A 72,089-nucleotide genomic window follows, 5' to 3' on the forward strand; every position below is an offset into this window, starting at 1 on the left:
TAGGCACCTGATCTCCACCTCACTTCCCATCCAACTCTCAACTCCCTGGCAGGTTGACCATCTCCTCCTCCAGCTTCCCCATCTCACCATTGAACTCATTTCACTTGTGACCTTGCTTGACCGTGGAAGCATTGCCATTGTCCACCACTCCTTTACATCTGAATTTCTCTTTCCCCTTGGCTTTCTCTGACAACACCCTCTTCTGATTTTCCTGTCTTTCAGCTTTTTCCCCTCATGCTAACTTCTTTTCTCTGTCTATCCATTAAATGTTGATTGACTTTCTGGTTCTTTCCTTGGCTGTTGTCTGCTGGGTTGCTTCAGATGTGTGTGACTCTTTGTGACCCCATGAACTGGAGCCCACCAGGCTCCTCTATCCATGAGATTCTCCAGGCAAGAATATTGGAGTGTGTTGCCATGCTCTCCTTCAGGGGATCTTCCCAACCCAGGGGTCAAACCCTTATCTCTTATGTCCCCTGCATTGGCAGTTAAGTTCTTTACCACTAGTGCCACCTGAGAAGCCCCTATCTTCCTTTACCACCCTCTGTATATTCAGTCTTGCTGGTCTTATCCTCTAGTCTTCACCCAATAGTCATGCAATAAAAGCTTCCAACCTCTAGTCCACATCTCTCTCCTGTGTTCCAGATCTATATAGATACCTAACTTCCTTCTGGGTGCAGCAGACAGTACTGGTGGTCTCCCCAGACAGTGCGGGTCTCTTTCAGTATATTTGTGTGTCACAGTCCCACTCCCCAACCAGGTCTTGTGCCCTTTTTTCAGAGGGATGTCCTCATATTACCAGAGCAGCTTTGTGTACAAGCATGGCGAGTTTATGTGTTCCCTCCACCCCACCCCAATCTGCCCCATTGCAACTCTTAACCAATGACTGTTGGGTCTAGAGTATGAAAACCTAGGTCCTTTGTGTTGAGTGGTAGGTTGGGTCTGCAAGAAAGCAGATGTCAAGATGGTTAGAAGTACAAAGAATTATTGAACATATGAGAGCAAGAGTAGGCAGAGAAAGCCAAGAATTGATCTGACACTTGTGGAAGGTGAGAAAAGAGGAAGGAAGATTGGGTAGAATGAGCCTCAGACTACCATCAGGTGCTGAGAAAGTCTCAGGTACCTCCAGTGCAGAGATTGTTCATAGAGGAGTCGCAGAAATGGTGACATTTTTCATACCCATATCTCCTCTCCAATCCTACTGACATGGATACTAAATCATCTTTTTGCTGGGTTATTACAATGGGTCCTCTCTAGGATAATCGGCCCCAATCCATCCTCCACACTGCAGATTTTGAGCTACCTAAACACACAGGGGATACAGGGTGGAGGGAGAATCTAAATTCCTAGAAGGGCACAATGGTGATTCTGGGGGTTGCAAGCAATCCTTCCATTCTGGAATGTGAAACAGAATTTACTTTGAGAATAGCATATCACTCTGTTCTGGGAAGAACCTTTTGAATTGTGTGTGTGTGTGTGTGTGTGTGTGTGTGTGTTTTCAATGATGTAGATAGAAGGCAAGTCAATTCACCATTTTTGTAGATGTCAATGGGATGGAAACTTTTTGACTCACCAAAGTTCCAGGTTTAGAGTGTGTTGCTGAGTAGAACAGGCAGCATTTCTTGTTTCAGATAAATGTAATCAGAGGGCCAAGCTTGGGTAGGGGAAGTATTAATTGTGGGAAGGATCTTTCTCAAGTCTGTGTTTGAATCATGACTTCTCTAGCTCTCACCTATGTGAACTGTCTTGTCCTCTTAAGCATTTCTGAAAATGAAATCTATCTTAGCTCTTTCCCCTCATTAGAATTGTGATTTATTAGGTAAAACAGAAAACAAGATCAAGGCAATATTTGGTTAAGGTTGAATTCTCTATCTCAAATTTTTGGGGGCTGCTGGCCTAACTCTGCTTTGAGTCAGAGAGGTGTCAAGATTCAACTCAATAGCCTCATTATAGTCTCTGTCCTATCTAGAGTGTTAGCCCCTTGGGGGCAGGGTTTTTGTCTGCTTCCCAAGAGTTTTTAGCATATGTCAAGCTGATAATCTGACTCTTGCTACCCGATGTTTCAAATGCTTATATTTCAAGTGCCACAAGACAAGCGATGAACTCAAAAAAGTAAGCCAAACAGGAATATAATCTTGTGAATTTGTGAAATAATGAAGCTAGCTTTTAATTTGGATTTAGTGGGCATTATTCGATTTGCAGGCCTGTAGTCTACCTTGTTTACTTTTGGAGCAGTAAGTACCCTCACAGACCTGTTTATTGATTAGTGTGAGATGAGCATTGTAGCTAATCTTGTTTCAATCCTTCTGTGGCCACCAGTAAGAAAGAAAAATGGTTCATGCAAAGCTCCAAATGGACAAAGAGAGAAAGATCAAAACGGAATGAGGTTGATCCATTTATTCAAAAGCATTAGAGATAGTCTGAACAAAGTAGAGAAGATAATCACTTGTAGAAATTTAGTCCGTAACATGTGCCCAGGTATTTACATAGTTCCTGATTGGTGACAAACCAGTTTTAACATGTCCATAGGCCGTAGTGATGAGTCAAAGCATGCAAGATGAAATTTAATGGGAAGAGTGAAAAATACCATGCAAAAGCCAGGGAGATGTAGATTAACTCAACAAGACAATTTAACAGATTTAGTTGCTTTGAAGCTCAATAAATCAATAATGCAATTTTGCTGCTGAGAAAACAAATTCTGTCTTAGAGTACATTACTAGAGGTATAGTGCTTGAGAAAAATGAGTGGATGGGTGGTAGTTTCTGGGAGTGCATCAAACCATACCTGGAATCCTGTGTTTAATTCCAGATGTGGCTCTTTCAGGTGGACATTAGCAACCTAGAAATGATCTTATGTTGAGTGGGGCAAGTGAAGAGTGTGGTCAAAATCACTGCAACCATTACTAGCAGATGGAGCTATAGTGAAGTGCTCCCTCTGCCCATAAATAGAGAAGGTACGGAAGTAAGATAGAACTCTTAGGGTCAAATCATAAAAGTCAATACACTGGATGAGGAAAGATCCAAGGCCCCCATGAAACAGTATATAAAGGACTATGTATATATGGTAATATACATTAAACAAACCTAAAGAAGAAAGGCTTCCCACTACCAGGTGGCACTAGTAGTAAAGAATCCATCTGCAATGCAGGACACATGAGATTCGGGTTTGATCCCTAGGTCAGGAAGATCCCCTGGAGGAGGGCATGGCAACCCACTCCAGTATTCTTGCCTGGAGAATCCCATGGACAGAGCAGCCTGGCAGGCTACAGTCCATGGTGTCACAAAGAGTTGGACATGACTGAAGCGCCTTAGTATGCATGCACAAGGAAGAAAGCAACAATTAGAGATGTGGAACACAGGATGAAAAGGAGTCAGAGGAGATGATCAGAAAACCAGCCAACTCCAATCTAAGGTAGAAGAAGTCTAAAGTAATGGAGTTTTGTAGAGAGTCAAGGATATTTCTATTATGATGCAAAAATACAAGCAGCTCTTGTAGTCTAAGGCCATTAAACATTCAAATCATCTGTTCCTTGTGTCCTCACTTTGTGCTTACCATGCTATCTTCTAATTGCAAATTGATTTCCTACTAGACTCGCCTACAGGGAGAGAAGGTGCCCGGGTGCCATCTGAGTATTCTGGTGTGACAGTAATAGCTCTGATTGTAAATGAGTCTGTTGGCACTCTGTGCATCTCATGGGCTTGGCTAATGGGAGTCTGCCCTAGAGGGTCAGAGCCACTCCTGTGTGCTTACACAATCTGGTTTTAGAAATTGCAAAACTGAGCCAGGCTCAGGATCATGGCAATTTGCCATGGTAACAAATTTCAACTCAGTGGGAAACAAATTCTTCTGGAAACCAGAACAGTAACGTTCTTGTGAACACCTGCAGCAGGTACTGTCCTTTGATACTTAGATATTGTTCCACTAAATCTTGCCTTCTCTCCTTGAAGGTGCTGAAGTTGATTCACTTTTGTATGACAGTCACTCCTGTATCCACAGATTCTGCATTTGTGGATTCAGCCAAGGATGGGTTGAAACTTTCAATCCACAGTTGGTTGAACCTGTAGATAGTGAGGGCTGACAGTCAGGGAGTTGAGCATCCCAGGATTTTGGTATCCTCAGGGAGGTCCTGGAACCAACCCCTCACAGATACAGATGGATGACTATACTTAGCACATGGGAGTTTTGTCAACCAATCAAAAGCCTATCTCTGACCACCCTGGACCTGACTGGCTACCACTCTTCTTCAGGCTTGGCTCTTACTCACCTTCACATCCCTCTACTCCACTAAAACAATCAGGACTAGCCCCTTCCTCAGCAGTCTCCCCACCTCCACCCAAGAGCCACATCCACTGAGCAAGTCAGCCATCTCTCCCATTTCCTAAGTCTGCACAGCACACCTCATACTCTCCCCTATTTCTGTTCCCAGAAACAGTCTCGCACCTGACAAGTACCTCTAGCTTGCTGACTTCCCTAAGATGATCCAAGATATTATCTCTCTTAATGGCACAACTTGTAACCCATGGGTAAGTAGCACTCTGTCCCTGTGTCCTACTCAACATTTCATATCCTCAGATACTGCATTTGGATTTTATTTCCATTCACACCTTTGAGCATCTGAACTTCTCCTTGGCTGGGATAGGTTATTGGGTGGTGCCCTCCACAGAGTTCTGCATGTAGATACACTTCACCTAATGTTTGTTCATTGACTGGCTACATTAATTCCGTGTATGTGCTAAGCTGCTTCAGTCTTATCTGACTCTCTGTGACCCTGTGGACTGTAGCCCACCAGGCTCCTTTGTCCATGGGATTCTCTAGGCAAGAATACTGGAGTGGGTTGCCATTCCCTCCTCCAGCAGATCTTCCCAACCCAGGGATCAAGTCTGAGTCTCATGCCTCCTGTATTGGCAGGCAGGTTCTTTACCACTAGTGCCACCTGTGAAGCCCATATTAACTGTACCATTTCAATAACCTATAAACATTTTGGAGAAAGTTAAACAGAGATTATATGACCTAAATCAAATCCCTTATGATTATGCAGTAAAAGTGAGAAATAGATTTAAGGGACTAGATCTGATAGACAGAGTGCCTGATGAACTATGGACAGGAGACAGGGATCAAGACCACCCCCACGGAGAAGAAATGCAAAAAGCAAAATAGCTGTCCGAGGAGGCCTTACAAATAGCTGTGAGAAGAAGAGAAGCAGAAAGCAAAGGAGAAAAGGAAAGATATAAGCATCTGAATGCAGAGTTCCAAAGAATAGCAAGGAGAGATAAGAAAGCCTTCCTCAGCGATCAATGCAAAGAAATAGAGGAAAACAACAGAATGGGAAAGACTAGAGATCTCTTCAAGAAAACTAGATACCAAGGGAACATTTCATGCAAAGATGGGCTCCATAAAGGACAGAAATGGTATGGACCTAACAGAAGCAGAAGATATTAAGAAGAGATGGCAAGAATACACAGAAGAACTGTACAAAAAAGAGCTTCACGACCCAGATAATCATGATGGTGTGATCACTCACCTAGAGCCAGACATCCTGGAATGTGAAGTCAAGTGGGCCTTAGAAAGCATCACTATGAACAAAGCTAGTGGAGGTGATGGAATTCCAGTTGAACTATTTCAAATCCTGAAAGACGACGCTGTGAAAGTGCTGCACTCAATATGCCAGCAAATTTGGAAAACTCAGCAGTGGCCACAGGACTGGAAAAGGTCAGTTTTCATTCCAATCCCAAAGAAAGGCAATGCCAAAGAATGTTCAAACTACCGCACAATTGCACTCATCTGACATGCTAGTAAAGTAATGCTCAAAATTCTCCAAGCCAGGCTTCAGCAATACATGAACCGTGAACTTCCTGATGTTCAAGCTGGTTTTAGGAAAGGCAGAGGAACCAGAGATCAAATTGCCAACATCTGCTGGATCATTGAAAAAGCAAGAGAGTTCCAGAAAAGCATCTATTTCTGCTTTATTGACTACGCCAAAGCCTTTGACTGTATGGATCACAATAAACTGTGGAAAATTTTTCATGAGATGGGAATACCAGACCACCTGACCTGCCTCTTGAGAAACCTATATGCAGGTTAGGAAGCAACAGTTAGAACTGGACATGGAACAACGGACTGGTTCCAAATAGGAAAAGGATTACGTCAAGGCCGTATATTGTCACCCTGCTTATTTAACTTCTATGCAGAGTACATCATGAGAAACGCTGGGCTGGAAGAAGCACAAGCTGGAATCAAGATTGCAGGGAGAAATCTCAGTAACCTCAGATATGCAGATGATACCATCCTTATGGCAGAAAGTGAAGAGGAACTAAAAAGCCTCTTGATGAAAGTGAAAGAGGAGAGTGAAAAAGTTGGCTTAAAGCTCAACATTCAGAAAACTAAGATCTTGGCATCTGGTCCCATCATTTCATGGGAAATAGATGAGGAAACAGTGGAAAAAGTATCCAACTTTATTTTTTGGGCTCCAAAATCATTGCAGATGGTGACTGCAGCCATGAAATTAAAAGATGCTTACTCCTTGGAAGGAAGGTTATGACAAACCTGGATAGCATATTGAAAAGCAGAGATATTACTTTGCCAACAAAGGTCTGTCTAGTCAAGGCTGTGGTTTTTCCTGTGGTCATGTATGGATGTGAGAGTTGGACTGTGAAGAAAGCTGAGCTGCTGAAGAATTGATGCTTTTGAACTGTGGTGTTGGAGAAGACTCTTGAGAGTCCCTTGGACTGCAAGGAGATCCAACCAGTCCATTCTGAAGGAGATCAGCCCTGGGATTTCTTTGGAGGGAATGATGCTGAAGCTGAAACTCCACTATTTTGGCCACCTCATGCGAAGAGCTGACTCATTGGAAAAGACTCTGATGCTGGGAGAGATTGAGGGCAGGAGGAGAAGGGGACAACAGAGGATGAGATGGCTGGATGGCATCATGGACTCGATGGACGTGAGTCTGAGTGAATCCCGGGAGTTGGTGATGGATAGGGAGGCCTGGCGTGCTGCGATTCATGGGGTCATGAAGAGTCGGACATGACTGAGCGACTGAACTGAACTAACTGAACTGAAACAGAGATGAAAAGGCGAAGGAGCTGTAGCCAAAGTCTTCATGCATTGAGTGCTATGCTGTGTGAATAAGAAATTATATGTGTCATGCAATGAACCTGAGGGAGGAGTAGATGGAAGTTTCATTTAAGGGGGCAGGGGACTTGGCTAAATTCTATTACTCTTCCTTAGAACACGGCAATGCAAAGACCTTGGTACCAGTATTTCTATTACCATTATTCATAGTAATAATATTACTATATTGACATTAAAGTTTGTTTAGCACTTTACAGCATAAGTAGGGAGGTTTATATGTTTTATCTCATTTAATCTTCCTGATAAACCATGAGATCACCTTTACTGTACTTTGCCATTTTACATATGGGGCCACAGAAGTTCTGAAAAGCTAAAACTTACTGAATCACAGTCAGTAAATGGCAGAGATGGGATTCAAAGCCAAGTCCTCTGGTTCTAAATCTCCACACCATGTTTTCCCACAGCTGTACTGCTCACACAAGAAAGCTACAAAAATGAACATTGTTTGGAGCCCCAGCTCAAGTTGAGATTGTGATACAAATCATGTAATGTAAACTTACCACAAAATAATTTCCTTCTTCTGGTTTAGTGTGGATTTCTTTTGTGCCACAATAAAATGTTCACAAAGAATTTAGCACCAATATTTTCTTTCCTTAGAGATGGTCATTTATTTCTCCTCTCTGGCAGGCTAGCCACTGTGGAGAGTGAGCCTTTGGGTATTTCCCAGTGTGTGGCACACAGCACATATGCCACCTATTCTGGTGAATTACACTCACTTGGGAGCCAAGACAAATGTCAGACACACTTCTGTAATCTACACTTGCAATTTTTTTGAATTTCCTTGGAAACACTGCCCTATTTGGGTGCTGTTTCTGAGATAGGTTATGGGATATGGTTGTCATTTTCAAATGAAGATTTGAAAAGAAAAAAGCCCAATTCGCATCCTGCCACGGAAAACCATTTAAACCCATCTCCATGAAATTCATGTTAAAATTTAAGAGCATAACTGTACTAACTCAGAGAAAATAGACAGGAAAGCCTTTTGCAGAGCATAGCTTTATGCAAATATGGGAGGATGTTACAATTATTAAAACTCACACAGAGGTAAATCTTCACAATCTATCTTTGCTGCAGCAAAAATCATTAATGCTGAATAATTAATCATCCAAAGAAGACAAAGCTAAATCAATGATAAATGGCTCTAAAAGCAGAAAAAAAATTTCTGTCAAAATTCTAAATTGGAGGGATGAAATAGATACAGGAATATAAACTGGAACAGAAAAAAAATTCATTTCGTTATTTGATGGAGATTCAACACCTATTGAAGGGCTGGGGCTCCCCACGTGGCTCAGACAGTAAGTAAATGATCTGCCTGCCAATGCAGGAGAGGTGGGTTCTATCCCTAGGTCGGGAAGACCCCCTGGAGAAGGAAATGGCAACCACTCCAGTATTCTTGCCTGAGAAATCCCATGGACAGAGGAGCCTGGTGGGCTACAATCTATGGGGTCGCAGAGTCAGACACAACGGAGTGACTGAGCACACCATTGAAGGGCTACTATATGCAAGTGCTTCTAAGGTATTTTTCACACTTTATCTCTCAATCACTTCTCCCAATAAATCTATGAGGTAGACTTAAATTTTTTTTTTTTTATCTAGTTTTTGGTAGAGTCATGGTGCAGCATGTGGGATACAGGGTCTTGGTTCCCAGACCAGAGATCAAACTTGTACCCCTTGCAATAGAAGCTCAGTGCCTTAACCACTAGACTATCAGGGAAGTCCCTTGGAGCTCATTTTAAGGCGTCTTTTTCAAGGTCCCATAAATAGAAAAACCAGAGTCTGATTCTAAGTCAAATGTCTGCCACAATGACATGCCACTTTCTGAACAAATTAAGCACATTTAACCATTGTCTCTCTAATGCTGGCAAGAACTGCTTCAGAACTGATTACCCTTGTGTGTGTTTATGTGTGCGTTTATGTGTGCAGGGAACTACGAGCTGGAGAGGCTGATCTTCTCACAACATTGACCAGTCACCATAGAAGCTTGGAGTGTGGATCTTCCTGGCCGTTCAGTGGTGATGCAACCAATGGCCAGGGTTGTGTGTCTCAGGGAGACAGCCTCTCTGCACTTCCCATTTCAAGGCTGTACCACCTTTCCATCTGACATTTCTGAGGAATCTGGTTTCTTGTGTTGGGGCTTAAAGATTACAATTCAGGCCCAGGTTTCTTATAACTAAGGCAGAGAGTTGCAGAAATATCATCTGAAGATATCTGCTTTTCTTTCATGTATACATACACACTCTCACACAGAGTCTAATCTGGCCATATATGGATAGAAAAACTAATGTTTCTGGCTTCCTCTAAGGAATAAGATAAGGTTTAACCCCAAAGATGGAGGCCAGACTATTACCCAGAACACCCAGTGGAGAAGATTATTAGACTTGAACTCCCTAGATGTAGAGATCTGCATTGTGGAATTGACCCTGAGAAAGGGATTTGCAGGTCATACACAGTGGCTGGTAGAATCAGGATTAAAGTGCCTTAATTTCTCATTTCTCTCTCAGAGCTCAGATAACTTCAGACCCTGGGAATCGAAGTTCCATATGCTGGAAAAACAGACAGGACAGCACAGACTTTCTGTTGTTATTGTTATATTGTTGTCAAGCTATTTTATCTTTAATCTCCAAAATATAAGGAGCATCAGAGCATCATTTACTTCTTTGAAGTTAAATAAAATTATGCAAGTGTAAGAAATTACCTGTATTAGTCAATGAAAAAATATTAAACATTAACTCCAGAGATGATACTATGCTAGGCACTAAATGGGGGGAAAAAGGAAGAAACAAATCATAATCTTTAGGGTTTTAAAAGAGTAGCATATATATTTTCCATTTAATGGGGAGCTGCAATGTTCTGGGCACTGTGAGTGAGTGAGTGAAGTCGCTCAGTCGTGTCCGACTCTTTGCAACCCCATGGACTGTAGCCTACCAGGCTCCTCCGTCCATGGGATTTTCCAGGCAAGAGTACTGGAGTGGGTTGCCATTTCCTTCTCCAGGGGATCTTCCAGACCCACGGAGCTGGGTCTCCCCTCATTGTAGGCAGACACTTTTACTGTCTGAGCCACCAGGGAAGTCCTATACTGATTATAAAGATGCTATCAATCCTGTTTGGATTTACTGCCAGAATTCTAGGACACATTGTTTAAGATAGCTTTAGGGATGACAAATCTTTACTCTCTTATCTTTAGACAAAAAAAAAAAAATCACCTTTAATATGGGTCTGACTTTTGGTTATAATGGATCTATCCATTGAATGAATTAAGTGATTAAGCTGGATAACAGAATTTAAAAAAAAAAGGAAAGAAAATAAAGGGTGATCATAAAGTAATGAGAATGTAACTATACTTCCTGGAATGTTGGATTCTGAACTAGCATCACTATCTTATTTTCTTACCTCATATGTATGCATGTAAAAAAAAAAAACAAAAAGATTTACCAGTAAGAAGGAGACCCTATTTAAGATCCAATGAACGGAAGAGAAAAATGAGCCATGACAGAGCAATTATGGAGGGCTTGGATAGGTCGGGGATCTTACTGAAAACCACTTGATCTGATATTACTTGCCTTGTAAACTTGACCCTCAGTTGCCTCTTTTGTTCACTGAAAAAAGCAAACTTGATTGCTTGGAACAAAAATAACGAAACTCAGGAATTTTAAAAATTAAAATATTTTAAGATTTCAAATAATAAGTTATTAAGGATTATAAAAGTTTAGAAGGGGACAGATTAATGATGCAAACATCTGGATCAGTCAGAAGAGTCAGCTCTTTAAATCAATTGAGTAGGGAATTCAAGATGATTCACAAGTGTTCAGGAAGACTACTCCAACTTCCATTTCTATCTATTAATTAAAAAACTTTCATCCTTTTGAAGTTTCTATTTTTGTATATATTTTATAATCTATGTAACCTATTAGTTCATGATAACATGAATAAAATAAATATCACACACAATATATAAATATAAGAATATATCTATACATTAACTAAGTCGGGGGGGGGAGCGGATGCGGGCTTCCCTACTTGCTCAGCTGGTAAAGAACCTGCTGACAATGTGGGAGGCACAAGAGACAAGGGCTGGATCTCTGGGTCGGGAAGATTCCCCGGAGAAGGAAATAGCAACCCACTCCAGTATTCTTGACTGGAAAATGCTAGGGAGAGCGGAGCCTGGCAGGCTACAGCCTGGGCATGCTCAGACATACATTAATTGATGAGGTAGCATGTGATCAAAAACTTTGGCACCCCTGCTCCAGACTGTCAAGAGAAACTGAGTGGGACAGGCTTAATATGCACAGAATAATGCTACCACTGGCACTGCTTTAGGTGATTATTTTTTTCTGTAATGACCACAGAGGTTGTCTGGAGAGGGATTTTTAGTGCTTTGATTGCTTACTACCTTAGAGTCTTTCTTTCTGCCCTGTGATTTTGGACTTAGGCTGATACAGCTGCATGAGCCATCCTTGTTGGGAAAATAGGTCATTGTTCAATGTGCTCCATTTGGGGGTGGAGAAATATGATTATGACCTAAGTGAGATGCACAAAGCAAAGTACAGCTAAAAAGACCCTTGATCTTCACGGCTGAGACTCATGCTGAAAGACGTGGTTTCATTGACTGGTGTTGGAAAAGTCATTTGGATGCCAGGTGTGCAATGCCAAACAGGAAATTAAAAAGTTGTAGACTGACTGTTAGAGCTTAAAGACCTTAGAGGTCTTCTGGTCCACACTGTCATTTTACAGTGAGGAAGCTGAGGTCAATAGCATTAGAACTTAATTATGTTGTTATGTAAGATGCTTGTCTTTAATGCAGGAGACAAGCACAATCCAATGTTTTTTGGGCCAGTCCAACTCTTGGCTGGGCTCAGAAGGAGGACTTGTACCTGAGACTAGGAAATGTTTTACTTTATAAGGAATGCAAATTTCACATGATTTCAGTTTCAGTTCAGTCGCTCAGTCATGTCCAACTCTTTGCGACCCCATGAACCGTAGCACACCAGGCCTCCCTGTCCATCACCAACTCCCAGAGTCCACCCAAACCCATGTCCATTGAGTCGATGATGCCATCCGACCATCTCATCCTCTGTTGTCCCCTTCTCCTCCTGCCCTCAATCTTTCCCAGCATCAGGGTCTTTTCCAATGAGTCAATTCTTTGCATCAGGTGGCCAAAGTATTGGAGTTTCAGCTTCAACGTCAGTCCTTCCAATGAACACCCAGGACTGAGCTCCCTTAAGATGGACTGGTTGGATCTCCTTGCAGTCCAAGGGACTCTCAAGAGTCTTCTCCAACACCACAATTCAAAATCATCAATTCTTCAGCACTCAGCTTACTTTATAGTCCAACTCTCATATCCATACATGACCACTAGAAAAACCATAGCCTTGACTAGATGGACTTTGTTGGCAAAGTAATGTCTCTGCTTTTTAATATGCTGTCTAGGTTGGTCATAACTTTCCTTCCAAGGAGTAAGCGTCTTTTAATTTCATGGCTGAATCACCATCTGCAGTGATTTTGGAGCCCAGAAAAATAAAGTCAGCTACTGTTTCCACTGTTACCCCATCTATTTCCCATGAAGTGATGGGACCAGATACCATGATCTTCATTTTCTGAATGTTGAGCTTTAAGCCAACTTTTTCACTCTCCTCTTTCACTTTCATCAAGAAGCTCTTTAGTTCCTCTTCACTTTCTGCCATAAGGGTGGTGTTATCTGCATATCTGAGGTTATTGATATTTCTCCTGGCAATCTTGATTCCAGCTTGTGCTTCCTCTACCCAGCTTTTCTCATGTACTCTGCATAGAAGTTAAATAAGTAGGGTGACAATATACAGCCTTGACGTACTCCTTTTCCTATTTGGAACCAGTCTGTTGTTCCATGATCTACATTAGCATATTTTTCCTCTATTTATATATGGAAATTGTTATAAGGAGACAATATTGAAGAGACCACATTTTGATATCTGTAATGCTTCAAACATATACAGCAAACATAGGAAACAAATTCAAACATAGCAAATTTTGGTCTTATTCTATGAGTATAAGCCATTTAGCATTTTATTCATCCTCTTAGGGACAGAAATATTAAATATTATAGAAGTGTCTTATAATGGCCAATGTTGAAATTTTCTCAAGCATTTTTATGGCTAATCCTTGGGAAAGTGAAGTTGCTCAGTCATGTCCGACTCTTTGTGACCCCATGGACTGTAGTCTACCAGGCTCCTCTGTCCATGGGATTTTCCAGGCAATAGTACTGGAGTGGATTGCCATTTCCTTCTCCAAGGGATCTTCCCAACCCAGGGATTGAACCCGGGTCTCCCGCATTGTAGACAGATGCTTAACTGTCTGAGCCACCAGGGAAGTCCTTGGGAAGTGTTCCATATATTTTTTATTGACAGCAACTGAGAACATAATGCAATGATAATTCTCAAAAGGAAAATGTTAATTATTTAACTCTTTATGATTTTTCTAGAAGGAGTGCTTTAGCCTCTATGTGTTGCATTAATTTATACATTTGATTTCCTCTAAGGATATCCAGTCTGAGTTTACACCCCTGCAATACCACATGCATTTCCCAGGTTTCCATTCCCCCTGTCTGGAATGTCCTTCCTGCCTAGCTAATGTCTCTATTTCCTTACAAACTTAGTTCAGGGGTTGCCTTAATAGGGGTTGGCTATTTCTTTGCAGAGAACAGAATTCTTCCTCTTTTGGGGTACTTTTATTATGACATTCCTCAGGCTTTGTTGAAATTATCTATGGAATTGCCTACTCCTTACACTAAGTCTTGAATTCCAGGGTTACAGATTGATTCTTCTTTATCTCTACATCTTCAAGGCCTAGCAAGTGGTAGCTCCGGAATCATATTATTAGAGGAACACAATAGATAGAGGAACTATCTTTAGAATCTTATTAAAGAACAACTAAAAATATCCCAAAGTCTTATGAAGACTGATTATATAGTAATTTACTATTTACTTCATATAATCAACAGTTCTTGAATTAAAGAAGCCATTCAGTTGCTTCAAAAGAGACATCTTGCATTTGATTCATATCAAATAGTGTGATATCAGTAAGTTAACTCTGCTCAGAGCTTCAGATCAAGCTGAGAGAATTCTAGGTAATTACCTTTGGAGAACACGAGTAGCTAAAACTACAACTAATAAAGTATTGGAGAAGTAAAATAATACTCTGGCCTCAGTCTCTTCTTTGAAAATTGTTTATTTTGGTCTGTTTCTCTCATCTTACATTAATATCTATAGTTCAAAAGGAATTATTGCTTTAATATACTAGAATTCTTTTTTTTTGTCCTAGGCAGCCATGAAATGCATGCTTTAAAAATGTAGTCCCTTGATAAATTTGTTTCATGTCAATTTCTTTCTGGAGGAAAACTAAATGTTTTAACCTATGATTCCATGTTTTTGATCCTGCTGGGTTGGCACATTATAGATGCCTATCACTTCTACATTTAAATTAAAGGAAGAAAATAGCTATAAATTTTATGACCTAGATAAAAATCATATTCCTGTACAATCTCTCATCCTTATAGTTTGATACTTTCTTAGGTTCTGAGAATTGATTTAAAGAAATCCAATTTCTTCCTTACTATTTATGGATTTCTCTCCCTTTTTATTCCTCAAGTAGCTTCTACAGGGAAAACAAAGACTTGCCAGTGTGATGCTGATGATTTAATTCTCTTGTGTTAATTTAAACCTAAACAAATATTGCAAAATTAAAACACTGCATATGAAGCCTCAATTTTTTTCCCCCAAAGAAAAAGTTTTAGCATGAAGTCTGTTCCACTAGACTCCACAAGCACCTACAGAACTAACAAACCATAACAAATATACTTTCATCATCCTCTCAAACATCCATTATGCCAATGATAACTTTTTTCAAGAAAAAAAGATAGTCTTATTCTTGCATGTTTATTTCTAAGTCCCTTTGTCCCTCCAAAGGACCAGATTTGTGATTATGAAAAGGTCCTCCCTAAGTAAATTATGCTGTGTTAAATTTCAATAGTGAATAAAGTCAAGAATAAGGAAGCAAGGCTGAGAAAGGAGAAGAAATAATTTATGATGTTCCTTTATTCATTCGTCCACTCATCCAGAGAAAACAGTGTCATACACAGAGAAGAGGCTGATTCCCAATCTCTTCTCAAGGAACTTACAAGATAGTAGGGAAGGAGAGGCATGTCCAAGAGTAACTATGCCTTAGACAGGAAATCATGTATGCATCGGAGAAGGCGATGGCACCCCACTCCAGTACTCTTGCCTGGAAAATCCTATGGATGAAGGAGCCTGGTGGGCTGCAGTCCATGGGGTCGCAAAGAATCGGACACCACTGAGCGACTTCACTTTCACTTTTCACTTTCATGCATTGGAGAAGGAAATGGCAACCCACTCCAGTGTTCTTGCCTGGAGAATCCCAGGGACGGGGGAGCCTGGTGGGCTGCCGTCTCTGGGATCGTACAGAGTCGGACACGACTGAAGTGACTTAGCAGCAGTAGCAGCACGTATGCATGCCAAGTCACTTCCGTTGTGTCCGACTGTTTGCAACAACATGGACTGTAAACCGCCAAGGCTCCTCTCCATGGGATTCTCCAGGCTAAAATACTGGAGTGAGTTGCCATGTCCTACTCCAAGACAGGAAGTCATATTTCCGTATACACAGATATGGCCCTATCAGTTGTTCAAACATTTAAACACTCCAATTCTGATGGGTAATGGCTACTCCCCAGGTCTTCCAGGCAGCCCTCTTGTCCCTCGGATCCTAGCCAGAGACCCCCTTCCTGTCTCCTCTCTCACAGTCCAGCAGACAATGGCAGAATGCTTGTGCCAACCAGGAGTTCCAGTTCTACTCTTGCTCTGTTGGGCCATGGCCAGGGCAATTCCAGTTGTAAAGTATTTGGCTAATCATCCTCAGATAAGTGATATGAAGAGGAAATCAGATTGACTGGAAAGTAACTGAGGAAACAATTGAGACTCCATTTTGAGGCCCAGGTTTGGGGAATGTCTTCAGAAAATTCTGGCTTTTATGATACAAAAACCGAGGTTGTATGCTGGGCTTACTACTAAAACATGTGTACTTTAATAGCTCAGGTGGAGCCTCTCAAAACACAGGCATGGAAGTTTAGTTCCTTTGTCTGCCACCCATAATTTTCAGCTTGTGTTGTCAAATTTGCATTTGAAGCCGCTATTAAACTACAGCATCAAAATAACGATGACAGTTGCTACAGAATATACGAAATCAAAAGAAAAGGAAAAAACTCAACCTCTGAAGAGAAGAATGGCTGCAAATGCGGTAATTACCCAGAGCCCTGAAGAGCCTCATTCACATGTAATGTATACTTCACACGAGGGAGGAAGTGCTGTACAAACAAATCTGCACAGAACCTACAATTCCATCCGCCCAACACCGGGCAGGAACTGCTCCTACGTCTAGACAAGAGTGACTCAGAAAATATAAGTAATTTGGTGTGGAGCAAAGGCACTCAGGAAAATCTGTCAAAATCAGCATGGAAGTCGTAACAGAAGGAAGATAAATTTGGTTTCTCTTTGTTAAACCAAGAGAGGTGGGTCTTTGCTTCTAACTGTTCAGCACTTCCTTTGTTTATTCTGGCTGAAAAACTTTTTGATTCTTACAGACTTTGATAAGACCTGATAAACTAGTAAGTACATAAATATCGGGTGGTGGTGGTGTAGTCGCTAAGTCATGACAGACTCTTGCAACCCCACGGACTGTAGCCCGCCAAGCTACTCTGTCCAAGGGATTTCCCAGGCAAGAATACTGGAGTGGGTTGCCAGTTCCTTCTCCAGGGAATCTTCCTGACCCAGGGATTGAACCCATGTCTCCTGCATTGGTAGGCGGATTCTTTACCACTGCGCCACCAGGGAAACCCTAAGTCTGTCTAAACCCAAGTAATACATGTATATAGGTTTTACTTTCGCTCTTATTTTTACTGTACCAAACAGAACGAAAGTAAACCCATCCTCATTTCTACCTTCCAGAGGCAACCCCTTTTAACTTTTTTCACTATCTTTTCTTTTTGGAATATATAGTCACTCCACAATTTTAACTAGCATTTTAGTAGTGCTATTGCTTCCTTGGTCAGTTTTGAACACCATTTCTTTACTTTCTGCTCTTAAGCCGTCTAACTTACAGCCCAAACCAAGCAGAATGAATCTCCTAAACGCTCCCATATCCTATTCTCTTCATGTGTTGCAATATTTAGTTAAACAACAACATGTAGTTAGTGTTACATTTTTGTGATTAAATGTTACTGCTAAAGCAAAAAGTGGGCTTCTCTGGTGGCTCAGTGGTTAAGAATCGACCTGCTGAGCAGGAGATGTGGGTTCAATACCTGGATTGGGAAGATCCCCTGGAGAAGGAAATGCAACCCACTCCAATATTCTTGTCTGGGAAATCCAGTGGACAGAGGAAGCTGGGAGGCTATAGTCCATGGGGCTACAGAAGAGTCAGACGTGACTGAGCACCTGAACATGCACGAGTATTCTAAGAATACAGAATTCTTTTTTTTCAGGAGTTAAGTTGCCATTTCCCCTCACACTTAAGCTTAGGTTCATCTATGTACTATTATCTCCCCACTCCAAATTTTTCAAAAGATCTGTCAAATCACTTGTACCTAATATTTTCCAAATATCTAATCACCATCAGATAATCTAATTGCTCAAATCCTCCCTCTTTAATGGAAACTTTTCTCCCATAATCCTCTACATGGCTATTCCAATCTTGCCTGTTCTCTGTAAACCTGCTGTGTGCTAATATTCAAGATTTCCCTGTATCTTTCTTTTTAATCTGGATCCCCCATTTCTTGTTCCCCATATCTCTCTTGTCTTTGATTGACTCCTTTATTATTGTTTTTATTATTATTTTTGGTTGTGCCATGCAGCATGCAAGATTTTAGTTCTCAGATCAGGGATCAAACCCATGTATCCTGCAGTGGAAGCATGGAGTCTTAGCCACTGGACCACCAGGGTAGTCCCAGGCGTACTCCTTTCTATTTCCAAAATTAAATTCTCAGTATACTTCCTCACCATTCGGATTTCCTCTTCACACCCAGTGTTCTGAAATTTCATGGAGGTATGCCTTATTGATGGGCTGCTTCTTTCCTCTCTCTCTTTCATTTATTGTGCTGGCCATCAAAGGTACCTTTCAATCTGAAGACTTGTGTTGTCCAAGTCTGGGAAATTTTCATGTGTTACATCTGTTATATATTTGATATAAAAACAGTTTTATTCTGTTTTCTCTTTTGGGACCTTTTACTAGTCAGATGTTGGACCTCCTGAATTGGTCTTCTAATGTTTTTTATCCTTTGTCTCTTATTTTTAACTTTCTTTTGTTATTGCTATTCTTTTTTCTGGAAGATTTCCTCAACTTTATCTTCCAACTCTTCTATTTAATGCTATTATTTTTGGTTTTAAATTTTCAGGATCTTTCTTGTTCTCTGTTTCATTTTCATAGCAACTGTGGCAGATACACCTTAAGATAACCCGATGAGTCACCTTTTAATCAAATATCCTTCTAAGCTTTCCTGGTGGCTCAGTGGTAAAGAATCAACCTGCCAGTGCAAGAGCCATAGGTTCTATGCCTCATCCAGAAAGATCCCACATGCTGTGGTGCAACTAAGCCTGTGTACCAGAACTATTGAGCTTCTGCCCTAGAATCCCTGTGAAGGAGGAAACAGACAGAACAGGCTCCATCTCGAAAGCAGGACTCCATCTTGGGCTGGACTGTGGACTTTGAGCTATATGCCCAGTATTTATAGAAACGACATACCAACTGGAAAACCAGACCCCCCCCCACCCCAACCCCGATGGAAGAGCCCCAGGGCTCATACCTAGACTCTCCATCGCCTAAAAGAATACACTAATTATCTGTGTAACCAAATAGAATCATAAATTCTATTATGCTTATTGGGGTATGACCACAGGCCTATTGATAATTGTCCACTGTTAACTACCTAGGCTTAAGGCATACGAATCATGGGTTTAAGGCATATGAATCACAGGTTAACTTTGATTGTATCTTTCTTTTCCTTTGTTCAGACTAGTTTCAGAGAATTTGGGGAGGGGGTTTGAACATGTACACTTAGGGTATATAAGGTTTTCACAAAAACTGGTCGGGGTCCTTGGCTAAGAGGAGACTCTGCCTTGGACCCCCTGGTGTAATAAACTGCACTCCACTATTTGCATCGTCCTTCTGAGTGAGTTTGTTTCCCGGAACGTGTGGCTACAACACCTGCTCTGCAACAAGAGAAGCCACCACAATGAGAAAGCTGTACATCACAACTAGACAGTGCTCCCCTTGCTGCAACTAAAGGGCAGCCTGTGTGCACCACTGAAGACATAGCACAGCCAATAGATAAATGCATTTTTTTAAAAATTCTAAGAGAGATATATATATATATATATATATATATATTCCCCCCCCACCCCCGCCCTGCTCCTTGAACTTGGGCAGGTCCTTTGATTTGCTTCTAGCCAACAAAATATGGCAAAACCAATGAGAGGATCCCTTCTATGATTAGGTTATATCATATTGTAAATGTAGAAGTTAGACTGCTATAACTACATTGTGGTATATATGACTACGTCTCAGCAGAGTTGAGTGAGAGGATTCACCCACTGGCCTTGAAGAGGGACACCACCATTTGGAGAGGGCCTATGAGAGCACCACCTGGCAAGGAACAGAGGTGGGGCTTTAGAAGCCAGCAGCAGTCCCTTGCTGACAAGACAGCAAGAGAACAACCTCTTACAACCATGAGAAATTGAATTCTGCCAACAACCACATGTGCTTGGAAGAAAACTCCAAGCTTCAAAAAGGAAGACAGCTCAGGTGACACCTTGATTGCAATCTGCAGAGAACCCAGTTAAGCCATGCCTGGACACTTGACCCATGGAAACTTTGGAATTAAAAAAATAGATGCTATTTTAACCTATTAAATTTTTGGTTATTTGTAATACAGTAAGAGATAATTCATATAGCAACCTACTATTCTATCTCGAGGTTGCAATTTATCTTCCTATGTCTTCCTGAAGATTTCTTTACTTTCATAATAACAAGCTTACTCTATGTTTTAGAAAAGCTTTAATTGTTTACATGTTGGGGGTTTCCACAAATCTCTGATAAAAATTGGGTGAAAATTCATAATTAAAGAAAGGAACTAAAAGCTGCTTGAAAGTCTTATTGATCATGAGTGATATATAAGTTTTTGTTATTGTTGCTATTTGTTAAGGAATTCCAAATTATAGTAATTACAGGCCTTTATCTCTGGGGCAATTTCATTTTCCAGAGATAAAATTCTAAGTCCCTGCCTGGTGGTCAGTGTCTGGTTGCTGCATTCTGGAGACAGAATCTTTTCATCTTTAGTTCTGAGCTTTACACTTGACCTCCAAAAACAGACAAATAAGCAAAAAACCCTGATTTTTATTTCTTGCTTACTTCTGTGTCAATACCCTTCCTTGGCTAATTTTAAGCTACCCATGGGACATGGATGTGTGAACAGAGTTGGGAAGTGATGTGCACTGCTGTCTCTTGAAAGTCATTATGCACTGCCTCTAGCACACCACTGGGTCCCAGAATCCAAAGTGTCTCCCATTTCAATTTCCCCAGAGAACAAACTTCTAAATATTGATGTACTGTATATGTTAGTAGGTTGCTGAAACAGAGAGTTGGAAATCACAAAGGAGAAAAATAAATGGGAAATGAGGGCCTAGTGTAAAAATTTCCAGTGTCCCAATTCTTAGTTCAGTTCTGAAATCACAGACCTTAAAAAGCAAAAGAATGAAATGCCAGGCTATATATGTAAGCTTTCTTAGACATAGGAGAAGCTTTTCATGTTGGAGCTTGTTCTCTGGGACCATATCCGATGACTGAAGGAATCCAGACCCAATCTTCTCAGCATAATCCCAGAAGAAAAGGCATCTTTCATCCTCAGCCCCTTATTTAGATGTCTCACACATGTACCCCTTAACAGTTCAGGAACTGTCAATTAAGGGTTAGCCTCTCCCAGATTTGTAATCTTAACCTGTCTTCCTTTGATATGCAAAGAGCATCATCAGCTTAAATGACAGATTTACCAGGAGCTCTTCACACCTTTTTTCCTTTCCTAGCAGTTTAGTTGGCTTCTCAGTTGAAGGAGGTCACAGCAAAACCCTCTGAGAACAAGGCAGTGCCCCCAGGTCCTTGCCTGATGATCCCATTCCAAGCCAGGCCCCAGTTTCAAAACTTTTGTTCCAAGTTGAGAAGGGCTAAGATACAACACAATACTGTTTGTCCTTTCTCTCTGACTTAGTGGAGGGCAGCAGGGGGCCAGAGGCCAGTTTACTAAGATAATAAGACTAGTTTCTCTCCTTTCCTTAAAGTAAAAGGGGAATGATCTTGGCAGCACCCTGAGGGGTAGGGAGTCCTGGGAAGAAACTGGCTGGTGTTCCCATCCCTCCTCCTCTCTACTGGAGGGTTTCTGCCTGTTCCTTCTAATCTCCACAGAGTTGGCCAGGCCAACTGCGAAGCTGCATTCCAACAGGGGCTGTGGTGCCTCTTTGAAGTTGGAGGCTGTGGTTGTCTTGCTCTGTGGGAGACTGCAGCACAGACCTACAGCTCTGCCAAATGATCAGAATAACGGAGCCCAGGGCTGCATCCCTCCCAGGAGAGGTTTCCTAGGACAAGAGGACACAGGGCTGCCCTTTACAGGCCCTCGAAACAGACCAGTCGCAAGGTTGTTGCCTGGCCCAGTAAAATCCAGATGCTGTCCTTTGCATTCTCAAGGTATTTTTGTTACGTAGAGAAAGCATAGACTTCCCTGTCTTACCATATTGACTTTCTATGTTGTTTTTTTGTTTGAAAAGTGAAATTTGGAGTTTTTTTGGGAAAAAACTACAGAATATTTGTCGGAAAATATAGAGAATGCAAATGAGAGAGAGAGAGACTACCCAGAGAAAACTATTACGATCTTGAAATATTTTTCCAACCACTTTTTTTTCACTAAAGTTTTTTTGTGTATGGGTGGTAAAATTCACATAACATAAAATTTATCACCTTAACCATACTTACATGTTACAATTCAGTGGCATTAAGGGCATTCACAATGTTGTATAATCATCACGACAATTTCCATATTTTTTCATCATCCTCAACAAAAACTCTACAACAATTATATTATAACTACTTATCTCCAATTCCCTCCAGACCCTGGTTAACTCTAATCTACGGTTCCTATCTATGTATTTGCCTATTTTAAATAGCTCCTGTAAGTGGAATCGTATAGTGTTTGTTCTTTTTTGTGTCTGGCCTATTTCATTTAGCATGTTTTTGAATTTTATTTCGTGCTATATCATATATCAGAACTGCATTCCTTTTTATGGCTGAATAATATTCCATTGTATGTGTTTACCACACTTTATTTATCCGTTCATCTACTGATAGATACTTGGGTTGTTTCTATCTTTTGGCTACTATATATAATGCTGTTATGAACGTTTGTTTATAAGTACCTGTTTGAGTTCCTGTTTTCCTTCCTTTGAGTCTATACCTATGAGTAGAATTGTTGGGTCACATGGTAATTTCACATTTAAGTTTTTGAGAAAACATGAACTTTCTCCCGAACGGCTGCACCATTTTATATTCCCACTAGCAATGCATAAGGGTTCCAGTTCTTCCACATCCTTCCCAATACTTGCTATTTTCTTTTGCTTTTTTTATGACAGCCATGCTAATGGAAATGAAGTGCTATCCCACTGTGTTTTTTATTTGCATTTCCCTAATGGCTGATGATGTTGAGCTTCATGTGCTTACTGGCCATTTATATATTTTTTCATGGAAATATCTACTCAAGTCCTTTGCCTATTTTTTTAATTGGGTTGTTTCTCTTTAGTTTGTTTCCAGTCAACTTAATATACATTTCTTTCCCTTTAATTCCACAGATGAGATCATAGAGCATGTACTTTTGTACCCTGATTTTCCACAAAACAATTAAAGTAACCGAGCAGGATCCCATAGGGCCTCTTCCCAGGACAGGCCTTTCATCATATCCTGTGTTTCAGTCCCTCTCTGAAGTACCCAGATAACAGTATTTGATCCACATTTCCCTAATTGTTTGACCGGTATGGACCCCTCCCCTTTAAACTGAATGTGTTAACTACTGGATGACAATAAGCACATAGCCCCAGGCCTCCTGGAGTCCAAGGACTGACAATGTTAACTGCTGTGACACCAACCTAAGCAACAGCACATTAGAGAATTGTGCATGAACGGATCACACACCCTGTGACCCACCCTCCCCTGCCTGGCCTTTAACAGTGCTTTGTGGAAACCCTTCAGGGAGCCCAAGGCTTGCAGGGCACAAGCCACACCTCCTTGCATGGCCCTGCGATGAACCCTTCTCGCTTTTGGTTTGTTTGGACTCACTGTGTGTCAGGCACACGAATTCACACTAACAGTAAGATGGCTTATTTTGTGTGTTTTCCCATTCTATCACACTGTGCCCCTGAAGGGCAGTGACTAAGTTCATATCTCAATCTCATGTTTTAATCAAAGGGAAATTACAGCGTGCAATGCTTTTTCAAGCCTCTGGGTCTTTGCACATTCCCTCTGGTTGCAACTATCTACCCAACTCTCTTCATCTACTTCAGTTCAGTTCAGTTCAGTTCAGTTGCTCAGTCATGTCTGACTCTTTGTGACCCCATGGACTGTAGCACACCACACTTCCCTGTCCATCACCGACTCCTGGAGCTTACTCAAACTCATGCCCATCGAGTCGGTGATGCCATGCAACCATCTCATCCTTTGTCGTCTCCTTTTCCTCCTGTGTTCAATCTTTCTCAGCATCAGGGTCTTTTCTAGTGAGTCAGTTCTTCACATCAGGTGGCCAAAGTATTTGAGTTTCAGCTTCAGCATCGGTCCTTCCAACGAATATTCAGGGCTGATTTCCTTTAGGATTGACTGGTTTGATCTCCTTGCAGTCCAAGGGACTCTCAAGCATCTTCTCCAACACCACAGTTCCAAAGCATCAATTCTTTGGCGCTCAGCTTTCTAAAGAAACTAGTCCAACTCTCACATCTATACATGACTACTGGAAAAACCATAGCTTTGACTAGACAGACCTTTGTTGGCAAAGTAATGTCGCTGCTTTTTAATATGCTATCTAAGTTGGTCATAACTTTTCTTCCAAGGAGCAAGTGTCTTTTAATTTCATGGCTGCAATCACCATCTGCAGTGATTTTGGAGCTCAGAAAATAAAGTCTGTCACTGTTTACATTGTTTCCCCATCTATTTGCCATGAAGTGATGGGACTGGATGGCATGATCTTAGTTTTTTGAATGTTGAACTTTAAGCCAGCTTTTCCACTCTCCTCTTTCACTTTTATCAAGAGGCTCTTTAGTTCCTCTTCGCTTTCTGCCATAAGGGTGGTGTCATCTGTGTATCTGAGGTTATTGATATTTCTTGCTGCATTTTTGATTCCAGCTTGTGCTTCATCCAGCCTGGCATTTCACATGATATACTCTGCATATAAGTTAAATAAGCAGGGTGACAATATACAGCCTTGACGTACTCGTTTCCCATTTTGGAACCAGTCTGTGTTCCATGTCCGGTTCTAACTGATGCTTCTTGACCTGCACACATATTTCTCAGGAGGCAGGTAAGGTGGTCTGGTATTCCCATGTCTTGAAAAGTTTTCCACAGTTTGTTGTGATCCACACAGTCAAAGGCTTTGGTATAGTCAATAAAGCAGAAGTAGATATTTTTCTGGAACTTTCTTGCTTTTTCTATGATCCAACAGATGTTGGCAATTTGGTTTCTTTCCTCTGCCTTTCTAAATCCAGTTTGATATGGAAGTTCACGGTTCATGTAGTGTTGAAGCCTGGCTTGGGGAATTTTGAGCATTACTCCCCTAGTGTGTGAGATGAGTGCAATTGTGTGATAGTTTGTACATTCTTTGGCATTGCCCTTCTGTGGGACTGGAATGAAAACTGACCTTTTCCAGTCCTGTGGCCACTGTTGAGATTTCCAAATTTGCTGGCATATTGAGTGCAGCATTTTAACAGCATCACCTTTTAGGATTTGAAATAGTTCAATTGGAATTCCATCATCTCCACTAGCTTTGTTCATAGTGATGCTTCCTAAGGTTCACTTGACTTTGCATTCCAGGATGTCTGGCTCTAGGTGAGTGATCATACCATCGTGGTTATCGGGGTCATAAAGATGTTTTTTGTATAGTTCTGCGTATTCTTGCCATCTCTTTTTAATATCTTCTGCTTCTGTTAGGTCCATACCATTTCTGTCCTTTATTGAGCCCATCTTTGCATGAAATGTTCCCTTGGTATCTCTAATTTTCTTGAGGAGATCTCTAGTCTTTCCCATTCTATTGTTTTCCTCTATTTCTTTGCATTGATCACTGAGAAAGGCTTTCTTATCTCTCCTTGCTATTTTTTGGAACCCTGTGTCCAAATAGGTATGTCTTTCCTTTTCTCTTCTGCTTTTAGCTTCCCTTCTTTTCTCAGCTACTTGTAAGGCCTCCCCAGACAACACTTTTGCCTTTTTGCATTTCTTTTTCTTGAGGATGGTCATGATCAATGCCTCCTGTACAATGTCACAAACCTCCATCCATAGTTCTTTAGGAACTCTATCAGATCTAATTCCTTGAATCTCTTTGTCACTTCCACTGTATAATCGTAAGAAATTTGATTTGGGTCATACCTGAATGGTCTAGTGATTTTCCCTACTTTCTTCAATTTAAGTCTGAATTTGGCAATAAGGAGTTCATTATCTGAGGCACAGTCATCTCCCGGTCTTGTTTTTGTTGACTGTATAGAGCTTCTCCATCTTCGATTGCAAAGAATATAATCATTTTCATTTCAGTATTGACCATCTGGTGATGTCCATGTATAGTGTCTTCTCTTGTGCTGTTGGAAGAGGGTGTTTTCCATGACCAGTGCATTCCTTGGCAAAATCCTGTTAGCCTTTGCCCTGCTTCCTTTGTACTCCAAGGCCAAATTTGCCCGTTACTCCAAGTATCTCTTGACTTCCTACTTTTGCATTCCAGGCCCCTATGATGAAAAGGACATGTTTTTTGTGTATTGGTTCTAGAATGCCTTGTAGGTCTTCATAGAAACATTCAACTTCAGCTTTTTCAGCATTACTGGTTAGGGCATAGACTTGGATTACTGTGATATTGAATGGTTTGCCTTAGAAATGAACAGAGATCATTCTGTCATTTTTGAGATTGCACCCAAGTATTGCTTTTCAGAATCTTCTGTTGACTATGAGTGCTACTCCATTTCTTTGAAGGGATTCTTGCCCACAGTAGTAGATATAATGGTCATCTGAGTTCAACTCATCCATTCCAGTCCATTTTAGTTCCGTGATTGCTAAAATGTCAGTGTTCACTCTTGCCATCTCCTGTTTGACCACTTCTAATTTACCTTGATTCATGGACCTAACATTCCAGGTTCCTATGCAATATTGTTCTTTACAGCATCAGACTTTACTTCCATCACCAGTCACATCCACAGCTGATTGTTGTTTTTGCTTTGGCTCCATCTCTTCATTCTTTCTGGAGTTATTTCTCCATTCTTCTCCAGTAGCATATTGGGCACCTACTGATCTGGGTAGTTCATCTTTTAGTGTCTTATATTTTTGCATTTTCATACTATTCATAGGGTTCTCAAGGCAAGAATACTGAAGTGGTTTGCCATTCCCTTCTCCAGTGGACCACGTTTTGTCAGAACTCTCCACCATGACCTGTCTGTCTTGGGTGGCCCTACATGGCATGGCTCATAGTTTCATTTAGTTAGAAAAGGCTGTGGTCCATGTGATCAGTTTGATTAGTTTTCTGTGATTGTGGTTTTCACTCTGTCTGCCCTGATGGATAAGGATAAGCGGCTTATGGAAGCTTCCTGAGGGAGAGACTGACTGTGGGAGAAACTTCATCTGCTTAGTGAGCTCCTGTTTATCCTGCATAACCCAGCCTCCCCTGACTTAAGACAGAGTTGATGATTCTCTTTTTTGTTTCATCTCTTATCACATGGTACTTAATACTTTACTGTCTGTCTTGTCTCCCAGTGTGTGAGGTCTGCCCTTAAGGGCAAAGTGCATGTCTTCTTGGTCGTTGCATCTTTACCATCTGTCAGGGATCCTGGAACATACCAGATATCTAATAAAAGTGTGTTGAAAACTGAGTGAAGCAAATTTGGAAAGTTGTTTAAAAAACATACAGAATTTCTCTATAAACATAAATGAGGCCTAGTTACCCCCTTGTGTACACGCATCAGGGAACAAAAGTAACTGACTCTTTTAAAAGACTGTATGGTTTACAAAGTGCTTTCACATGTTCTAGTTTGTTTAATCTCTACAACAGCTTTGTTAAGGATGTGGAATTTGCCTCACTTTATGGATATGTTGCAGAGAGAAGTCAATTCTGACTCCATGCTGAAACTGTTTCTTTGACTTGCTTTCTGTTGCTTTTGTTATTGTAATCATACATGATAGCTTGCCTTAGAGAGTCCCGCTCCTCTGCCTGACTGTTGGGCTTCCCTGGTGGTTCAGCTGGTAAAGAATCTGCCTGGCAATGCAGGAGGCAGAGAGACATGGGTTCAGTCCTTGTGTTGGGAAGATCCCCTGGAGAAGGGAATGGCAACCCACTCCAGTATTCTTGCCTGGAAAATCCTGTGGGCAGAGGAGCCTGGTGGGCTTCAGTCCATGGGGTCGAAAAGAATCAGACACAACTAAGCAACTAACACTTTCATTGCCTGACTGTTAAGCTAAATGCCTTTGCTCATAACCCGGTTCACCTGTAGATTGCAGGAAGAAAGAAATTAACACATCGCCCTGCCTGAGGCTTGTCATTCGAGGAGATATTTGCAAGATCATTGGCCTTTTTTCTTTGTTTCATCGCCATTCCCATCTCTGTCCCAGAAAAGAACCTGGCATCTAGACTCTGACAAGATGATTACTTTGAGACATTAGGCTGCCATCTTCTCAGACAGCAGGCTCTCCAAATAATGTCTTATTCCTTACCTCAACACCTTGTCTCTCAGATTCATTGGCCTATTGTGTGGCGAGCACTTGGTAACAGATACAGAGTCTTAGGGAGGTTGTGATTTGGCCAAAGTCAAACATCTGGTAAGTATTGTCCTGTAGCAAACCACTTCCATTCTGGAAATTTTACTCTGCTGTTGATTGGAGGTACAAACAGGCATCCTATAGCATTTGTGCTAACTGCCCAATCCCAAATAAATAATACTCTTAAGTCCTGATTCACATAGATTTTGATCACTGGCTAAGGCCAGCTTCTTCTTCAGCATAGACTCTGCTTGACCAAGCCATCTCACTATGAACTTTATCTGATGAGTTATCAGATAGGCAGCATAGCAAGCACATCTTAGTGGGAAGAATGTGGGTTTCTGTGCCAGGTGGACCAAAGTGGCTTAACCACTAACCAGTTTTTATCTCATGGGCAATTATTTCATCTTTGAGCCTTGATTTGTTTATCTGTAAAACAGGGATTATGATAGTTGTAATATTATGATTTATAATGAGGAATGTATATTTGGTCTTCATCTCAGTTCTGGCACCAAGCTCCTAAAACTTTTGACATTTCCTAAACAGTAAGGAAATGGCACCCCACTCCAGTATTCTTGCCTGGAGAATCCCATGGATGGAGGAGCCTGGTGGGCTACAGTCCACGGGGTCTCAAAGAGTTGGACGCAACTGAGCAACTTCATTTCAATTCAAACAGTAAGAACACTGAAAGTGAAAGGAATGGCTGTCTCTTGTTATTCATAATAAGCCCCTTTCTGCCACCCCAAAGTTTATGTCAATGAGGTGACTTTTGAAAATACTCTAAGGATGGGAGCTAGTTGCCTGGAGAACCTACCATGTTATTCGAGGGTTGGAACTTTCAATCCCACTCCCTAACCTCTGGGGAGGAGGGCATAGCTGGATTTTAAATCAGTCACCAGTGGCCAGTGATCTAATCAATCATGCTTATGTAATGACACCTTCATAAAAGTCTAAAAGGATGGGTTTCTGAGGACTTCCAGGTTGGTGGAACATGGAAACGTGCCGAGACAGTGTGCTCGGAGAAAGCGTGGAAGTTCCTCACCCTTTCCCCACACCTCATTCTATGCCTCTCTTCCATCTGGCTTTTACTGAGTTATGTCTCTTTATAATAAACTGGTAATCTAGTAATTTCTCTTCCTAGAATGCTTCCTTGGTGACACAGTGGTAAAGAATCCTCTTGCCAATGCAGAAGATGTAAGAGACACAGGTTTGATCCCCGGGTTGGGGAGATCCCTGAAGTAGGAAATGGCAACCCATTCCAGTGTTCTAGCCTGGGAAATCTCATGGACAGAGGAACGTGGTGGACAACAGTCTATGGGGCTGCAAAGAGTCGGACACTACTGAGCATGCAGGCATGCTTATTCCTTATTAATGTAGTAATTAAACTGTTCTGAGTTCTGTAAGAAACACTAGCAAGTTAAACCCAAGGAGTGGATACTGGGAACTTGTGACTTATAGCCAGTTGGTTGGAAGGACAGATGACAATAGGACTTGTAATTGGTATCTGAAGTGGGGACACTCTTGCAGAACTGAGCCCTTAACCTGTGGGATCTGATGCTATCCCCAGGTAGATGGTGTCAGAATTGAGTTAGATTGTGGGACACCAGTGCATGTCACAGAATTGCTTGATGTATGGAAAACTCATATGTCTGATGTCACAAATATAGTAGTATAGAAGGTGAGAGTAAAGGAGAGACACAAAGGAGTGTGTTTTTTCCCTTTAGAATTGTATTTTTCTCATCAGCTTGTTGTGAGGATTAGATGAGGCACGGTGTGCCTACTGGCACACACTGAGTTCCAAGTAAATGTCGCTTTCCTGCCATTCCTCTGCCTAAGGCTGTTCTGTGTATTAGATCTATTTGCCTCATCATGCAGCTTGAGTTTTTTTTTTTCAAGGACTTAAACAGATTTTTAGAAGAACTTAGAAGATTCTTTTCTCCTACAATGACTCTAAGAAGACTATTGTCTGTCATTTCACTGATAATTACAAGAATCCACTGCCAAACGACAGCTGATTGCCAGGGCTGCCTTGCCTGGGACATTTGCCAATCTTAAGGCATGGACAAAAGGGAGGGCAGGAATGCAATCTAGGAGACCAGCCTTCTCAGAGCCTCCCTCAGGAGAGACCCGCATGGCAGCCTATAGAATACCAGCACAAGAAGACCTCCCTTGAAGCTGAGAGGTCTCACTGGGTTTGGTCTGCATGCAAGAAAAGCAAACTGTTGTCTACACCCCTGGGCAGACTGTATTGCTTGCTAAGTTTTGTTCAGTAGAGGAACTTTAACATTTTGGGTTTATTCCTATATCGTACACTGGGTCATTCACATCCCAGGTGAGCCCTGGTGGACCGCAGATAGTTAGAGAGAGCCTGTCTGGTTGTGCCTTCCAAGAAACACAGGTAGGAATGAATACCAGATTCCAGGTACTATCTGAGACAGTGGACTAAAGAGCATGTGGCCCCCGAGGTGACATAAAGGTGGACTCAGCAAGGTCTCATTCTTTGATTTTTTTTTCAAGGTTAAAAACTCCAAAGTTGGGAATCTTTCAGTCCTGAGTTTTAGAAGGTGCTATACATGTGGTGTGGGGCTTTCCTGGTGGCTCAGTGGGAAAGAATTGGCCTGCTATGCAGGAAACAGAAGAGATACATGTTTAATCCCTGTGTGGGGAAGATCCCCTGGAGTAGGAAATGGCAACCCAGTCTGGTATTCTTGCCTCGGAAATTCCATGGACAGAGGAGCCTGGTGGGCTATAGTCCATAGAGTCACAAAGAATCGGACATGACTTAATGACTTAACAAGTTTGGTGTAGAGAAACCATGATCAGTGTTCACAGTCAACCCTCAGGGAGGGTTAGATAGGTAGGTAGGTAGGTAGGTAGATAGGTAGGTAGATAGATAGGTTAGGTAGATACTGTTAACCCAGGAGTAATTCTGATAGCATCTCTCTCTGTTCCACCAAAGACAACCTTGCCTTTTCCAGCCCTTCTGTCCTCCATCCTCTTGTGTCTGGAGTGAAGCATGGTGGGTCTGCATGTTAAGATGCTGAGCAAAGGAAGGGCGTGTCACAGGAAGAAAGATGTGAAGCTTGTAAAAGAGAACGAGTTTTTTTCTGGAGGGTGGGGTGGGGAGGAGATGAGAGTTGAAGAGAAAGGCTTTGGAGCAGCTGTGGGGTTGCAGCCTGGTGTGCTCATAAACCAGCTCTCTGGTAACATAAAAGGAGACTTTCCCAGTCCCATGGTGTAAATACTTTCACTATGGCTGATCACAAGCTGCCAACATGAAGTCAACTGGCTAGAAAAATTCAGCATACCACCCAGTGGGAAGGAAGTAAAGAGAAAAGAAAAGCTTTAGTATTTTAATCACCTTTAAGGTTCTTTGAGAAACAAGGCTGAAGAATCCTGTTACCTTGAGCTCCTGAACTAGGTGTTTGAATTATAAGGCTATCCTGACAGGTTCAAATAAATTTCCTGGTTAATAAGGGCAACTCTCAGAAAGAAAGGGGGAGAGAGACCTAAGCTTGTTGAGTACTTATTATGTGTCTAGTATTTCATGTACTTTATGGCATTCACATCTCACAACAACACTAGACCGAGTATGATTGGTTTCATGTTACAGGTAAGAAAATGCAGGTTCAGAGATTTTAAGTAAGTTTCCTAAAGTCGTACCTCTAGGAAGTATGCCTCTGTTCTCTCTTGACTCCAAACTCAGGGTTTGTTCACCATCCTGTATAACCTTGGGCTTCCCTGGTGGCTCAGATAGTAAAGAATCCACCTGCCATGCAGGAGACAAGAGTTCAGTCCCTGCATGAGGAAGATCCCCTGGAGAAGGGAATGGCTACCCACTCCAGTATTCTTGCCTGGAGAATCCATGGATGGTGGGCTACAGTCCATGGGGTCTCAAAGAATCAGACACGACTGAGCAACTAACACTGCCCAGTCTGTTCCACTGTGACCCACAGCAGAAGTCCAGCATGCAGCATCCAGAAGGGTCATTGCATCATCTCAGTTTCCCATTCATTATTTCCACTAAGAGGATACTTTTACTCAAAACCTCTGTCCCCATGTATTTGCCTTCTCTCCTCTTCTTCCCCTCTAGTTCTCATTTTATTCCAAAGTCCAAAATACACTGTTATTTCAAGAGCACAACTAACTTTCATCTTGATGTGAGAGTTTTAGAAATACAAACCTTGCATCAGGCAGAACCTGTGAATTTCCACTCAGGCTACTCAGGGAGCTTTCCCAAAGGCCCCGGTCCTGAACATACCCCTCAACTGCTGTGGCCCATAAGCTTTTGGTCTGAAAACTCTTCTAGCTGTTTCTTGAGACTCTAAACCTCTAGATAGTGGTTCTTCTTATTTGTTAACATCAAGCGTGCTTCTTGAGTCCAACATGAGCTCTCATTTGTGGTAGTTTTTTCAATCTCTGGGTAAGTAGATACCTGTTTTTCTTCTACCCCCAATCTCCATGGCCTTAGGCATCACTTTTTCAGTGGGTAGGTAAGTCTGTGGTCCATTGATTTTGGATGAAACACACATCCCTGGATCTGGCTACTATTCTGTTCGCTGCCAGCTTTTTGTTCTCTGTGTGGTTCCTCTCTAATTACCTTGCAGGAGTTTTCCATCCCAGTTACAGATCACCCATGTATTGGATCACTGTTGTGTTGGGAGGATCTGGATCCTGTACTATGGTATCCCCAGTTTGTGGTTCTTATTATATATCTGCAAGTTAGAGGAAATCATTGGCTTGTCTAGGGAAAACCTCATGAACTTTCATATTGTGAAAAGTTTAAAAAGTACCCACATGAGTATTCAGAAAGGCAGAGAGTTTAGGTCTGTTAGAGTATGGCTCTGCAGTCACAGGCTACTTAATTTTCATACCATTTAACAGCTGATGAATCTTCAAATCTCACGTTCTTAATCTGTAACATGGGACTATTAATAGAATGTAGCTTAGAGGATTGCTGGGAAGATCAAATGCAATAACACATGCCTAATGCTTAGCACAATGCCTGGTTAAATTAATACCAACCATGATTATAATTGTTTCTCAGGATGTAGCCCAGAGATGATATTTCACAGGGTGTCTTTGATATATGAGATGATCAATAATCATTTATGCTCATATTGCCTTGAAACATCAAGTTTCTGCCTCATGGGAGCACCCCGACCCTCCCTCAGCCAGGAGGTTTAGACTTAGGTAGGAGAAGCAGTGGGGAAGGACTTTTCTTATTAGCCCAGTGTTCCAAAGTTGTCTGTCTGAAGAGGGGAGAGAGTGTGGGGTGTGGGTAGAAGATATTCCTTTTGAATCAAAGCAGAGCTTAGATGTATCCCTAGTAGGATTTTCTGGGATAGCAAATTATATTTTCCCTGTAGCATTCTTTTGGAGAAGGAAATGGCAACCCTCTCCAGTGTTCTTGCCTAGAGAATCCCATGGACAGAGGAACCTGGTGGACTGCCGTCTATGGGGTAGCACAGAGTCAGACACGACTGAAGTGACTTAGCAGCAGCAGCAGCAGCAGCATTCTTTAATGGAAAACCTTCCAAATTTCAAACCTCAAAAAAGCCACAAGCTAACAGCACCCTATAGCGTGGACCTAAAATTTACATTTCCCAATGAAGACAACATAGTAAGCAGTTGCCATGTAAAATGGAAAGCTATTGTTTTAGTTTCTCTTTTATCACTCAAACACTATGACAATAAATAAATCTTAAACAAAAGAAGTACATATATACATCTCAAGTTTCTCACTTCAAAAACTGAAGATTCCATCCCCCTGCAACTTTTCATACTCTGAGGTTTTGTTCATATGTTTTTATTATTTTTTACATAATTGTATCTATGGCATAAAAAATTTTTGCGTTTTACTTTTTAAAAACATATTTTTAAATGTTTTTTGAGAATTTTCAAATCAACTATAGCTTAATATGTATTATTTATAATACCTGAATATTGTTCAGTTGAGATAATTGACAATGGTTCAATCAATGTTGGAGAAGGAAATGGCAACTCACTCCAGTGTTCTTGCCTAGAGAATCCCGTGGATAGAGGAGCCTGGTGGGCTACAGTCCATGGGGTTGTGAAGAGTCAGACATGACTGAGCGACTTCACTTTCACTTTTCACTTTCATGCATTGGAGAAGGAAATGGCAACCCAGTCCAGTATTCTTGCCTGGAGAATCCCAGGGACAGAAGAGTCTGTTGGGCTGCCGTCTATGGGGTTGCACAGAGTTGGACACGACTGACATGACTTAGCAGCATGCTGTTTCTAGGGCTTCCCCAGTGGCTCAGCTGTAAAGAACCTGCCTGTGATGCAGGAGTTGCAGGAGACCCAGGTTTGATCCCTGGGTGGGGAAGATCCCTTGGAGGAGGGCACGGCAACCCAGTCCAGTATTCTTTCCTGAAGAATCCCATGGACAGAAGAGCCTGTCAGGCTACAGTCCATGGGGTCACAAAAAAAGAGTCAGACAGCACTAAAGGGACTTAGCATTCATGCATACAGCTGTTTCTAATCTTAAAATGATGCTCTAAGGAAGATCTTTGACTATATATGTATTTCTATATACGTGATATCTTTGTGTGTATATATGTGTGTGTGTGTGTGTGTGTGTGTGTGTGTGTGTGTGTGTATGGCTTCCCAGGTGGTGCAGTGGTAAGAATCTGCCTCCCAATGCAGGAGACACAAGAGACTCAGGTTTGATCCCTGAGTCAGGAAGACCCCCCCTTGGAGTAGAAAATGGCAATCCACTCCAGCATTCTTGCCTGCACAATTCCATGGACAGAGGTGTCTGGTGGGCTAGAGTCCATGGGGTCACAAATGGTTGGACACCACTGAGCATGCATATGCACATATATATATCCACACATGCACCCATATATTTCCTTTATTTGCTTTATTCCCTTGCAAACAATTCTTATATTTCTGATTATTGACCCAAAGGACAGGAACATTTACATAGAAGTCAATATTTTAGAGCATTCAACTTGTGAGGATTAATGAAATTATGAAGATATTTAAGATCCCAGGGTAAAGAGAATTCTCACTGTGCTATAAAACTAATCCATTTCTCTGTGAAACAAAGCCGTGTTCAGCTTCCAGGAAAATCACCAGAAACAAATAGCATTTCCTTTCAGCTGAAGCAGTTTTCCTCTGCCTACAGAAGCTATTGTTTACATAATTACGTTAGTTTGGGATTGGCTGAGCCCTTTAACCTGGAGTGGGGCTATTCCAGGCTGACAGACGTGCTGCTGCTGTGGGTTTGGATTCATGCCCGAGGGCCCCATTAGTGTTTGGTCAGCGGGTTCCACGCTGGCGCTCGGGTGGCACACTGCCTGCTAAGCTAGCAAGCCCGTTAGCTCGCTGGGCCCAGGCCTGAAGCAAAGTGGGAGTCTGGGAAGGCTGACAGAAAACAGGGCTGCTTTGGGGTCATCTCCCAAAAACCTCTGGAACAGTTCACTTCTCACTTCTGTGATAAAATGGGATGCTGCTGAGATGGGGGGAAGGGTCAGAGGCTGTGCTGGCGGCCTTGCAGCTGGGAGACAGATGTCCTTATTAAAATACATGCCTGCACCCCCCTTCTGTTTCAGCTGCCTTTTTCAAAAGAAGCAAATATAGCTGTTACCTTATTAGAAAATGAAAGGATTGGCAGCCTCACTGGGGGAACACAATGGTTTCACTCCAAGCTGGCTTTACCCCAGGTTCCAGAGGTACCAATGAATAATGTGTGAGACAGAGTTGGAGACTATTTACATTCACTGGAATGTGGAAAGAGTAAGAACCCTAGATGCCTGTGAATAAGTTTTCTGCTCCTCAGAAACCCTGAGCCCTTTTAGCCAAGTACTCAGGAAAGGTAGTCGTGCATTTTTGTTTGAAGTTCTCGAATCATCTCCCATTATAGCGTCTACTATAATTGGGATTGACACAGTTGTTGCTTCTCTGCAGCACGTGTAGCATGGGTAGCTCTCGCTGATTCCTGTACTCTCGTCACCTTCCTATTTGTCGTGAAAACTTCCTCCCGTGAACCTGCAGGTTTTATGGTGACAACACGGGGCACACCTGCCAAAATGACCCCATGTCAACCAGCGTTCCTTATCACTTTACAGAACTCTGCTGGTCCTCCAAATGGTGAGTAACAGGTGACTCAGCAGAGATGTGGAGCATTTGCTTACTTAAATGAGCATATTAATATGTGATATATGTCACAAGTCTAGCATGTTTGTGCAAATAGCAGAAAATACAAACTTACAGGTATAATCAGATTGCCAGGTTAACGGCATACTTAGGTAGTGTAAAGGATGCCATGATAAGAAGGTTTAAAACAGGAACAGTTTGAAGGTAAAACCAAAGAAAGAAAAAGGTTTGGCTCATGTCCCTCCTTGATTCTGCTAGTTTCCTGACATGACCAACTGCTCTCTCCACTCAGCAAGACACCCATAGGCACTGCCACCCATGATCACAGAGAATGTGCCAGGCAGGAGGACAGAGTGGAGCAAAACACGTTCCATATGCATGTATGTATGGCTGAGTCCTTTCACTGTTCACCTGAAAGCATGATAATGTTGTTAATTGACTATATCCCGGTACAAAATGTTTTTGGTGTTAAATAAATAAAAATGGGCTTCCCAGGTGGTGCTGGTGCTAAAGAACCCTCCTCCTGCTAATGCGGCTTGATCCCTGGGTCGGGAAGATTCCCTGGAGGAGGGAACCCACTCTGGTATTCTTATCTGGAGAATCCCTTGGACAAAGGAGTCTGGTGGGCTACAGTCCACAGGATCGCAAAGAGTTGGACACAACTGAAGTGACATGGCATGAATGCAAAAAATAAAATTTAAAAATAAAATTAACTAATTAACTTTTTAAAAAGAATGCATAAACATGTTCCACAGAGCCTGCTCTGCCTCCAGTGGCCCCTCCTGGCAGCATCCCACAAAGTGTATTATTTTCCAAGAATTACAGGGTCAGTTCTTTCACAGTAGCTCAGGCATGAAAGCAGAGAAGAGGCATGGTTGCTATGGTACTTTTACTGTACATCTTTCTAGTCCCCACAAAACTCTGACAAATGCAATTGTCTATTTCCCTCCCCAGCTGAAACTGGGCTTTATGCCTGCCATCGTTTCCAGATGAATTAAATCTTCAAAGAAACATGCTTTGTCACAGAAGCAAGCATGACCTATCTTTGTAGTTCTGAGTGTCACGTTTCTCTTCCTCTCTGTTCCTCAGTTCTTATTTTGGACGGAAACAAAAGCTCTGATAAATAGGGAACACGCATGGCACTGGGGACACATTTTAATAGTTGCAAAGTTGACAGGGCATGCTTACACGTTTTGTCTAAAGTGGCTTTCATGTACAGTGTTATGATTCAAAGTTAAATTAATCTCCAATGTTCTATAAGGCAGGGAGTGAGCACACAGGACGAGAACTCTCGTGACGGATACGGATCCACCTCCAGCTGATTTTGTGATCTTTGATCTTACAGTGCCTGGCCTAGACGCAGTCCGTGCACCCATCCATAAAGCGGGAAAAACATGTTTTTCTGTATCTCGTGTTTCCGGAGATACAGAGTGTTATGAGGATCAACTTGATTTTATTTATGCTTTTGCTACTTGGCAAAGAAGTGCTTTATATCCTATGGATTTAATGTTTTAGTATTCCCCCACTTTCAAGTTTTATTTTGAAGATAATAAGGCAAATACCAAACATTAGAGACCTCAAATATGTAATGTTACACAAAGCACTGGCATTTGTTTGCTTTTTCCAGGCTGAATAGAACTAGAAAGCAGAGCGTAACGGTTCACTCATGCTGCAAACTTTTGGACTGCAGCCTAGATTAAAACAACAACAACAATACCAACAAACACAAAGGGTACAGTTGCCCCAGCCACAGAAATCTGTTTTATGGGTTCCAATAAATTCTTGGCAAATGAAAAGTATGAAGCAATCTGCAGTCTTTGTTTGGTAGAGGCCAAAGGTTATCCATTTACAGGGATGCAAGATATTTTTCCTCGAAAGAGATGGGTACTGAGGTTGGGAAGAAAGAGGAAAAAGCGTGCATAGCCCACTGATGCTGGCGGCTCAACAGGGTGTCTCTCTCAGGCTCTGCTAATCCCTCAGTTTTCATAAGCTGGGGCAGGGGCGGGGGTGGGGGGACCAAAGGCCGCGCTTCAGGCTGCAGCGCAGTGGTGAAGGCTGCCAGGCGCGCATGGCTGCATCCCAAACACAGGGGTCCCTGTGAACTGATGGTCAGAAGATTTCTCTTTATTTCCAGGCATTGCAAGGGAAGTTTATAAACCAGTCTACTGAAAAGCTCCAGTCTGTTGCTCTTCATGGGCAATTGTTTTTCTTTTCTATTAGAAAACAGGAGAGAAGAAATAGATTCACTTTTTTTTTTTTTTTTTTAAAAAGGAAAAAAGAACAGAAAAAAGGAAAAAGTCCAAATGTATTTTTTTTTAAGTCGAAGATAAATGTTGATGGAAACTTTAGTTTCTGTATTTTCTTTCTTCTTTGTTAATTGAAGAGCTCTCCATGGTTGACCTGGTATCAATTTAGAGCTTAGCCTACCAGCCCTGAAGTAAATCTGCATACATATTTTATTGAAAGTCACCTTTAAAATCGCTGAAATGGCACTGTTTACAGTGCTAAGGAATGCTGCAAAGAGAGAGAAAGGAAGAGTACATGAGAGAGAGGATGTGATTCATTTGGCCAGTCCTAGGGATAGGCAGCCTTGGTGGTGCAGCTTCTGGGATACCATCAGTAGGCCACGAGCAGTTGCCCCCTGTGCTGCCAACCCAAAGAGCGCTTGTTAAACCGGGGTCAAAGGTCAAGGGGCTCCTGGCCAGCATTCAGAGGTCTGGAAGACTTCTTGTTTGGGTTGTACTTCCCCAACTCAACAGATAAAGTTCTGCTCCAGTGCTAAATATGCCATTTTGGCCTCTAAAAAGATGGAACATTGGTGCCACGGTGACCTTAAGAAAATAAAAATAAATCAAGAGCATATAGCATACTTAATAGTTTCTCCATCATAGTTGAACATCTTGTACAAATTCGCCATTTAAATTTTCAGAGTTTCCAAGGAGCTTAATTATACACAGATCAGTTTTATAAATGTATGTGTATGTTCAGCTGCTCAGTCGTGTCCAACTCTTTGTGACCCTGTGGACTCTAGCCCACGAGGCTCCTCTGTCCGTGGGATTCTCCAGGCAAGAATACTGGAGTAAGTAGCCATTCCCTTTTTCAAGGGATCTTCCCAACCCAGGGATCAAACCTGGGTCTCCTGCATTTTGGGCCAGGCTAATTGTTTACCATCTGAGTCACCAGGGAAGCCCATACATATGTTTACATATATACTTTTTCCAAATAGTTGAAAGTATGAAATAGACCGTCATTTCATTCTGTGTGTTTATGCAGTTTATGCCTTCAAATGCTTTTAATTGAATAGGTTTGTAACTAAGCCAAATACATCTACCCAGTGCATTTATATGGAATTAGAAGTTAATGTTTGAGTGATATTATGGAACTGAAGGGTAAAACTTAAAAGACCTGGGCAATATTGATAGTATATTCCATCTCCATATAAAGATTCTCTGGTGCTTTGAGGTCATGTTACTTAATCTCTCTGAGCCTCAGTTTCCACATTTTTAAAGTAGGGATTATAACATACCTACACGGAGCCATTGTGAAGATAAAATAAGGTGCATAACCCAGAGGAAAAGCTCAGTGAAATGTCATTGCTATAATTATGATTGGAGATTGTTATTCCTCTAACATAATTATGAGCTTACAATTTACTAGGGATCTCTACTTCTGCTTTTCACATTTCCAAATTGTGACTGTTCCTTTCCCTGTTCATACACTGGATGATAACAAAAATAAGGGGGAAATGGTGAGCTCTTCCGAAGCCATGAGTGGGCGATTGTTAATGCCGCTCACCATATATTTCCAGCTCTGTGTTTTCTGGGCACATGGATGAAGGCACTTTTGATTTTATTTATTGGATGGGACCACATGACATTTACTTGTTGGTATAAGACTTCCAAAGCTCCAGTGCTCTAACTCAGCATCCCAGTACAATGGGTGTGTACTGTAATGACAGAAATGTTTTCTATCTACACTGTCCTACAGAGTAGCCACTGGCCTTCTATGACAATGAGTACTGGCAATATGGCTAGTGCAACTGAGAAATTAACTTTTATTGAATTACTTTTCATTTAAATTATGCAGCCACATGTGGCTGGGCATCACCATGTTGGATAACATAACTCTAGGTTGTGGCTGTTCCATCAGCCTAAGTCCAGGAGTGAGGACATGATGATATAGGGCCAAGCCCCAGTCAACCCGGGACGTATAGAATGAGGAAAAAACAAGCCTCTATTGTTGTCAACCATTGAGGCTGAGGGGTTATTTGTTACAACACTATGGCATAGCCTATCCTGACTGATGTAACCATCCAAAGGAAGGTATTTTTACTTTTATTAGAGTCCAATATTGACAAACAATGAATGATTCCTCAGCCACTAGTCCCTCTGTAAGGCTTCCCTAATCACAGAGATGCTGAGAGGAATCATCCATGACCTTGGTCCTCACATGGCTGATGAACTCCTTGATAATTTCTGGTGTGGTTATTAAGCTCCATCAGAAGATGAATGCTGCTGCTGCTAAGTCGCTTCAGTCGTGTCGGACTCTGTGCGACCCCATAGACGGCAGCCCACCAGGCCCCGCTGTCCCTGGGATTCTCCAGGCAAGAACACTGGAGTGGGTTGCCATTTCCTTCTCCAATGCATGAAAAGTGAAAGTGAAGCCGCTCAGTCGTGTCTGACTCTTAGTGACCCCATGGACTGCAGCCTACCAGGCTCCTTCATCCATGGGATTTTCCAGGCAAGAGTATTGGAGTGGGGTGCCATTGCCTTCTCCGTCAGAAGATGAATAGGCCTCCTTTGTTCCAGTTGGATACGAGAGAAACCATCAGAAATGTTACCTTATCACAAAGCTTGGGAACCCCAGACTCATAATATTTTAGGTCAACTTTCAAGTAAGGGGGATGTGTAGTTAGTCTTTATGAGAGGACTTATTCTCTGTGTTTCCACATTCTCACCACTTGACAGAAAAAAGAGAAATAACTCTAGATTTGATGGAATGGATATGGATTGCAGTTAAAGACTCTGGAGCTGTGGGGCATCTGCAGGTACAGAAACAGTTCTACCCTAGAATTAGGCACTGCCCCTCAACAAGATGGAGAAGGCAATGGCACCCCACTCCAGTACTCTTGCCTGGAAAATCCCATGGACGGAGGAGCCTGGTAGGCTGCAGTCCGTGGGGTCGCTAAGAGTCAGACACGACTGAGCGACTTCACTTTCACCTTTCACTTTCATGCATTGGAGAAGGAAATGGCAACCCACTCCAGTGTTCTTGCCTGGAAAATCCCAGGGACAGGGGAGCCTGGTGGGCTGGTGTCTCTGGGGTCGCACAGAGTCGGACACGACTGAAGTGACTTAGCAGCAGCAGCATCAACAAGAAGGGCTTCCCTGGTGGCTTAGTGGTAAAGAATCTGCCTGCCGATGCAGAAAATGCTAGAGGTGAGGGTTTGATCCCTGGGTCAGAAAGATCCCCTGGAGGAGGAAATGGCTACTGACTCCAGTACTCTTGCCTGAAAGTCTCATGGACAGAGGAGCCTGGTAGGCTATAGTCCATAGAGTCACAAAAAAGTCTTCAAGAAACTTCTCTCAATAGACAATTATATTTTTACACTCCAGCGTGTATACATTAAAAACATTTATTTTGACATGGTTTTCTGTTCTTTCAAATCTATTTTCATGATTAAATTTTTTTCTTGGTAGATGCTGTCATCATTCACACATTCACACACATTAGAAACCTGGGGGCCATCCTGGACTCATCAACTCCTCACCTCTCACATTCTGTCAGTTCTACCTTGTTCACCTCCTTCATTCTGACACCACTGTCAAAGCCATTGCACGTGCTTCTGAGCACTGCCCCAAGGATTGGCTGAGGGGGACGAGGCTCATCGGCATGCCAGCCAGTGAGGTTCCATGGCCCAAGGGAATGCCTTTTCTTGTGATGCCCTGAGGGAGCGGCTTTTTCTAAATCCCTGAAATGAGCCAAGGAGGCCAGCTGCAGCTCTGTCTTTGGCCTTAGTTTGCCCTCAATGTCTTTCACCCTGATCAATGAAATCACTTCTAATCTGCCTCCCAACTTTTGGTCTCCTCCTACAGTCCACGCTGTAGCCAGAGTGATGGCTCACAAACGCAGATTTGATAGTGGCACTCTCTTGCCGGAAAACCTGAATGACTTTCCATTGCCCTCAGAAAGCGCACACTTGTTAAGGTGGCCTGTAGAGAGACCTGTGGTGATGCGGCCTCGGTTACCCTCCAGCCTTTCCCTTCCTGTCTTCCCGCACACTCTTCTCCGCTCCGTCAAACACGATCTGAATTCCTCGTAGAACCTGACCAGGCCCCGGGATCTCTGTCCCTCTGTACCTTCTGCCTAGAATCCGTATCCCCCCAATACCTGGGTTGCTTTGGGAACTCTCTTCTTTTGAGACTCCACCAGAGTATCATGTCTTTGATGAAGCTTTTTCTGAACATCCACAAGAAGAACTGTCCTTTCCTCTTTCACACCGTCACTGAACTTACTGGAACTTGTGCATTTTAAGTTCTCCAATTTGTCTGAACTCCTTGGGGCCAGAGTCTGTCATGCCTTCTTTCACTTTGTGTCCCCTGCCCTGAGCACTACCAGGCAGGGAGTGGGCACTCCGCAAATCTCTGTTAAATGAATGAATGCCCATTTCATTATTAGGGGCTGAATGCATAATTTTTCAGTGAAACTTCACATAATTGAACTTATTTTAAAAGTTTAAGCTTCTGCCACACCTTTTCTTTTAAACACAGCGGTTTAAACTACAAAATTGCCTTTATGAACTTGATTACTTTCAAAGACGTGTTAGAGTGGCAAAGGGCTGAACTGGAAGGAATTGGGATGAAGGAAGCATAATTGAGTGTACTGGCATTTTTCCATCTCCCTTCTCACCTGATCCTCCCCAAATGAAAGTGCAAAGAACAATACTATATTAAGTTTAAAGAAATAAGGCAGTTGTGACCCACAAATGAAATGAAATGAAGAAAACAAGATAAGAACATTCATCTAGAATTTTTAAGGGACACTGACTGTAAAGAGCAATTAAATTGTAGTCAAACAGGCACAGAAAACTTTAAGATGAGAAAGTAAAACCTCATGAAAGAAAGGACATATTACAATGTAATCTGAGAAACCAAGATCTTAAAATTTATAGTTGCAGGGGAGAGCCTTTCACATTAAATAGAAAAATTCATGCCTTTAAGTTAGTTCTCATTCAGGTGCCGCAAAAAAAGGAATTTAGATTTCTCTATGTAACCCTTCTCCTCCCAAAACCCATGCTGTGCTGGGGAGGCTGCACTGCCTAGGCTTTGGAGCCACACTCCTTGAATTCAAACACTGGGTCTGACATTCCTTAGCTGTATGACCTTAGGTAACTTACATGAACCCCAATTTCCTTATCCATAAAATGGGTATAATGATGGCATCTATGCATTGTGTTTTAGTAATGATTAACTATATATACACTTGGAATAGTGAGTGTCTCACTAATGATATTACATGATACTATTTTATTATAACTTGAGGGCCAAAATAATCAAAATTTGCAAAGCAATGCAGTTCCAATGGTGTATTCTCTGAGCCTTTTTTTCTTTCATAAGTGATTCTTCAGGAAATCCAAGCTTTTGTTTGCATGTTTAGTTTTATATAATCAAATATATTATATACACAAATAGTGAGTAAAAGTAGGCACGTTTGCTTTTTCACTTCTTTTTGATGATTTAGAACTCCATCCAGCCTGGGAGAGAGGATTGCTAGTAGAGCTCTAAACCAGGATGCTGATCCTTCCGTCATGGGTCTTTTGGATTGTTCTAACCAGTTTGTTCCCTGGCAGCAACTTTGAAATGTGTCCTTCTTACTCTGCTAAGTGGTGTCAAGATATACCCTAAGTTCAACCTGTAGGTCGTGTCAGAAAATGGAAATTAATGTGAAGACTTGCAAGTAGGGATATCTTTAAAGATGTTTAATGTTTTAAGTGAAATTGAACATACATGCCAAAACTAGAGAAAAAACATTTTCTACAAACTTAATTTAAAAAACGTATTGGTTATTTAATTAACCCAATTTTACACTGATGATATGATTAGTAATTCTGTTTGTAAATTGACTGAATGTGCTTTATTATCTTATGATTGCTCTGATTAAAGTTTTTAGTTCAATATAAAGTGTAACTTAAATACTCTCTCTGGCCAGCAATATGAAATATGAAAAAAAGAAAATTACAGTTTGAGGATTTCACCACAAATCCTGCTAATTGTATAAATCTGTGTCTGTTATGCTTTATCTTGCAGAATTCAGAAATGAATGAAAAATGAGATTCCCCCCCCCCCCAGTTTGTAAAGTAAATCAATATTTTGTTATTTATCAAAGTGACAACATGTTTTTATGATTTTAACTATGTTATTTATATGATTAGTTGTCTAGGTCTTAACATTTTGTGTCCCCAAATTTTTTTGTTTGGGTCTATTTCTGACTTACTTTCATGATCTCTTAATTTATACTGACTTAGAAGTATGTTTTTTAAAAAAATTAAATAATTTAATACTTAACTGGTTAATCAAAGAGTCATATAACTTTACAAACAAAGAGATTTGTTTATATTCCAACATCTTCATGGCTAAGGACATAATTTGTGGCCTTTCAGATATCCCATGTCACTGGAAGAGTTTTTGGTGTCAACTGTTTTGACTCAATATTTTGACCCCAAGGACATTTTTAACATAAACATTTCAGTTAGAATCACACCAACATTAAAAAATTTGGTTCAAGAAAGCATTTTCTGGAGTGGAAATCATTAAGACAATTTAATTCCCTGATTAATTTTCTATAGAGTGCATTTAATGGTTTTCCATATTTTTCCACTTTCCTTTTTATTTTACTAAAATTATTTTCACCAGAATCAATTCTTTCATTTAAATTTTATGTCAAGTATTCATTTTTGTCATTAAGAAGTTATTTCTTAAGTGATTATAACTTTGGCCATAATGAGTTTTCTCTTTTGGTCATTATTTCTACAAAGTTCAATTTTCTTGGGTGAGGTTTTTTTTAAATAAATTAATTTATTTTACTTGGAGTCTAAGTACTTTACAATATTGTGGTGGTTTTTGCCATACATTGACATGAATCAGACACAGGTGTACATGTGTCCCCCATCCCAAACCCCCTCCTCTTTCCCTCCCCATCCCATCCCTCTGGATTGTCCCAGTGCACCAGCTTTGAGTGCCCTGTTTCATGCATTGAATTTGGACTGGTGATCTGTTTCACATATGGTAATATACATGTTTCAATGCTAGTCTCTCAAATCATCCCACCCTTGCCTTCTCCCACAGAGTCCAAAAGCCTGTTCTTTATATCTGTGTCTCTTTTGCTGTCTTGCATATAGGGTTGTCATTACCATCTTTCTAAATTCCATATATATGCATTAATATACTGTATTAGTGTTTTTCTTTCTGACTTACTTCACTCTGTATAACAGGCTCCAGTTTCATCCACCTCATTAGAACTGATTCAAATGTGTTCTTTTTAATAGCTGAGTAATATTCCATTGTGTATATGTACCACAGCTTTCTTATCCATTCTTCCGTAGATGGACATCTAGGTTGCTTCCATGTCCTGGCTATTGTAAACAATGCTGCAATGAACATTGGGGTACAAGTGTCTCTTTAAATTCTGGTTTCGTTGGTGTGTATGCCCAACAGTGGGATTGCTGGGTTGTATGGCAGTTCTAGTTCCAGTTTTTTAAGGAATCTCCACACTGTTTACCATAGTGGCTGTACTAGTTTGCATTCCCACCAACAGTGTAAGAGGGTTCCCTTTTCTCCACATCCTCTCCAGCATTTATTTTTTGTTGACTTTTTGATAGCAGCCATTCTGACTGGCATGAGATGGTACCTCATTGTAGTTTTGATTTGCATTTCTCTGACAATGAGTGATGTTGAGCATCTTTTCATGTTTGTTAGCCATCTGTAGGTCTTTGGAGAAATGTCTGTTTAGTTCTTTGGCCCATTTTTTGGTTGGGTTGTTTATTTTTCTGGTATTGAGCTGCATGAGCTGCTTTTATATTTTTAAGATTAATTCTTTGTCAGTTGCTTCAGTTGCTATTATTTTCTTCCATTTTGAAGGCTGTCTTTTTACTGTGCTTATAGTTTCCTTCATTGTGCAAAAGCTTTTAAGTTTAATTAGGTCCCATTTGTTTATTTTTGATTTTATTTCCATTACTCTGGGAGGTAAGTCATAGAGTGAGTTTTTCATAACAAAATTTTTCAGGAATTTTTATTTTTTCACCAATTTTTAGTTAATAAATTTTACTGAATATAGTTTTAGTACTTGTAAAGTTTTGATTCTAGCAGTAAGATTAATCATTCCTACCAGGATTAATTCATAATAATTCTTATAAATGACTTAATAATTTGTGTTTGCTTCTTAGTTAATCCATGAGAAAAATTGTAAGGGATTATATGGAGAGAGAAAAAATGACTCAGAAATGTACAGGGAATCAAACAGAAGGGCAGAGAGGCATGGATAGAATGATACAGTGGGACTCAGGGATACAGGTGGAGGCAGAAGCAGAGAGTATTTGGTATACTGATGGGCAGCTTCTTCAATGTACTGTTGGTGTCAAGATATTTATATTTAGGAGTAGGACATCAAGATGGGAGAGTAGAGCACATGGAGCTCACTCCCACATTAAAAACACATAATGAATATATCTACACGTGGAATGATTCTCACTGAAAACTACCTGGAAACTCCTGTACAAGCAAAGCTGTGAGAAAGAACCACATAGAATCCGGTAGGAGGAGAAGAGAAGTGGACAGGCTGGGACCTGTGTGCAGACAAGTAGGGGATTACCCAGGGATCTTCCCTGGGGAGAGAGTGGTGGAGTCACACATTGGGTGTCCCAGTCCTGGGTTTCAGCATTGGGAGGACTAGTTCCCTTAGCTGATTTGACAATCAGTGGCAGTAGAGGCTGTAAGAACCCAAGACTCTGCTTGTGAAGAATATGTTCTCTAACACCATACATAAATATAAGCTCAAAATGGATTAAAGACCTAAATGTAAGACTGGAAACTATACAACTAGAGGAAAACAGGCAGAGCATTCTTTTACATTAATCATAGCAATATTTTTGGATCTGTCTCCTAAAGCATGGGAAATAAAAGTAAAAATAAACAAATGGGGTCTAATTAAACTTAGAAGCTTCTGCAGCAATGGAAACCATTGACAAAATGAAAAGACAATCTGCTAAATGGGAGAAAATACTTGCAAATGATATGACCAATAAGGGGTTAATATCCAACATATATAAACAGCTCATGTAACTCAACACCAAACAAACAACCCATTAAAAAATGGGCAGAAGAACTGAATAGACATTTTCCACAAAAGAAATGCAGATGAAAAGACGCTTAACATGGCTCATCATCAGGGAAATGCAAACCAAACCCACAATGAGCTATCGCCTCACACCTGTCAGAAGGGTTAGTGTTAAAAATAACAGAAATAAGAAATGTTGGCAAGGATGTGGAGAAGAGGGAACTCTACTACACTGTTAGTGGGATTGTAACTTGATGTAGCCAATATGGAAAACAGTATAGAGGTTTCTCAAAAAACTGGAATTACCACATGATCCAGCAATTCCAATTCTGGGTCTATATCTGAAGAAAACAAAAAGTTCCTGTGCATGAAAAAATACATGCACCTCAATATTCATAGCAGTATTATTTAAAATAGCGAAGATATGGAAGCAATCTAAGTGCCCATCAACAGATGAATGGATAAAAAAGATGTGGCAGGGACTTCCCTGGTAGGGCAGTGGATAAGAACGTGCCTGCCAATGCAGGAGACATGGGTATGATCCCTGGTCCAGGAAGATTCCACATGCTGCAGAGCAGCTAAGCCTGTGCACCACATTGCTGAGCCCCTTTCTAGAGCCCAGGAGACACAACTACTGAGTCTGTGTGCTGCAGATACTGAAGCCCATGAGCCTAGAGCCTGTGCTCTGCAACAAAAGAAGCCACCACAATGAGAAGACCGAGCACCGAAATGAAGAGTAGCCCCTGCTCGCCATAACTAGAGAAAGCCCTTGCAAAGCAACGCAGATGCAGTGTGGCCTAAAATAAATAAGTAAGTTAATTTAAAAAGGCAAAGATATGCTATATATATATAGAGTGGAATATTACTCTATTAAAAAATAAAAGCCTGACATTTGTAACAACATGGATGGACCTGGAGAGTATTATGCTCAGTGGAATATGTCAGGCAGAGAAAGACGAATCCAGTATGTTAACAGTTATGTGTGTAATCTAAAAAGTAAAATGAACAAATTAATAAAACAAGACAGATACAGATTCACAGGTACAGAGAACAAACTGGTGGTAATTAATGAGGAGAGGGAAGAGAGGAGAGGCCAGATAGGAATAGAGAATTAAGAGGTACAAATTAGGATGTACAAAATAAATAAGCCACAAGGATAGTTCATATGCTGTTGTAAATTAGTATGTACAAAATAATACACTACAAGAATATTTCATATAGCATGTGGAAATCTAGTCATTATTTTTTAAAAAATTTAAATGGAATATAATCTATTAATATATTACTATGTTGTATATCTGAAACAAATATAATATTGTAAATCAACCATACTTCAATAAAAATATTAAGTGAAAAAAATATGTAAAAAATTAGAGTGGGTTCACACTGAGGATGGTGACTGCAGCCACGAAATTAAAAGATGCTTGCTCCTTGGAAGAAAAGTTATCATAAACTTAGGCAGTGTATTAAAAAGCAGAGACATCACTTTGCTGACTAAGGTCTGTGTAGTCAAAGCTATGGTTTTTCCAGTAGTCATGTACAGATGTGAGAGGTGGACAATAAAGACGGCAGAGGGCCGAAGAATTGATGCTTTCAAACTGTGGTGCTAGAGAAGACTCTTGAGGGTCCCTTGGAGAGCAAGGAGATCAAATTGGTCAATCCTAAAGGAAATCAACCCTGAATATTCATTGGAAGGACTGATACTGAAGGTTAAACTCCAATTCTTTGGCCATCTGATGCGAAGAGATGACTCATTGGAAAAGACCCTAATGCTGGGAAAGATTGAGGGCAAGAGAAGAAGTGGGTGACAGAGGATGAATTGGTTGGATGGCATCACTGACTCAATGGACATGAGTTTGAGCAAACTCTGGGAGGGCCAGGGAAGGTCAGGGAAAGTCAGGGAAACGTAGCGTGCTGCAGTTCATGGGGTCGCAAAGAGTTGGACATGACTGAGGGACTAAACAACATCATCTATGCTACTTTGCAAAATACTGGCAGAAGCTAGTATATTTCATCTGGGTTACTTATAATCCCCCACACATTTAATGAGCACTAGTGTCCTAGGCACTACAAACCCCAAGATGAAAAAGGCAGCATCTGCATTCTGGAGAGAATTAGCCTGTGAAACTGTGCCCTGAATGTACAGGTTCTCAGCACTCCCATCTCTGACACAAATAAGACCTGGGGCCATCAACCTGACTCCCAGATTTTGATTCTGATGAAGGACTCGAGATCTTTTTCTAGAAGTTCATGAAGTGTTCTACCCAAAGATAAAAATAAGAAAAGGCATTTTGCTCCTTCTACCTATATAAAAAAGCTTCTATAGAAAGGATAGAAATGTAAAATAAAAAAGGTGGCACTAGAGGTAAAGAATCTGCCTGCTGAGGCAGGAGACATATGAGAAGCGAATACGACCTCTGGGTGTGGAAGATGCCCTGGAGGTGGAAATGGAACCCCACTCCACTATTCTTGCCAGGAGAATTCCATGGACCAAGGAGTCTGGCAGGCTATGGTTCATGGGGTTGCTAAGAGTCAGACACGATGGAGCATCTGAGCACACATATAAACTTTCTACCAAACAGCCCATGGCTAAGTCACTAAAGTTGCTACCCTATAAACCAGCTTCTGGGAGGAGAAGCTCCAGCCCTGAAAACACTCTACAACCTTTGTTATTATCTGAAAAATGTTTTTAGTTCTTATAAGACTGCTTCTCTAATATTACAAGTGCTTTCATATCTTTGGGAATAATGGCATTTTGTTTGTAAAATGACCTGGAATGTTTGAAAGCGGGCAAATACACAAGAGCAGAGACCATCATGATATATAAGATTCTATCTTTTGCTTTCTGCTACCACGTCCTGTTGTTCTGTATTTATGGCAGGTGGTGATGGAAAGGAAGACCAAGGAAATAAATGACCTCCTTTGAGTTCTAAGACTAGATTGGCCAAAAGAGCTTAGGCAAGCCATCTAACCACCTGAGCTTACTTCTGTAAATAGAGATAATAATTCTTACCTTGCCTACTTCTTAAGAGTTTTTAAGACGATGAAGTGTCATAAGAAATATGGAATTGTTTTGAAACCTGTGATGTGCTAGATACATCATGAATGGAGATTAATGTTCATTAAACATAAATATATCTGCCATGAAAGTTTAAGCTGGCTCCTAAACTCTTCCTTCGGGTGTTTATCCCTGCTCTTTGCTGAATGATGATAAGAAATTTATGTCTCAATGTTACTGCATTATTTATTATACCAATTTCAATGAAACCACCTTCAGTATAAGCAAGGAACAGCAAGAGATTTTTGAATGCCATTCCAGACCACACCACTGGTCCGCGAAGGAAAAAATGCCTTTCTTTTGATGGCCTGGAGTAAAATAAACTGTCCTCCAGCTTTCCAAAAAGGCTGCCAATAGATTTGGTTTCAGGGTCTACGTGGTATGTGTTTGATGCAGAACAGAAGAAAGGGACATCCTAGTGGAAACTGCGGGAGGTGATAAACCTTTGGAGACAATCACTACAAGTGTCTTTAAGTAATAAGAAACCAGACTCCTAGAGAGAGAAATAAAAACAAACTGAATGAGATCTGAAGAAAACAAGTCTGAATCCGATTTAGGGAAAAAAAAACAAAACAGGTTACAAAATCCACAAAATCTTGGATCCGTTCCTTGCTAATGAACAAGTGAATGGGCACTTCTTTTCTGAGGCTCCAAGTCAGTCATCAATGCCTATCAGTTTTATTTCTGAAATGCATTTCATGTCATCTGCTGCCCTCTGCTTACTGCTACACACCACCATCCCAGGCTGGACAACTCCACCTTAATCCTACCTCTGTGGCATCTCTTACCTAGGGACAGGCTGGCGCAGAGGGAAGATCGCCAGATTTGGAGACAAATCTGGGTATGAATTTCGACTTTGTTGCTTACCAGCCTGAGATTCTGGGTATGCTTAACATATCTAAACTTGATTCCTTACAGGTTAAGGAAATAATAAGAACATCTCTGAAAGTTAGTGTGAGGATTAAATAAGATAATGTTTCGGAAAATGCCCAGTACAGTATCTGGCATAGCGTAAGCCTCTCACATCATGGGTTCCTCCATCTTGTCTCTGTTTCCAGCCTCTCTCTACTTCAGTTCTCTCTTCACATACACATACCCCATCAGGACATTCCCCTCCCTGCCTTTTGTAGTTTTACCCACCATTTATTGGGCAAATATTAGTTTCCAGAATGTGGCACTCTTAGTTAGGGTACAGGGCAAACTGCAGTGACAAAAATACCTAAAAGTACAGTGGCTGAGGTAGAATGGATGTTTCTCTCTCACACAACGTTCAGACGTGAGTGCTCCAGGGCTACTAAGGCAACTGTCTCATCTCTAGGTGTTAAGGGGTTGCTTCTGTTGGTTCCATCTTCTAGCTGGTGGAAAGAGGAAATAGCCAGGGGAACTCACACCTAGCTTTTTCAGTGCAACAGTTTAGAAGTGGTACTTACTATTTCTTACAATCTCCTTGTCTTTAGAAAGGCCAGCTTTCTGAAGTGTAGTCTTTAGCTGGATGGCAACATATTCAGGTAAAATATCCCCATGTTTCTCCTATGAAAGTAATGGACACTTATGAACAGTTAGTAGCCTTTGCCACAATGACATGAAGGACTATTCTTCTTTCTATCATTGCATCTTCATCTTTAGCACCATTTTCCCTTCTATTTATCCTTTCTACATACATCACAGTCTATTAACACTGGGCTACTAACAGTTCTCCCAATAGGCCTCTTGATTGGACATCCCAGTACCTTTGCATGTGGATCCTCCTCTGCCCACATGCTGGGCCCCTACTCACTGTGGAAGGACCGTTTTGAGTAACCCTTCCTTTATGGAGCGTTTTCTGATGCCCTCACCCTCCTTCAAAATTTTGTCGCTGTTGTTTAGTCGCTAAGTCATGTTTGACTCTATTGCGATGCCATGGATGGCAGCCCACCAGGCTCCTCTGTCCATGGGATTCTCCAGGCAAGAATACTGGAGTGGGTTGCTGTTTCCTTCTCCAGGGGATCTTCCTGACTCAAGAATTGAACCCACATCTCCTGCTTGGCAGTCGAATTCTTTATCACTGAGCGACCTGGGAAGCCTGCATATATAAACTGATTATATAACTTCAATTACTTATGGCTCCATCTTCTCTCTAGGCTGGAAGCCCCAAGAGCAGGTATTTATTTTGTTCTTATTTTGAATCCCCAAAGCCTAGAATTTGCCTGGCTCATATTTAGTCTAAGGATGACGAATGGATGAAGAACAGTTAAGCCAGTGATTTCACATTAATTACTACAGTGGTTGATGTGGCTGATTAGTGGGTTTTTCCATTGTTGCTGGTAAACTGACGGAGCAAGTAGATGGGAGAAGGAGTAAAACAGAAAGAAAATTGGACTAAATCATGGACTTCTTTAGAACACTAGCAATCTTCTGCTCATAGAACTTTAGATAATCAATATGTAACCTGTTCACTTGTTCATAGGGAACTTGAAGGTCAGAAAGGCAAGAAACACCCATGGTCATTCAGGTCTTCCAAAGCAGAACTAGGCTCTTGCTGAGGACTCCAGACTTCCTCTGTAGGACTATTCCATCCCACCGCTCTAAAATGAATTTGTGTGTGTGTGTGTGTGTGTGTGTGCGTGCATGCTCAGTTGCTTAGTTGTGTCTGACTCTTTGTGACCCCATGGACTGTAGCCTGCCAGGCTCCTCGGCCCATGCGATTCTCCAGGCAAGAATACTGGAGTGGGTTGCCATTTCCTCCTCCAGGGGAACTTCCAGACCCAGGGATAAGACTGGCATCTCTTGAATCTCCTGAATTGGCAGGTGGATTCTTTACCACTAGCGCCACCTGGGAAGCCCCCAAAAGAACTTATATGTAATTACAAATAACACAATTTTTAACAGGCTGATACTGAGGTTAGATGGGTTTATTTTAAAGCATTTTGACAATCTTGAGTAAATTAGTAAAACTTTAAAACTCAGCAATAATCTGACACACTAAGCTTGAAAAGGAGAATAAAGGTGATGATCAGTGTATTGTGTAAAGCACAACAGTAGCTGCTTTAGTCCTACTATTATAATTTTGGGGCCTAGTAAGAAGTGAAGAAGTTGCTTTTTCTACTTATGACTATTTGATTTACATATTTTGAGGGCTAATTCTGGCAAATGTAAATTTTCGTGATATGCTTATACAAGGCAGTATCAGCAATAGAGGCAGTATGAAAACTTTCATTCCACTAACACAGATTTTACTTCAGTTTCATAAAGTTGGCAAGTTGAATTACTCAGGTCTCATTGACCAACAGCAGATTCATATTCGTAGCTTTTTGGAATTTAGTGCTTAATTCAGATGCGTGGTGTGATCACTGTCTTGCTGAGATTTAAATAGTTTTGGCGTGAGCCCCTGTGAGACTTGCTGAGAGCAGTCCAAGCGCTTCCTCAAGAGTCCTGTGAATCCCTGAGGGCACCTGTTCTCTTGGTTCCTTGTTACTCCTGGCATCTGCCGCTCTGGCTTCTCACTTGTGCTAGAGTCTCTTCTCCTACAACTGCTGTCTTCCCCTGCTTTATGCTGCGTCACCAGTGGAAATCAGAGAAAATCTTTTCAGTTTTTCTCTCAAACCATTCATATGAGACATTTATATGCATATCAGACTGTAGTTTGAGTCTGTGGAGGAAGTGTTACATTACAGAATACAAAACCACTCAGGACTAGTTCTTGTTCGGCCCTGTTCCTCAGAACACTGTGACCCTCCCACCACAGGTGATCTGTTCTCCACAGGCTCCCAACTTCTGCCATGTTGCTCACACCTCAGGTTTCCTATGTTTCTTTCCTCTTCTATTTTCTTATCTTTGATGTGCTCTGGAAACTCAATTTCTTTCATGTTCTCATGCAGAGCAATTGTGCACTCATTCCCTGTGGTGCTGGGTCTTCCTTTGAATAACCAAAGCCTCATTAATGTGCTTAGAAAAAGAAAGGGTTTCTGTCTTTTATCAGCAAGAATAACTGACGGAGGCTTTGACAGTTGAGTGCCTACTTTATCCGTTTCTCATCTGTCTCATCATTTAACTTTCTCCTGATACAAACTAGGCTACTTGCTCTTTAGAAATAGCTAAAATCAGCTTCAGTTTTAAATAAAACTCATCCCCACTAGCCCCAGATCACTACTTATGACTTAGGAACAAATCAAGAAGAAAGTGTGTGAACAAATTATTGGAACTGAATGACTAATGGTTATAAATCCCAAAGACATTTAGGACAAGTCAGTTTTAAAGAACAAAATTTATATACATCTAGAGTTTAATTGGGCTTCCCAGGTAGCTCAGTGGTAAAGAACCCACCTGCCAAGCAGGAGATGTGAGTTTGATCCCTGGGTCAGGAAGATCCCCTGGAGAAGAGCATGGCAACCCATTCCAGTATTCTTGCCTACAGAATCCCATGGACAGAGGAGACTGGCAGGCTAGAAGCCATAGGGTCAAAAAGAGTCAGACACGACCAAAGTGACTTAGTATGATTAACATAGAAGCACTGGAATGTTCAGAAGGAAAATATCATGAGAAAAAACACGGTGGTATAGGAAAGGTAAGCACATGAAAACACTCTTATGCCTCTTCTTTTTCTCTTTAAAGAGAAAAAAGCCCACAAAGAGTTGTATGTTTCTAACAACTGAAGGGGCTCAAAAATAAAGTGATCTTCTGTTATAATTCTGGAACAGTTTGCTTTGTGTGGTTATGCTCCATTTCTCCCCTCCCACTAGATCCATTCTTCATTCTTCTTTGCACTGCTCTAAGCCAGGAGGCTGATTGCTGGGGATCATGTCACCCGGGCTTCCCTGCCTCCTGGCTTCCGGATGGGTTTGACCAGTGGAAGGCCCAACAAGCATCTGGAGGACACCAGGGGGAAGAGGTCAAGATACAGCTTTGCCGCTTCTTCTATCCTGGGTGGCATTTTCCTGAAATGGCTGTGTTACTACATGACTGCTTAGTCCCTCTTCTATGGCTTGAGCTCTCCTGGGTCCCAGTAACCCTACTTCCTTTTCATAGCCCTTAGGCCTGGGCATGGTCACAGCTTGCTGCTAGTAGCTGCTAGTCATGGGTGTTTCATCCTTCCATCATTCCATTGTCATGGCTGTGTCATCATCCCCTCATCACATTGTCATGGGTATCTCCTCATCCCACCATCCCATTGTCATGGGTATCTCATCATCCCTTGTTTCCTTAAATCTGCCACACCTCTCTAAGCAGTACCTTCATTACAGTCTCTAAAATCATCTTATCTGGGATCTGTTTCCTGTTAAAGCAGTCAGCAGATATTCTGAATAAGCATATAGGGTGATAGAAATATTTTCTAATGAAATAAGATCTTGGTCTCCAAATGCTATCTGTGGACTGGCTGAAGATAACTGCAATACTGGTTCAGTGTGAAATTTTAAAAAGAGCAATATAGATTTTCCTCAAGTTGAACTTTTTTAGCATAGAGTACTATATATGTTTTTTCATTATACCTCTCCTTCCTAATTTCTGGGGGTTAGAAGGATATTTATTGTATAATAGGAATACATGTTTTTAAAATGTCCTTATTTCACAAAGTAGAAAGTTACCAGTGAGTGTCTTCAATGTATTTGAAAAGGCAATCATCTGTAAAATCCGGAAGTTGAGCGACCACTGGACTCTATGATGTCTATGGTGTTTGTGAATCAAATTCCCCAGAAAGACATTTTCTGAGACTGCTGATTCTACAATATTTCAAGATGAGAATTATCTGGGAAAATTTGTTCTGGAATACACTGCCCCAGGGGTCACAGCTGTAATGCTTCTCTGGTATAGAGGTGGCTGCATCATAGCTCAGTGTTTTCTCTTGGAAGGTTGGGACTGGGGGTGGGGGTGGGGAGTCAGGATTTCTAGGGAAGAGTCCCATATAGTAGGGCTTGCATCTGCCCACAAACCTCAGAGAGGGACATGGGGCTGTATCATGAGTCTCCTGCCTTGGGAGTAGACTACTCTAGGTGGCCCCTCTAGGATCCTACAGCTACCCACTCACCTGGCAGGCTTCCCTGTCCATGGGATTTCCCAGTACTGGAGTGGGTTGCTATTTCCTTCTCTAGGGGATCTTCCAGACCCAAGGAGTGAAGCTGTGTCTCTTGCATTGGCAAGCAGATTCTTTACCACTAGTGCCAACCATAATATTTTTAATTAATTAATTTTGGCTGTGCTGAATCTTCTTTGCTGTGCACAGGCTTTCTCTAGTTGTGGTACAGGGGCTTCTCATTGTGGTTATTTCTCCTGTTGCAGAGTGAGGGCTATAAGATGTGTGGGTGCAGTAGTTGTGGCTCATGGGCTCCAGAACAGGCTTAGTTGCTCTGCAGCATGTGGGATCTTCCTGGACCAGGGATCGAACCTGTGTCCCTTGCATTGGCAGGTGGATTGTTAACCACTGGGCCACCAGGGAAGTTCCTGAAGATAATTTCTTCATATGATCAGGGCTGACAAGAATGGCTGTCCTTTAAAGGATTGTCAATTAAAGAATTCTTATTAGTTATTAAAATAAACCTTAACTTTTCCTCATCAGTTTGATTAACTCTGCTTCCTCAGACTGTAACATAATTAATTTTTTTTTCTACCCATATGATTGCATTATGGGGTTGTCTGTCATTTCCTGACTTGTCAAGCTTTTTCTCTTACCCTTAGGTATAACTCCATTCTCTAGACCTGTCACTACCGTGACTAAGTCCCTCAACCCCTCAGATACTCAGTTTCCTTATCTTAGAGGATGATGGGATTGGTCAGAAAGATCCTAAATTTTCTTCCAGTTCTGAAAGCTTATGATGGAAGCCTCAATTACTTTCCAGTTCTGAGTTCATTCAAGAGTTCAAAACCAGTTCAAACCCATCAATGAATTACTGGGACTTTAATTCACTTTTGCCAGCATTTTAATGCCTGAGCGTGTCACTGTGAAATTGAATTTAGCAGATTAGTAACATATCTGATTAAAAACTCTGTCAAAGTGATCGTGTGTCCCGAAGGTATATGTTCATTGTTTCCCAGCCTATGCTTCTTCTATTATTCACCCTTTTAAATCTTGTCTCTGACTGTGGAACTAAAGGTTTTAGCCTCATCTACATTTTTACTGGGCCTTCCTATTAGGGACATGTGTTGTTCACCTAATGTCCCTTGATTGTTTTTCTCTGGTAGAAGAAAACACTATTTTATTTAAATCAGTGGCTCTGTCACCAAATGTCATTAGAAATGTCCTGGGCCAAGTGGTAGTTTTTTCTTATTTCACAACCTGGTCTTTTTAACTGTTTGAGATTATTGTTCATCATCTATGGGAAATTAATTTCTTTGGGTTATGTCAATACCAAGTTCAAATAATACTATGGAACATTTTAATGTAAAAACTCTGATGATCTGGATCTGAACCATGTCTGGGCAAACACTGGGAGGATGAGAAACACCTGGAATGTCAATAACACGTAAGTAAAACGCACTAACAAGGTCTGAAATTTTCCTCTAAATTATTTTTAGGTGATGAAACAACTCCAATGGAAATCTATTCATATGCTTGTTTTTACCCATGTCACAGACCTGGACTGCTAGTTAACTTCAACATCTTACTCACCAGGCCATGAGTGAGCTTCCTGGGCAGGGCACTGTGTCATCTGCCTTCACTTATCTTAGCCCTGGCACAGTTCCTAGCACAGAGAAAGCACCCAGGGATGCTGGTTAAATGAGCTATCTCACTGTTGCAATTACATCATGCTGTGACTCACTTGTGGCTAATTCATGGCATGCAGGATAGCAAGTAGAAGGAGATGGGAGCCCTGTTCATCTCAATGATGAGAAAACCAAGTTTTCTCTGTTCTTCAGACACTGTCTACTCAAAAGAAGATGCTACAATCGCCAGCAAGGAATCCTCAGGCTATCTAGTACTTCATTATGATCATGGGGATAGGGAAAAGCCCAAGGCAGAGAAAAGACAAAGATGTTAGTTTATTATTGCATTTAACTCAGCTGTATCAGGAAAACTGCCAAGGAAATGAGTCACAGTTATATTTACATTTTTGGTGAATTTTTCTCTTTCAACCTTGTGGTAGGTTGTGGGACTATAGGTATTGAGAAGGATTGGAAATGGAAATGGTCAAGTTACATATTTTACAGTTTACAACTATACTTTATGCATTTGATTTCCACAGTAAGTCTATTTGGTATGCACTGGGCTGATAATATTTTCCCCATTTTGTCAAGCAGGAAACAATTGATAGAGGGAGGAAATAAATTAGGAGGTGACTTATCAAGATATCTAGAACTGAGAGAGAAAAGCATCTCCAGATGTTCCAGAAAAACATCTATTTCTGCTTTATTGACTATGCCAAAGCCTTTGACTATGTGGATCACAATAAACTGCGGAAAATTCTGAAAGAGATGGGAATATCAGACCACCTGACCTGCCTCCTGAGAAATCTGTATGCAGGTCAGGAAGCAAGTTAGAACTGGACATGGAACAACAGACTGGTTCCAAATAGGAAAAGCAGTACGTCAAGGCTGTATATTGTCACCCTGTTTATTTAACTTCTATGCAGAGTACATCATGAGAAGCTGGGCTGGAAGCACAAGTTGGAATCAAGATTGCCGGGAGAAATATCATTAACCTCAGATATACAGATGACACCACTCTTATGGCAGAAAGTGAAGAACTAAAGAGCCTCTTGATGAAAGTGAAAGAGGAGAGTGAAAAAGTTGGCTTAAAGCTCAACATTCAGAAAACAAAGATCATGGCATCTGGTCCCATCACTTCATGGCAAACAGATGGAGAAACAGTGGAAACAGTGGCAGATTTTACTTTTTTAGGCTCCAAAATCACTGCAGATGGTGACTGCAGCCATGAAATTAAAAGACACTTACTCCTTGGAAGAAAAGTTATGACCAACCTAGACAGCATATTAAAAAGCAGAGACATTACTTTGCCAACAAAGGTCCTTCTAGTCAAGGCCATGGTTTTTCCAGTAGTCATGTATGGATGTGAGAGTTGGACTATAAAGAAAGCTGAGCGCAGAAGAACTGATGCTTTTGAACTGTGTGTGGTGTTGGAGAAGACTCTTGAGAGTCCCTTGGACTGCAAGGAGATCCAACCATTCCATCCTAAAGGAAATCAGTCCTGAATATTCTTTGGAAGGACTAATGTTGAAGCTAAAACTCCAATACTTTGGCCACCTGATGCGAAGAGCTGACTCATTTGAAAAGACCCTGATGCTGGGAAACACTGAAGGTGGCGGAAGGGGAAGGGGACGACAGAGGCTGAGATGGTTGAATGGCATCACTGACTCAGTGGACATGGGTTTGAGTAAACTCCGGGAGTTGTTGATGGACAGGGAGGCCTGGCATGCTCCAGTCCATGGGGTCACAAAGAGTCAGACACCACTGAGTGACTGAACTGAACTGAACAATCAAGATATCAACTCAGGTTCTTGAATTCCAGGTGAATTAAAAATGAGCCTAGGGTTCTTTCCACCCTGCCATGAAGTCTAACTGGATTTCTGGATCTGGTGTTGTGTTGTGTTTGATTTGTGCTCAGGACAACTGAATGTCAGGGATTTTCATGGCAGACACTGACCGGACTACAAAGATACTCATTAATGTTCCTTTTCAGCTTAGGATCAGAGCAGTTTATCTTTTCACATCTAACTTCTGGTATACTTTCTATATACTAGTGACTTTGAGAAATAAGATTTATGCTGGCTTAAAAAATCTAAAATTTCATCTCAAGGGACCTATTGACCATGGGTCTATGGTGAACTCTGACTATCGTCCAGTGCCTTGGGACCCAAATTTACATGATTGTTGAAGGGAAGGGGAGCTCTCCAGGGCCAGGAATTGGTAGTCAGTCTTCCTGTGTCCTTGGCCCTCTCTTTTATATCCTTTCTCATTCTCTGTGCCTGCCATTCCCTCCATCTGGTCATTCCTCAGAACCTGCAGAACCTGCTTATCTTTCTGTTCCATCCACCAGGCATTCATAGCTTTAGTGAATTTACGTCTGTCTTTTATCTCATTCAGAATTTGTCCATTTACTCGGTGGGGCAGAGAGACCTGTAAGTTCTCACAGCTGTGAGTTTGAATCCCGGCTGCCTGACTGTGGGCCTTACCCAGGGAAAGAGGATAGTTATATGCCTGTGTTGCACTACGGTGCTGTGTGTCCCCTACTTGCTCCTTTGGATCCTCTTCTCACTGTTCTCTAACCTGCTTACAGGAGATGTGTCAATAGGCCTCCCTGCCCTCTGACTTCTGGTTGGGTATGGCCAGTGGAGAGCACTGGCAGGAGTGTGGAGGATGAGAAGAGAGGGGTGGGTGTTTATTCCCCTGGCTCCCTCTCAGGGTCACTCCTGGTTGGCCACATACGTCTACACCAGATGACATTCTCCTGCCAAGGCAGCCCTTTCAATATGTCTACCATCTTTGGGTTCTGGTAACCATTCTGAACTCCTGCAGCTGTAGGACTGAGAACACTTCTCTCCTTAGCTAGCTCCAGGATACAGCACTTTTTAGTTTTTCTAGACCCTGCCATAGATGCCACTTCCTTTTTTTTTTTTTCAAGCTCACACCCTCCTTTAAATCTTTCACCCTTTTAAACTTGACTCTGATCATGGAACTGAAAACTTTAGACTCGTGCAAATTTTTATCAGAGCAAGTCAGTGGGTCCTTTGGAAGCTGAAAAACGTTAAACAATGTCCTGAAGTGACTCATGCAGGGCTCTCTGCTTACTCTGTAGTTGGTTTTGCCATCAAGGAAGGAATAGCACTCATCAAATAATGAAAGAACACCCCTGAACTGTTCATTTAAACCTCCTCCCACCCTGAATCCCTCAGTGAGAGAGCCATGGACACCTGTCCCTTCGTTTTGAGGACAGGTGGAGGACAGAAGGTCAGTAGTCCAAGGACTGGTCCTTCTCTGCCGGCTGAGTCACACTGGGTTAGCAGCGCAGACCACTCATACCCCCGGTGCTTCTGCAAGCAGGCAATTCTCAACACCGGCAGAGCATGCTCCAGCCAGTGACTAATTAAATCCCATTTGCTTTGTCACTGACAGGGTGATCGTGGTATTTTCCCCTTGAATTTATGACAGATGGTGGCCAAAGAGCCCTTTAGAAATTGGGAGATTTTTAGTATTTTAGAGAATCAGGCTGTGATGCTCTTTAGCAGATGCAGGGTTGGAGACCTGACATCATCCCCATTTTTCATCTCTACAGAGCTAACACCACAACAGCCAATTAAGTGAACAACCAGGCTTTGTGCTTTATCAGGCACTGTTTCCATTACGGAAGGACTGAACAGACTGAACAATTTGTGTATTTGGGTTAAACATATTTCAGAAATGAATGCACTCAGCCATCTGAGTTTATATTCAGAAATAAAATTATGGTTAAATATAGAAACAATTGGCTTCCCTCTATGCTGAAGACATTGCTAATGAATTTTCTAGAGATGAGCACCATAGCTTTCCTCCAGTGATGTTCAGGATTTATGCTTTATAGATACCCACGCCGTTCATTTGTGATGGACACAGAACTCTGATGGCTGGTTTCTTGGAAGCCAAGCTCTTGGAAACATTATGTGTGACTGTAGGAGTCACTTTGGCTATAATTTCAAACGTCATATTCTACCTGGAATGGACTGAGTCCAATATTTTCATTACTAACTTCCTTCAATTAACTTTGCTTTATCTTAGCAGGTGAACATGTCTTACTGTCATTCAGTGTCAGAAGGCAATTAACCCAATGACATAACATGAGAAAAAAAATGTTCAAAGACAAAGCAAACACACCCAGGAGAAATTACTTGGTGATTTTCTCTTCTTAATTTATTTTGCAGCCATTAAAGCCGGCCTCCAGCTTTTGTTTGGCCGTTTTCCTTTTTTTTTTTTTTTTAACAAAGTTGCCATTTCTTCAGCCCTGTAAACCCAGGACACCCATGAATTAATGTCTAAGCCATACTCTGACTAACGAGACAGAGGCAGCTGCATCCTGGGCTTATGGAAAAGTGTCAGTGTGCCTTTCCTCAGAGAGGAAGCAGCTAGGGGTCAGTAGAGGGCATTCCTTGGGCACCTCCAGAGTGAATTTGTGAGCAATATTGGAGTTTACTTTGCTGGGCAGGGGTGGGGGAGGGGGCTGACAGGAGAGATGGCCACAGAGGCAATCGAGACAGAGTCTGATCTGTCTAGTGGAGCCAGGAATCCTGGATGGAGCCCTCTGGCTTTTGCCTTCCCTTATTTCAGAGACAAACATCCTGGAAACAGATGTCCTGAGACACCATCTATGCAAATACTCCACAACACAACCCCCTGCTTTTTCCATTCTGACTCTTGCTGAGAATGGCACAGCATTTCCAAATGGGTCTCTGTTCTTCCCTTTCAGATCTCTTCATCCAGACAGGGAGGCGGGGGAAAGGGAAGGGCCGTCTGTCCAGAAGAGCCCCAGTTATCTGCTTTGCCTGGATTCACCTGATCTGCTGAGGGAGGCCCCTTAGGGGCTTCTCCTCACTCCACTGTCACTGGAAGAGTATCACAGATGAGGCTCTGGAAGCCCAGAGAGATTGCTCTGCTTTTCCAGCCTCACATAGCTTGTTGGTGATGGAAGCACCTTCCTCCAGATCCCTACCCTTTCCCAGGGTCTGGGATAGTCTGGGCTAGAGCACTAGATTTCTAGGCAGTGGGGGCTAAAATCAAATTAGTCCTCCGGGCAGGCTGGGTTGGGGGAGGTACCCTGTAAAGAGGGCAGCCTGCTAGTCAGAGAGGGGTGTTTGTTCATGGAGGTCTCTCTTGTGTCATCTCTTTTGGTTCATTGTTTGTCAGATCCAAAGTCTAGCCAAGTGATTCCATTTAGGTACCTATCCTGGTACATTCAATTTGTCCATCTTCTCCAATGGATTGATATTAATGGCTAACTTTTATTGAACATTTGCTATGTGCTAGGAATATTTCTAAGTGCTCCAAAATCCTGTCTCTTTTCATTTTCACAACAGATCTATAAGGGCATTTCCATTATTATCCTTGTTCTGTAGATGAAGAGACTGGGGCTCATATAAGGGGAGAATCTTTCTCCAGGGCACACAGACAAAGGTGACGGAGGCTGGACTTTTTGTTTGGTCCAGAGCAAGTCTTTGAGCCTAACGTGTAGTAACTATTAGTTTGTTCCCTCCATTAAAAAAAAACAAAACAAAACACGAAGTCAGGCCAGATGCTGCATTCTGGAAGAGCAGGGGAGGCTGCAGACACTGTTTTGCTGTTTAAGTGAGCACAAGCCCCAGCTTCACCTTGTTTTTCCTCTGTTCATTAGTCGCGTGTGTATCCACTATCACATAGGGACTACTGGCCATGACTTTGTTATGAGGGAGTTTTGGTACGAAGTGTTAGGTGGACAAACTGGAGGGAACCACAGACTGCCTGGGGAGCAAGGGAGACTTCATAGAGACACAAACTAGGGACCTGGGCCCCGAAGGATGCATGGGGCGCCTCCAGGTACAGGAGGGCACAGGGCATGCACAGAGAGAATCAGCTTGTGCAAAGATACAGTGGTTGCAAAGGGACTGATGCCATCACAGAGCGGAGAGACTTGGGGCTACTGTGGGGAAGGGGCATGTGGTAGGAGAGACTTGGGGCTACTGTGGGGAAGGGGCATGTGGTAGGGATTCTGAGGACAGGGAAGGGGAGGAAAGGAAAAATCCAGGTGTGAAAGGGTCTTAAACTGTGTTAAGACATTTGGAAGGCTTATCCAAACCATGATTTATAGTTCAGGATAGAATTATTAAGTGTTTGAGATTTAAAAACACTTCTAACTCGAGGGCATTTGGATATAGCACAAAACCACTGAAACCTAGATGTTTTCACATTGATAGCTGCATCCTGTATCTTGAGGTTCCCCAGTTGTCTTTTTCTATTATGCTCTGGGCTTTTATGTTACAGTGCATTAGGGTAGGATCAGTTTAAAGATGGCACTACTATCTAACAGAGCATAGCCAAGCATCTTTGTCTGTATCATCTTTCTGACTCATTTACCAAGGCAGGGGATGCTTCTGTTGTTCCCGACAATGGTCAACTTAATAATACTCCGATCAGTGAAATTTCATTATATGAAGTTGACTCTTTTAAAATAAAACAAACTAAAATATCCTCAGAGTTCTGCATTCAAATGGAATCTGGTTAGCTCCCTCAGCTTGAAAATGCCCGTGAAGACAGAAAACTCATCAAAAGATGGAAAACTGTTCTGTTAGCAAAATAAAACAAGGGAAAGTGTTAGTTGCTCAGTCGTGTCTGACTCGTTGTGACCCCATGGACTGTAGCATTCCAGGCTCCTCTATCCATGGAATTCTCCAGGCAAGAATACTGGAGTAGGCAACCATTCCTTTCCCCAGGAGATCTTCCCAACCCAGGGATGGAACCCAGGTCTCCTGCATGGCAGGCAGATTCTTTACCATCTGAGCCACCAGCCAAGCCCATCAGCAAAAGCCATCATTGATTAGACAATGAGAATCCAACCATAAGGCTCAGAGAACTAGACTGAGGTCTTACTTATGACTTGTCATCTGAAAGGTGAGGGGAAGTGCTTTCAACTCTTTTGTCTTTGGGGTCTTCTGTTTTAGATAAGAGGGTCTATACTAATCTATATACTAACATCTGGGTGTTTCTACATCTGTGTTCTCAGACCTACTGAATTAGAATTTCCATGGGTGGTACGCAGGGCAGAGAAAAGAGGGTGACGGAAAGACTGTAGCAAACACATGTTGGGAAATACTTTACCCACAGGAAAAGCAGAAAGAAGACTCCTAGTAACATAGCACGTTGGGGATTACAGATTTTTATGGATTCCTTCTTTTCAGCAAGTCAAGAAACAGGAAGTGGAGGGATAAGAATTTATCCCTGAAACTTCCCATTTCAGACCAGAGGAATCGGCTATAGTGCATCTAGAGGGACAGCAGGTAGGCACAACTACCTGCTCTTACTGTTTGTGAGAAAGGGGTTTGTCCAGTTCCCAAACAGATGGAAAGCTGGGCCAAGAGTAATCTACATTCAGTTTCTATTGACCAGTACTTTGCCAGGCTCTTGGACCCAGAAGAAAATTTTGGAATAACTTTTGGGGTCTTCAGAAGGATACCAAAAGATATAGTCTCTAAGAAACCAGAACAGAAAACAAAGAAAACAGGATGAGATAAAAAGAGTTATGGGTAAGATAATTCAAGATTGTAAGGATGCTAAGTACCAACAGCAGAATGGAATCCATCCTGGAGACAGAACTGAAGTTATAAAGTCAAGTCCTGGGCAAATTTGGATGCAGGGGAAAGGAAAAAAAGGAAGAAAAATGATGAGAGAGACAATGACAAATGTGGGAAAGAAATGATACTCCCACCTAAAATTATGTTTTCTAGAGGAAAGAAACTAGAAGAGGTAGAACTAAACAAGTTGTTGATAAAGGAAACTTTCCTGAAGTAAATAATTATTCAGCTGGAGAGGGTGCACTGGGAGAGGGAGATATAACACAATAAAGAGAGAAGGAGTGAGCATGGGTTAGGACACTAACTGGGGTAGATGAATGGTAGATTCTAGGGGCTTGGCTCCTCCCATGCTGCTTCCTACTCTACACTGAGCAGGAGGTGGGATAAGGGGTGGGCTTGTGCTTGACTTCTCAATGTGGCAGAGCTGAGCCAGACTCTAAGACATGTCAGACCTAGTGAGATTCTGCCATGACCTTGCTTTTGGAGCTGGAATCTGGCCCTGTACCTGCTCACCTTCTGCCCCTACCATGGGCCAACTCTGCCCCAGCAAAGCCTGGGTCCCCTCCTTCTAGGGTAACCAGATTTAGCCAATCCAAATATAGAATGCCTAGTTAAACTTGAATTTCAGATAAACAAATTGCAGTATTCTTACACCAAAAAGTATTTTATCTGGAATTCAAATTTGAAATCCTATAATTTTGCTATGCTATGCTAAGTCACTTCAGTCGTGTCCGACTCTGTGCAATCCCATAGACGGCAGCCCACCAGGCTCCCCCGTCCCTGGGATTCTCCAGGCAAGAACACTGGAGTGGGTTGCCATTTCCTTCTCCAATGCGAAAGTGAAAGTGAAGTCGTTCAGTCGTGTCCGACTCTTAGCAACCCCATAGACTGCAGCCCACCAGGCTCCTCTGTCCATGGGATTTTCCAAGCAAGAGTACTGGAGTGGGGTGCCATTGCCTTCTCCGCCTATAATTTTATGTGGCAACAAAGCCTCCTTCACCAGCACTAACATTTATTTCCTCTTTCCTCTGCCCTAAGACTCTTATAAATATTTGAAGGTTTCTGGTTCATTTACTGATACTTTGACTAGTACTTATTTGAAAATGCTGACATGGAACAAGAGAGAATACTAGTAAATATTTACCATCTAATGGTTTTTCATAGTGTACACCCTTTGGTTTGAAGTCTCATGCAGGCGCCTACACTATTTCTAATTCTTCTAAGAACAGTTTTACCAAAGCCTGGTGTTATAATACATAATTCTGGTTAATAAAATAATTATTACACATGTGTAGAATGCATCAAAGAAAAATAACATTTAAAATTATACATATTTGCATATCAAGTTGTTTGGAAAAAATGTTCTCCAAAATCTTTACAGCAATTACCTCTGGGTAATAATATTTTTTGAGTGATATTTAGTGGCTTATTTACGTTTTCTGGATTTTTGAAGTGTTAACATGAGGGTGTAACACATTTCATAATAAAGATACTTTCATTTTAAAAAGTCAGCTATTTTTTAAGATGACACATGCCTCAAAAATCTTGCAAGCAGTCCTTTAACTGGGTTGTGTGGCAGTTTCACCAGAGCAACTTAGAAATGCAGATGGCCTCCTGGATTTCACCTCTAACCTCATAAATCAGCATCTCCAGAGGCTGGCTCAGGCATCTATATTTTAGAAGAGCTTCCCGCATGGTTCCGATGGAGCTGAGTGGCCTTTGCCCTTGGACTGGCATTCAGGAACTGGTGACTTAGAAACAGCACGTGCAGGCTTAGATTCCCCAGGTGTGGGGAGATGCTCGCTCTCTGCTGATGTGCGGGCGGCGACTCTAATGAGGATAAATAACCACCTTTCTAAAGGTAGCTGCTGCCCAGTGAATTTCCTAAATGCCAGTGCTGCTCTGTTTATTTTGAGAAGAGTTACTGAAGTCTTTTGAAAAGGATATTTGGAATTTGTGATAGAAGGGCCTCATCATTCCAGCGGCGGGGAGCATCCCCGGGGTCTGCAGATGAGGGCCTTGGACCAGCCTCAGGACCAAGGTGGAAGACAGTTCTTGTTCTCTCGGCCCAGGAGCAGAGAGAGGCAGAGCTGAGGCCAGCCAGTGGGAACCGTCTGTCCTGGTGAGCAGAAGGCTAAGTTTGACAGCATCCTCAGGGGCTCCGCTGAGATGTTATCTATTTGCAAGAACTTAAATCAAAATGTTAATGAATGCCCTCTGAAAACAGCATTTTATGAATTGAGACTGAGGCAGGAAGGAAGAATTGGATTAGAGGACCCACTAGGTTGGTCAGGCAGCCACGTGCAATTTGCATTCCTTTTACATTCTTTCAATTCAAGGCATAGTTTGTAAAATTTACTTTTATTATCAGATCCTGATTACATATGGAAATTGGGGTCCAGTCGTGGAGCTAAGCTGGCTCATCCTTCAGAACTCCCACAGAGAGGGAAAGGACACAGCCCAGCAACCTTTTGCTTCCCCTGCTGTTGCTGCTCTTTATCTTCGGGGGAAGGAAGCAGGATGGTTGAGGGAATAGACATTCTGTGGCCAAAAGTACCTGGAGACAAATGTCCTTATCATTCAGTTTCCCTTATCTGATCACCTACACATTTTTTTCAATTATAAATCCTCAGGCTTACTTGACAGATTTAAGTTGAAGAAAAAAATCAAAGCTGATTAATTCATTTCTGGGGTTTCAAGGAACTGTTTATCTTAGGGCTGAATGGAACAGCCAGCCTGGAACTTGTATCCTTTTCCATTCATCCATCTGTTCACTCACCCATCTATCTATCCATCCTTCCATCCATCCAATAACATTATGCTAAGCACTGGGTAGGTAGAGATGATAAATAAGAAATAGTGCCCCCTTTTAAGATTTTTCAGCTTGGCAGGGAAGACAGAATTATATAAAAAAAAATAATAAAACATTTTAAATGCTAACACATAGGTATAACTCATTATATTTAGGAGGTTACCTTGATATAGTGTAACTGTTAGAGTTATGAAAGAAAAGTGAAAGTGTTACTCACTTGGTCATGTCTGACTCTTTGTAATCCCATGAATCCCATGTAGCCCGCCAGGCTCCTCTGTCCATGGAATTCTCCAGGCAAGAATACTGGAGTGGGTTGCCATTTCCTTCTCCAGGGGACCTTCCTGACCCAGGGATTGTCCCGGGTCTCCCACATTGCAGGCAGATTTTTTTTTTTTTTTTTTTACCATCTGGGCCACCTGGGAAGCCCAACTATTGACCAAAACTGCTGGTTCAAGTTGAAATCGAGTCCCCCTAAAACCAAGTTATCCTTGCCAAGTTTTTGATTATTCTCTTTCTTGTCCTTCCTTCTATTCTTCTCAGAATTGAGGAGTATCAAAGAGGAGGGATTGAAACAAAGCAGGACCCTGCAGAGCTCTCCTAGGATATAAAAGCCCCTGTGTACCCCACTGTTCTTGATTCTAGAAAAAGGATTTAGTCTCTTAGGCCTCTGAGTTCCAAAGAGCAGACTCAAGCAGTTACTAAGTAGGGAAGTGAGAGAATGCAAAAACAAAGGAAAAGCAGTCAAGAAACAAATGTTGTTATTCAATTGCTCAGCCGTGTTCTACTCTTTGTGACCCCATGGACTGTGGCATGTCAGGCTCCTCTGCCCTCTACTATCTCCTGCAGTTTGCTCAAACTCATATCCATTGAATCGGTGATGCCATCCAACCATCTTATCCTCTGTTGTCCCCTTAGTTCATTGATAAACCTGAGTCCTAGTTTTTGCTCAAGGGATATACATAACAATCTGACATATTTTTTTGAGTTGTTCTGCAGGAAAAATAAGACCCCTCCCCAGGTGAAGGATGGTGGCTACACAGACCCCGGGCTGGTTGGAACCAGAAGGTTGATAATTGAAATGCCTGAAATACCAACCTGTTACCTCACCCACAATCAATCAGAAGAAAGTCATGCACCCTGCAGTCCTCATCTCAAACCTTGCCTTCAAAAACTTTTCCCTGAAAACTATCAGACAGTTCAGTTCTTCTGAGCATGAGCTCCCTGTTCTTCTTGTTGGGCCTGAAATAAGTGCTGTACTTTACCACAACTTGGTGTCAGTAAAGTGGCTTTGCTGCCCAACAAGGGGGTAGACCCAAGTTTGGTTCAGTAACAAAATCTTATTTCTTCCATCTATTTTTTTGTGTAAACTTAGGCAAAATATTAACCTTTCTATGCCCAAGTTTCTATCTATAAAAGGAGGATTAAGTGAGGTATCTACCTTATAAGCTTCTTAGGAGGATTAAGTGAATTAATATACATTTATTTTTAAAATTTCAGAAATCATAATCTGAAAGGAAAATATATAATCAGACAAAGAAATTGCACAGATATTTCTAACTTCTGCACACCTTTATTCTTGGACGTCTGCTGTAATTTGACTTCCGCCTTTCCCAAGTGGCACACTCTGAGATTCAACCAACAGCACAATGATAGTGGTAAGCGCATGGGCTGTAAGAAGAGATTCTTTCACGAAAGAACATTACCAGCTTGCCTCTGGGACAATGTTTTCCTCTCTCTTTCTGGGTCATGGATTTTTCTGGGTCTTTCATACACTGACTTAATAATTACTTTGTGAGTACCTATCATGTGCTAAACATTATTCTAGGTGTGAGATGAAAATATCTTCTGCCATATCAACAGACAATAAATGTCAAAGCTATCAGCGATGCCTGGCCTCTAAATGTGAATGAGGACTCCCCTCATTGTGATCCAGCAGATGCTGCCACCCCCACCAACAGTGATTGCTAAGGAGCTGGGGGCAAGGCAAGAAGCAGCTAGCTGCCACTCTTTAAGGTGAGCAAGGAAACAGGATTGGCCCCAGATAGCTGAGGTTCATATGAAAGGAATAAATTCAGTGGGCCCAGAGGCTTGCATCTTTCCATAGGTAAAATGCTAAATTCCTTAACCTGATACCTGATCTTTGATGTTCAGACTCCCTGCTCCCTTGATACAAACTTGTATATAGCCTGACTTCCCTTCTTGCCTCCTTGGAGCAGTTTTCTCAGAGCTACTGAGATGCAGTCTCCTGGGCTCAAAGTCCTAAACATTCCCACCAAAAGAAATAACTCTACTTTCAGCCGTGACTATATTTTTTAGTCGACATAGGCAGTCAGGCAATAAAGCAAAGATTGCCCTTGTGGAGGTTATATTCTGTACCAGTGGATAGACAACAAGAAAGAAGAACAATGCACAAGCGAATTATCTAACATGTAAGACGTGATACACTGTCTTATATCACGTTCATTGCAGCACTGTTTACAACGGCCAAGACATGGAAACAACCTAAATGCCCATCGACAGAGGAATGGATAAAGAAGATGTGGTATATATTCACAATGGAATATGACTCAGCCATTAGAAAGAATAAGGCCATTTGCAGTAACATAGATAGACCTAGAAACTGTCAAACTGAGAGAAGTAAGTCAGACAGAGGAGAAATAGCAATGACATCCCTTATACGTGGAATCTAAAAGGAAATCATACACATGAACTTACTTACAGAACAGGAAAAAACTCACAGACTTAGAAAACAAACTCATGGTTGCCGGGGGAAGGGATAGTTACGAACTTTTGGGGAAGGTCATGTTCAATTCAGTCGCTCAGTTGTGTCCCACTCTTTGTGACTCCATGGACTGCAGCACCCCAGGCCTCCCTGTTCATCAACAACTCCTGGAGTTTACTCAAACTCATGTCCATTGAGTCGGTGATGCCATCCAACCATCTCATCCTCTGTTGTCCCCTTCTCCTCCCATTTCAATCTTTCCCAGCATCAGGGCCTTTTCAAATGAGTCAGTTCTTGGCCAAAGTATTGGATTTTCAGCTTCAGCATCAGCCCTTCCAATGAATATTCAGGACTGATTTCCTTTAGGATAAACTGGTTTTGATCTCCTTGCAGTCCAAGAGACTGCAAACATAACTACTGGAAAAACCATAGCTTTGACTAGACAGACCTTTGTTGGCAAAGTAATATCTCTGTTTTATAATATGCTGTATAGATTGGTCATAACTTTTCTTGCAAGGACCAAGCGTCTTTTAATTTCAAGGCTGCAGTCACCATCTGCAGTGAATTTGGAGCCCCCAAAAATACTCTGTCACTGTTTCCATTGCTTCCCCATCTATTTGCCATGAAGTGATGGGA

Source organism: Bos mutus, chromosome 1, assembly GCF_027580195.1.
Source record: "Bos mutus isolate GX-2022 chromosome 1, NWIPB_WYAK_1.1, whole genome shotgun sequence".
Taxonomy (NCBI): Eukaryota; Metazoa; Chordata; class Mammalia; order Artiodactyla; family Bovidae; genus Bos; species Bos mutus.